Genomic DNA, 70,621 nt, shown 5'->3' with positions numbered 1-70,621 from the left:
TTATTATTATTTGTGTCATTCCTTCTCTTAGTAAGCTACAGGCGAAACTGCAAATTCCAAGTTTTAAGTCAGAAAGAGTAAGACTAATTGAATTTTAAGTCTACTGATGCAGTAAGACATATCCACTATCCATACCCAATGTTAATTGCAGTCTCCATCTTGTCTCCTGTCAAAACCCATATTTTTATTCCAGCTTGTGCAAGCTTGTCAATGCATTCAGGAACCTGTTCCAATTTCCAAGCGCCCAAAATCAAGGTAATAAAAATACCAAACAATAATAAATTCTCATACAAAACATGGATAAAATAATCCAAGGTAATGTCGTAACTATGCCTTCGTTTATGGATTATTTACATATTTCCTTTCCTCCCCATCACCCCACACTCCCTGCCAGCACTGCTAAAAGACGATCATGTGTGGGAATTTAAACACAAACTTGACAGTTTTGCTGATGGAACTATATCAAGTCGATCGCTACTAGATGGTCTTAAAATGCTACAATAACATCAATTGATTTCCTGACAACTTCTTTCCGTTAATTTTCTGAAACATACCCCATGTTGCAGTTTGTCTTCAACAGCTGTAGCACCAAGAAGAATCAAATCTTTTTCAATCGTCTCTTCAACTTTCTCGATTATTTCCTCACGATCTGCAGTTACTAAGTTTTTTGCTTCAGTAAATGCCTCTTCAAATTCTTCATATTCATCCTCATCGAGTTCACGATACGCAAGTACCAAAGTCCTCAAACCAGCATCAGCATACTCATTAATCTGCTCCCTTGTCTGCTCTTCAAATTCTCTTCCATTCTTTGCAAGTCTTCCAAACATGACGCTGAATGAGAAAAGAAAAAATAATGATGCGTTTGGATACATAATTGAAAAAGCCAGAGAAATAAATTTAGCCTATTGACTCACAATCTTCTTATCTTTACAGTTTACTTTACCTTTTCCTTACTCTCCATAAATCTTTCCACAATCCTGATGCGAACACATGTACAGAGCATCAAAAGCAATAAAGGCAGCATTGATGTTTTCATCCTCGTCTTACTTGTAGCACATAAGGCATTGTTTGACTAGGATGTGTATTTGGTGGTTCCTGCATTTTAAAGTGCAAGCTTTGGCTCCTTGACGAATGAGAATCTAAAATATTAGTCTGCACTCCACTCGATACATGGGTCAGGGCACGAGGCATGGCCATATGGATTCCTTGGCTACTTCTCCCCCACTGGCACACTGCCACGTGGCACACCGACATGGCTGCATGGCCGCCTCTCCTCTTTGGTGCCCTGCCAAAAGGCATGCATGTCCTCTCCATTGGCACCCCACCCTGTGGCATGTCCACCTGGCTGCATCACTGTCCCTTGGCAAATGAGATGCTACCACATGACACATCCATGTGGCTGCCATATGTGATGGCTGCTCGGTCATCGGCAGAAAGGTTCCCTGTGTCAGCCTTGTAAGGGAAACTCTAGGGCCGCCAACCACAGATTCATTCTCTCCCTTTCGAGGGTCAAGAGAACGCCAACCCAAGATTGTACATACAATGCCAAAGTCTCAAGCCGCACTTTGATGGCATGGCCATGGCCCTCACCCCTCACCCCTGCCCCCAGCTCCTTTGATCTAAGGAATCCCCGAGGGCACTCAGTGGGCTGCCTTGCCGTGGAGCCATGATCTAATTCTCCAAGGATTCATTGGCCATCGCCATCAATGACTAGGCCGGGAGGTGGGCATAGGCACCTCAATGGGACCATCAATAGACTTGTGGGTTGGAGACTTGAGCTCAATGCTTCATACGAGGGTCCTCACATACATTGCTTCATGGGGAAGACTAGAGAGAGAGGAAAACCTTTGATCAAAGGATCATTACTTGGGGAAGGAATCATACCCAGTCTCTGAGTAACCTTGGTTCTATCGACTATTATCTATACCTACCTTTGACATTGAATGATCCCTGAGGTCCCATGATACAAGTTTTCACATATCATTGACCTCTGAGGTTGACTTGACAGATCTTAACAATCCATAGTGTCGGCCACAAGTGACCCGCCACATGTCTTAAGGCTAAGCTGGTCCTTGGGCATGCATCCCCAACATCCATGACAAATGGTTGGCATTGACTAACCACAATCTCTATATCCATGAATTGCAGACTTCTTCTAGACTTCAACTCAGCAGTCCTACATGCCCTTAGTCACCAACACCCCTAAAGATATATAAAAGAAAAGAAAAGCACACGTTCCCTGTTGTTGTTTACAAGAACAGCGTACAAAAAAAAAAATTATTGATCAACAAGTTGGAAACGGTGGAATAAGAACTATAACACTTCCAAAGGAACTAAATCAATGATCATAACGAATATCTATTAACCTTGTGGGATCTATAAAATTCTTATCCATCTTACAAACCTGTCTGCTCCTTTAGTAAGCAGTAAAAGCTTCCCTTCATCATCTCTTACAATGACGGACATCCGCTTTCTTGAGCTACTGAACTCCAAGATATCCAAAAGTTTGTATATCCTAAAAAAGTAGGAGAATGTCATTTCCCCACATAAATGATCAAACTTGTAACACAGCCATGAAAGAACATCAGAAACTAAAAAGAATTTGATAGTGAAAGAAATTACCTATCAACCCTCCTTCCTGTTATAGGATCTATCTCATGCAATGAAACACTTGTTTGGGACCTCTCAAAAAATTCAAACCCAATTTCTCTGGCAGCAATCACAAAAGCTGCCTCATCTGGTGATTCAGCTTCATATGAAACCCTACCTGTTTCTTCATCAACTTCCGGTATGGCAGTCTGACAAATAGCCAATAACCTGAAAAACTTCTGAATTATATCTGGTCGAGGCTCGTTAACCCAATTCCCATTCATAATCCTCTCGTCCATAAAATTAAACCCTTTAATAGTTGTCTCCTTTTCAGAGAAATCCTCAACAAAGCCCCCTTCATCATCATCACTCACATCTTGGCCTAAAGGTGACCCTTTTCTCCTTGCCATAGCCCTCTCAACTTCAGTTACTCCACGCCCGTAAGCTGTCCCTCCGATCGAACACTTAATGAATTCCATTGAGTTGCAAGTCAAGGTTCCAGTCTTATCAGAAAGCACAGTCTCAACTTGGCCAAGTTCTTCGTTCAAATTCGAGGTACGTGCACTAGCTGGCTTATCACCTTCCTCATAATACATGTGCAAATCTCTATTGATGAATACGCTCTGAAGCACTTTCACAATTTCTATTGAAACATACAAAGAAATGGGGATCAAGTAACTATATAACATTAGGGCAGTCAAAAAATGACAAACTGCTGCAATGGGCGCCCGTTTTGGATCGAAGTAAATTGTTGTGTCATCTGGTCTTAGGTACCACCTTGTCATTAACCCATCTTCTAGGTCCTCCCTAGTTGCAATTCCAAAGAAAATTGAACCAACAAAAGACATCAGAACTAGAACTAATAATAACAAGTAGACAAGTTTATCAGTTCTTTTCTCAATTTTGCTTCTCTTTGAAGGGGGTGCGGTTGAATTTTGGATAACCTTGGTATCATGACCTGTGAAGATAACCACTCCATAAATGTAATCTGTGTTTTTGAGCTTAGAGTCTCTTAGAAGAAGCTGCTGAGGGGAGAGGGGGTGCTGCTGCCCTTCAAATTCCAAACTCCCAACGAAAGAGTACAAATTTGCATTCGGGTCCTCACATCTAATGACAGCCTTGAAATTTTTGAATGTAGAGTCCTCGTTTACGTTTGAAGTTACTTCTAGTGATCGTTTTATTTTCAAATTGGTCTCTCCGTCAAGGTTCATGGTTTCAACATAGCAAAGCGCTTCATCGTAACTTGATGAAAGTAAGATGAGATCAGCAGGAAAGAAATCATCCTTTTCCACCTTAATAACATCTCCAACTCTTAAGTTCCTCCATTTAGTATAATCAAAATTTCCGTCACCTTGATGCACTTTGACAGTACGGTTGTTCATCTCGATATCCTGGTAAGATTCCAGGGATAATCATACTAAGGGTAGCAAATTACCAAGCAAACAAAAAATTTGAATGCATAACAGAAACAAATAGAAGAAACAGAATGACTCGGAACAGGTAGACGACCATTTCAGGAACATAAATAAAAATTGAGAATAAAATATCCAAATTTTGACGAGGAAAATAGAAGTTTTATTATCATTTATTGACACCGTATTTTCTTTTCATATGGGAAGTATGAAGAGAGAGTGACAATTAGAAGGAAGAGAGGAATATACACTCACTAATGTTACGTCATTCTGCTCTACAAACTATGTTATATGGATTCTCGAAAATTATAGAGTGACTGTAACCAAAAAAGAAATTACAGATTGTCTGTGTTCAAAACTCGACGACCCTCAGGTATGGTAATGTGTCCAATATTTTAGATGGACATTCACCTAAAGGGTACTAATATAGGAGTTTCCCTAAAACTATGCTAAACCTCTCATTTTATTTATGAAATGCCTTTTGAGACCTTGTAAACATCATTTACCCTACGACATAGTAAAAGACATAGCAAGAAATACAAATATTTTTCCTATGTCCCAGTGTCCTTGATATGGAATTAGACAAATCTAGTAACTGGACACGTACCTGCACCCGCACCCAACACCAGTATCTAGGTCGATGTAAAACAGAACAGATGAACTTGCACTAAACTAATCTAAACAAACCCTGATCACCATTACAATTGTCTTTCCTTGCGGTTAATTCAGCAACCAGGAAATTCTTATGGAGTTAGACTCCATGAAAAGAAAATAAGTTTTATGTTGGGCATCTACAGGCTGCAAACCTAATTTCTACGGTAGGATGGACCGAGTGGTGATGATATAAACTAAGAGCTTCAAGTATTTTGTAATCCATAAAGAAAAGATGGAAGAAGTTTATGCTTAAGGCCGTATAAAGAAGCAACAGCGCCCCCGATGACTCCATCAGGTACGTTATTTATAATTCCTGCATTCTACTGCCAAACTCACTGGTGACCCAATTTCCATCTTGAGACTGTTCCTTGCAAGAAACTCAACCTCAAGAATTGAACTAACAAGATATTTTCTCAATAAAGTCTTACTCGATAGGACTAGTTGTTAATTGCTACTTGCATATAAATTCAAGGGACATTGACCTTGTTCAGATAATAGGTACACACCTCAAGTAACTGATTAGCATTGCACATAACTACCAAGACATACATCCACATTCCAAAGACTACTCTACCGTTTCCTCAATCTTCTCTAACACTTCCATGGAACTCTTAAGTTCCTCTCCTATTTTTCTTTTTGACCAAGAAAATGAATCAATTAAAAACACATTTTCGAGGCATAATATACTTCCTGACAAGTGACAACTAAGCATACAAACGAACACATTTTCCAGGCATTCACTATTTTAAGAAGGTTGCCAAATTTTCTTGGTTACCAAGCTGAATCAGGTCAATCCAAGCTTGAAGGTCTGCACTTCTACTACGCATATGCTAATTTACATCATATAGCAATTAACCAAGAAAGCGAAATTTAAATAGATCCATGAATCTGAGAAAACACAAAACTTGTTATGTTACCTGCATTTTCCTCCTCCAGTCTTCAAGTAGCTCTTTGCCCATTGTCACTCCAACCACAAGGACGAAAGGGAGCACGGTACTGACAGCAGAGTAAGGAGAGAGCGCCGTGAACGACAGAATCGCACAGACAAGGAAATACATGTTGGCGACCCGCCTGAACTGTTCAAACAATGCTTTGGGAAAAAATGTTGCAGGAGTGTACTTTGTAGTTCTGACATAGTTGGTTCCATACTTGAGAGAAGTGGATTCAAGGCATCCAGGGTCATTACAAAAGACTACCCTCGAAAACCCAAGTCCCCCAATCTGTGAGTGCTCGCCATTAAAAGAAGGTTTCCTAAATGAGATGCTATGGACTCTTCCCAAATGCTGCCTTTTCTTCCTACTACTACCGGCCATTTTCCTAAATAACCACTTTTCCAGTTCCAAACAGAACTTAAACCAACTAGGAGACTGACTAACATTTAACTTCAAGAACCAATCGGAACCTAATGAATCGAACTCTAACAATCTGGCTAACCAAAAAAAAGCGTACCAATGTTTGGAATTCTGAAAAAGAAATAAGATGGAAACGAAACAAGGACCCTTGAAGGTCAACAGGCAGATCAGTTCACAACATATCTATACTAAACTGTACGTATGTATTAGTGTATGTATACAATTAGTAAGTAGCCCAATAGATAACAGGTGTCAAAATGAAAAAGGCTGACGTTCTTTTCAAAAAGGGAAGGCCGGCCTTTAGTTAGACTGGTATGTCTTGCAGCCAGTAGTAGTTAAACTGGTAGTTAGAGAAGAAACAGTTTGACTAGTAGTTAAAGAGAAGAACACGCCGACAGCGTGCAAATGGGATTTTTCAATGTCCTGATTCGAATACTTTCAGAAACCAAAAATCGCAAAACGAAAAGGGAAATAAAGAGAGAGACGACAGGAAAACAGGTATTGAAGGAGAAACTACTACAGTAACAAATAGTACTCTGTTTAGGAGTACACAATGAGGAAAGTCCTTTAGAGAGTCAACCGCAAGCAAGGAGAACAAGTGGGCAACAGAGTTGAGCGGATAACTCATCTGGGTTTGCATCAATAAAGAATAACTCATCTGGGTTTGCATATTGACCAGTTTCAAATCTGGGTTTGCGTCAATACAGAATAACTCATCAGGGTTTGCTGGGATTCTCTCTCTATGTATAATATATATGCATTGTGAGAAGCTTTGAAAGAAGAAGATGCCCTAAAAATTCTGATTCTGTCTGCGTATAATACTAGTAGGAGTATAATTTTAGATGCAAGACAATGGCGTTGATCAAAAATTAAGCATTAAAAGCAATGAACCAGTGTACTCTCTCTCTCTCTCTAGTTTTTTTTTTATTTGTTTATTTATCAGCTATCCCAATTCCTAGTTGGGAACAGGTTTGTTCGGACGGAGAAATTTCCGACGTTTTTAAGTAGAAAAAAAATAGGGTTCATATTAGCGAAGATCATCTCGCGGGATAACTTCTCATTTGTTACTCGTGTGACGCAGGGGGGGATGCTTACCGCCCGCCTGGAGGGCGAGCCGGCAAGAAAGAATGAAATAAGAAAGGAGAGTCATTTTTCACAAAATTTTATCATTTTTGATGAGATTAGATAAAAAAGAGGAGAAGTCAGCCAAAATATTTTAATTTTGTACTTTTTTCTCCATTTCTCACTATAATAGTCAATCGAAACGAGAAATTAAAACCATTTCTTTTCTTTTCTTTTGAAATCCCTCCATCTAAAGGGTCTATTATGGATCTGTTAATGTTCAATTTGACTGATTGAGAATGTTGATTTTGTAGGTCTTGTTGTGTCCATGCAAAAACTTGAACTCATTGAAAATCACTATTTATATGAACGAAGTATATTTGTCACAAGAATAATGGGTAGACATTGTAGTCAAACTAAGAGCTTTTATATTGCTTTAGATAAATATACGAGTAATTCGATCAAGTCTTTTTCGCTGCCGATCATCCAGCTTCTTGGCATGGGTGGAAAACACACTTTCAAAATGAGCGGCTTTACTCGGGTTAAACGGGACCGCATTGTTTTCCATTTTGTGTCACATAATCAATCACACGAGCGATAGCCATATTAGAAGATCTTTATATTATAAAAAAAATAATATAAACTCAACAACACGAGTAATGGAGTATAATTGATTAGTTTAACTTGTTTAGATCGGCTTTGATTAGTAGTATATAATATAAAATGCTAGAAAGCGAATTTTCTCATTTGATAAAAACCCAAGAAAATATTACAGTACTTTCTTTAAAAGTTGAAAACTTTTTTTTTTGTTTTGTTTTGTTTATCATAATGTTGACAACCCTTGTGAAACTACTGTCTATTGTTCTCACCTTTTATTTATTTATTATCATTATCATAATTCATATTGTATGATAAACCTACTTTTGGCATCTATAAATATTTTCCATCAACAATTTTACAAAAATTCAAAAAAATCGAACCCGTAGAAGAACGTAAAGTTTTCTCACCTTCTTTTCTCTCCCATTGTTTTCCCTTATTTTCACTTTTCATCATAATTTTTGGCTACTTGGGTGAGAAATGAAAAGAAAAGAGTGTGTTTTCTCTTTCTCTTAATGATGAGAAAAGAAAATAAAGTTGTATGTTTTCTCACCATCTCATTTGAATAAGCTTTCCATTTTATCTTCTCATCAAGTCTCACCACTTTTGGTGAGAAACAAAAATAACTCCATAAGGAATTCTTGATTCTCACAATCTCTCGCCATCCAAACAAGGAAGAGAAAACTCTTTCCCTTCATTTCTTTTTTTCTTTTTCCTCCCGAAAACCCCTCTTTAAAGGGTCTGTTACTTTTCAATCAATAATTATATAATCGCACACAATTACGTAAACACTTACACACACTCATTTGTAAGTGAGTATGTGTGTGATTATAGCATTGCTGCTTCTCAATTTCCTTCCCCTTCATTTCATCTATCCTTTCCTCTCTTTTCTTTGATTTCGTTTGTTAGATTATGGTCCCTGTGAAATCAAACGAAAACATCAGACGATAATCTATAAAAAATGAGAATTCCAACTAATTGGAATGGGGAAAGCAAGAATGTTAGGTTAGACGTACCGTCAACCAGAAACACAAGGAATAAATGATATGCGCTGAATTTTAAGTTGGCGTTTGTAGCTAGCCTCCTTGACCAGTGAGAGAGAGAGAGAAGTATAGTTTGGTGGCTTCACTGGCTGTTAAAGTAGAGGACGAGGGACTACTGATAAATGGACATAATTTACAGTGGAGTGGGCATCATATCGTGTCGTATTTGTGTCGTTTCATTTTGTATTTGTGTCAGAATTCTCTTAACCTTAACCCGACCTATTTAGCTTTTCGTGTTATTGTGTCGTGTCAGAAATAATCGACCCTAACCCGTTAATTACGTGCCAGGTTATCGTGTCATTTTATAAATTCTCGTGTTCATGTCAGAATTCTCTCAACCTTAACCCGATCTGTTTAACTTTTCGTATTATCGTGTTATGTCATATTCATGTTCCGTGTTAGAAATAGCCAACCTTAACCTGCTAACTTCGTGTCGGAAATTCTCCCCCCCTAATTTATACTTTGGAATGGCTTATTTTTCTTCATGTTTGATGAATTGATAGTACTTTGGAATGGCTATTTTTTCGCAAAGTAAAAAGAGGAGATGCATGGGGTCGTGCATGTTTGAGCTTGCTTTTTCGGTCATCTACTCAATTGTAAATGAAAGATGCAAACTAAAGTCATTTGTTCCACAAACTTTAGGCCCACACTATATACTTTGCCCAACAGCCACGATTACGAGTCCAATAACGAAATCGGTAGCCCTTATGAATTACTCCAGTAGTAGAAAGGATACCTAGCTAGTGGGGGCTCGAAACGCACGCTTCTCGTCATATCCATAGAGTCGTCATATCCATAGAGTCGGCTCTACCCCACCACTGCTACTATAGCCGCTGGTACCAATAGCGGAGGCATGTAGAGACAAATGGGGTCACTGGATTCCACTCACTTTGATTTCTCACACGGACATTTGATAGTTTGTAGTCAAATTTTCCTATTTTGACCCCACAAAAATTCCGTAAATTACTTCAAATGTATAGAAATCACGTACATTCTCTTACTTTCGAACGTTGATAGTATAATAAATGAGGCTATCATTCATTATCCAAAATATAATAAATCTTTGGTACCAGTTATAAAGCAAACTTAGATTTATCGGTGTATATATGTACTTTATAATTAACCTCTTAATATAGATATATTTTAGATTTAATAGACAAAATATTTTTGACCTCACCAACCGAAATTCCTGACTCCGCCCCTGGCCGGTACCACCATCATTTTCAAGGTTCCAAGCACGCAAGAAAACCATTTAGCACGGAGAAACACTTGAATATCCTCGGATAATATTTTGGATCAAACATTTCAACAGCAGGAGCCGGAAAGTATAAGCATGGCGAACAAAGCGCTGGATCATGATGTTTTACTCGTCATTCCACTGGGTGAAAATACAGAGAATGTTTCACAAAACATGTTTCCATTGAAGCAACCAAGAGCGCAAGATCAGCTGCCAGAGTCAAACGATCGAAAAAAAAAAAAAAACTGCCAGAGTTTGTTTTGAGTATAGCAGCAGAAAAATGATGCAACAGATTGGTGATAGAGCTTGGCATTATATTCACAAGTTGAACAGATTCGGGAGCCCTTCTATGATTCGAAAAGTCTGTCGTGGTAACTCATCTCATCTAACAACTGGGTTGTTCCAAATCACATTGACAATAATCGCAAAAGATAACAATCATCAATGCTTACGTAAAACAGCCTTCCTTAACTGAAGGAAAATAAACAAGGCTCCTCATATTGAGTGTCTGGAGACGTCATAGATTTGGTCCGTTGTACACTGTCGACAAGACGTGCCAAAACGACAAGGAATAAAAGGTGTACAAAGTCAAGTTTACTGGACTGCAAATGATATCCTATGGAGCATAAATCAATGAGCTGTTGTTGGGGAAACTAAAAACAACTGAAACAACACAAATTTCAATGTCAAATGTTGGGAACAAGGCACTCACTGTTAGGCAAATCAGGTGATTGCTTATAGTTTGTGTGAACTGAATTGAAGAATTCTGCTGCTCTCCCTTTCCTTCGCGAGTCTTGGTTTATAAGATCGTTGTCACCACTAACCAGCTTGAGCAGAGAGATAATAATAAAGAAGAACGAACAAGTACCAATTGGTGCCATCTTTTTGCCTTTCTTCTTCCATCACATCCAACTTCACGTCTCTTCTTCAATTAATCAGGTCAGTTCTTGCTATGCTTCCTCTTTTACTGCTTCAAAGTTTCGGTTCTCTGACGAGCAAAACCTGGCTGAACGATGCAAGCAATTGGCGATGTGTGGTCCGAACATGAACACAAACCAGAAACATGGATATGCAAGCTGCATCAGTCGTGGAAGGAGGCAACACAAGCGCGTACTTTAAATAGTAGGGAGATAGAGAGGTCCAAGAAAATTTCCTCGGGAAGAAAGGAAAAGGCTTTTTCTTCTAAACTTTATTATAAAACACTCAAACAAAATTATATAGTGGTGGAATTTTGAAATCATAGGCCACCATGATGCGGCTTTGGTTTGAAACAATAAGACTTGAATCTTCCACCTCGTCACACAAATTTTCAGCATATTTTTTCGTTTGCAAAGTATGACACGGGACGAATAAACTTATGATGGGCACCTCTTATCATTCCCTTTTCAAAAGTTATCCCTCGTGCAGTTAGAAGTAAAAGGACAATATAGTAGCAGCATATATCGCCAATCGGTTTTCACCTCCTATGTGGCTCCCCATATGGTATTGGTTCGATATGGTGGGTCTGATACGTACACAGGGCGTTAATTGTGTAAATTCAGAGGCTTTCCACCAAACACATGGGAGGTGGAAAATTATGGTGAAATGCAACCGGTGGCATGTATCATTTTTGCACAAGTAAATACATCAGTCTATGCTCTGCATGAATCTACGAAAAGTTTCACAACTTCAATAAAAAGAATTTAAAAAAAAAAAAAGTTAAGGTGAGAAATACCACTGCACCTGAAGAAGCATGGAGGGAGCTGCAGGAGGGTCGTTAATGACATGGCTTCTGGTTTTTCTTCCATTTAAAGTGAGAAGCGATGGACTATTAGCCGTTGTTATGTCCCAGAAACTACGTTTCTTAGCAGTTGGAGCTGGAGATAGAAATCGATGATTCGGGCTCTTCAACTCACCCTCATTTTTCTCCTTTGGCCTCAAGCTCGCCCTTGTTACAACTCTCTTTAACCCCTCCGCCCCACTCCCTCCTATCCCTGCTTTTGCACCTTTTCGAGAAATGTCACGAATAAGATCATCCTTGTGCTTTATCTGCAAAGAATGATCCTTTCTCATTCTCTCAATTTCCGTCTCCAATGCCTTGACAGTCCTCCGGAGCTCCTTGACTGTCTCCTCGGCCCCCTTCTTCTTCGATTCTGGTGTGAAATAACCCCCACCCATGCAAGTTGATCTGGGCTTTCGTTTTTCGTTTGGTTGGGCAGAAGTCGGGGGAGGAGATAAGAGAGAGGAGATAGAAGAAGGGGTTGGTGAGGAGTTTGCTGCCAAGGATTGTGCTTGGATGGTAAGTAACTTCTGTTGCTGTCGTGCCAATTGTACTCGTAAGTCACAGTTCTCTTTTTGTAACTCGAGCAATAGCTTAGCCTGATCTGTTCCAAATTCGGGCACTTGCAGTATTTCCTCGTTTGCTTCATAGGCCTGTAAATGTATAAGATAAAGGTGGAAAGGACATAACTACGATCACATAGACTAGCAAAGCAATGGAACTTCAGCATTTTGAAAAATTAACGGGTAAAGGTAGAATAGAGAATAAGAAAAAATGAATGGTGCTGCTATAAGGTGCCATCATTGAGGAAACACAAAGATCGTGAGGCCATTAGTTGTAATACTATGTGACGATGGATTAACTAATACCAAAAGCTTCTTGCAACAAGTGAGGATCATAATTTTGTTTCGGTTAGCTTGAAGAAGGAAATATTTAGGCATATCTAAACACATAGCCCGGAAGATAATGTGAATATCAAAATATTTGGGAACGTATAAAAATGTCATTGTTTCATTTCACTGTTAAGAAAACAGAAAAGTTTTGACTGTTTTGGGATGAAGACAATTAATTTTTGTTCCTTGGCAATAACAATAACGCAAATGACTGAAGGCGCGAAAATGACAAACTTTAATAGAATTTCGGCATGGTGTGTTTCAGATCAGCTCCAATATTTTGACACGTTTGATAGAATTTCGGCATGGTGTGTTTCAGCATTGTGTTGGTGGAAATATTAGGTCGGCTTCCACTTGTGTTTCATTTCACTGTTAAGAAAACAGAAAAGTTTTGGCTGTTTTGGGATGAAGACAATTAATTTTTGTTCCTTGGCAATAACAATAGCAATAACAATAACGCAAATGACTGAAGGCGCGAAAATGACAAACTTTAAGGGCAAACCTTGGTCCGGATCTCCTTAGCTCGATCAGCCCAATGGAGGGTGTTTTGAGTTTCACCAAACGAGTGATTGCTCGGACTGATATTGGCAATCATAACCGTGTTACAAGCTCCCCCAAGGGAATCCTTGAGCAGTTGGGTGAGCTTGGAATTTCGGAAAGGGATATGTTTCTTGCCCTCGACAAGTGCATTGATGCAGCTGCTAAGTGCAAGGAGTGATTTATTTATGTTGGCCCCCTCAAGTGACCTAAGCGTTCGCTGATCTGTTGCAAGAGCTCTCTCTGAACCTGCTAGGTCAATAAGTGACAGCTTCCCCACTCGGTTGACAACATTGTTGGAAGCATCTCTAACTCGGTATTCAACCATCACCTGATTTTATAGTAGCAAAGCATTACAAAACTAAAAATTTAGGCTATAGAAAAGTCCTGAGGAAATGGGGTTATCTTTCCAACTACCTGGAGAATAGCATGGGAACGTGAAGAAGTTTCATTGGCACGAGTTGGTTCAGTGGTTCGGTTTTGATTTCCTTGTTGAAGCAATGCCATGACCTGTCACAGATATGTGTCTATCAGCGAATGTGACTGTAACCTTGGATGTAATAAATGAGGAGATTAGGAAAACTACTTCATCTGTGGAATATGCTCTATATTGAGTAAGACCAGCTGCCACAATCCCCTGAAAAATTTGAGCCAATTTTATCTCAGTTACAAGTCAAGAAGTATAAGACTAAAAAGATGGGAAAAAAGGGTCATAGTTACTTTCTTCAAAAGATAGCAATAATCACCCATATCTTAGACAAGTTGGGACAACTAAACTTAAGGAGACATATATGAGGTTTAGCATTCAAAAATTATGTTTCTATACAGAAATAGTGGATGGCAATGCTTTCCCTCATGAATAGCAAATATGTGACAGTGAGTTTGAAAGTAGGAAAGAAAACCAATCTGCAAATGTACATATTAGGCTCAATGGAGGAAAAGGATTCATTGACAGAGCTCAATGGAGGAAAAGGATTCATGTAGCTGACCCCAAGTGATTGGGACATAAGGCTCGGTTTGATTTAGTGTCGCTATTTTTCCGCGCCTAGTGATACACCATAAAAGTTTACTATCGGTTGTGAAGTATACATGGAAAGAATTTCAGCATCTGAAAGGTTGTTTTTGGACTATGGAACATGGATTTGTGGGATATGTTCTTGCTTTTTCCCCTTCTCCCTTTACAAATCTCCCCACCAATCCTTCATCCAAACAGAACCTAAGGAAAATAGTCCAATGCACAGAAACAATGCTGAAACCAAAACCTGTATAAATTAATGTTGTGCAATGTTGAAGCAAACCTGTTTATCTTCTCTAAGGACAAGAGGTCTTCCCGGAGAAAGCAAATCCCTTACAGTTTCATTATAGACCTCAAGGTAGGACAGATGAACCACATGGTTTCCATCACAGCTCCTCTGCCTAATCTTGTTGAAAAGATCCTTCATCGCCAAAACCATCACCCCCGGATTCTCCACTGTACCCAACATGGTGTATGTTTTGCCAGCTCCCGTAGCACCATAGCAGAACACTGATCCATTCCTACCCTCCAAAACTGCTTCCACAAGTTCTGCCGTTCTGGAAAAGTCATTATGCACATCCCTCAGTTAAAAATTTCTCAATCACCAAATGATGCATCATCATTCACAATTCATAGTCAAATCTCAGCACTTTTAGCTTCAGGTTTCATGTAGCAAGCCCAGAAATTTCTTCAACCAATTAAGAAGTTTATCAGAAAAAATGGCAGCAATTACCTTCTTAAACTAGTTCATCTCAAGCTTGACTAAATCTATTGAATGCACAGAAATGGAATGAATTCAAGGGTTGAGTTGAAGTCTGAAAGTACAACATTAAATCATGCGTATCTAATTTCCTTTTCCTAAAGGTGGATGTAAGTTACGTATTGAAACAAAGATGGATACCCCTTCTGTTGTTAAGCCTTTTCTATAGACAAGCAAGCAAGCTATTAAATACCTAAGAAGCTAAATACGCAGGCTTTGTTTGCATATTGCATTTACCAAAAATAGAATTACTTCGACACACACCCGCACAAACGCACGTTATTGTGGGTAAACTACACAAACACAAAATTTCTTTTTTTGAAAATACAGACTCCTTTTCTTCTAAGTTCCAAAACAAAACCAAAAGAACCCAAAATTTCTTTTGAAATTTTGAACTTATTCACCAACACAAAATTTATTTTTCTGAAAATGCAAATTCATTTTCTTCTAAGTTTCCAAACACAACCAAAACCAATCTACTCTCCCTTTCCTGAGCTTTTGAAATTATGTTTCTGTGTGCCCATGATAAATTTCCATAAAAATCTGAGATCCAAGCAAAGCTATAGAGTCTCAGAGCAAGTACATCAATGATTAGGAAAACTAACCATTAAACAGTGCCGAATTGTATTTTTGCTTGCGCCTTTTAACTTTTATTCTACACCAATGCTCTCCATAATCTTCTCCATTCCATTAAAATATTATAAATTACCCCATATGACATAAGAGAGAGAAAAGGCAGAAGAGAGAGGGAGAGAGAGAATTGCTAGGAAAATAATAAAAAAGTGTGTAGATGGTGAATAGTGCTTAGCTATTTTTAGCTACCCATTTGAAGAAATGTATTTTACCTTCGTGTTTACCTAGTCTGTTGCATTGGAGTTTTGGAGGTTTACTTCTCTATTTTACCTAATTTTGTGGATATAGCTCATTTGATGTACTTGCTCTCAGTGATGCCAAATGACTCTATCTGGGCCTACTAGAGTACTACTAGTAGACAGTGGGATTTGTCCCTACAAATTACTCGTTGTGTGTAATATAGCCCGGACACCTTTAGTTATCAAATGTCAAATGACTTCAAAACGTAATTAGTATTGAAGAGCTTAGCAACAAATCAGCACCAAGTTTATCTAGCACAGCATTTTTCCCTAAAAAACTAAACTTTTTAAAGGAGGACACTAGCACAGACATGGATTATTTATAAACTCCAATAAAATTGAACTCTACTACAATTCTAGACTTTTCTTCTATGCATAAAATTCAGCTTATCTAATCAAAAAATCCCAATCATCTTCTTCTGTTTCATCAGGGGTTAAAATTAAAACTTACGTGGTTGAATAAACCTCAAGTTGAGTAGTAGAATCCGGAAACGAAGCATCAAACGTGAAATGCCTCCCCCTCAGCCTCTTCAGCCTCAAATAATCGTTCTCCGTCGCAAATTCTGTCAAGTAAACATCTCTCCGGTTCACAATCCTTACACAGCACCTCGACCCACTCTCCCTCTCCTTCTTCCCCATCGGCCTCAGCCTCACAAACACAAGAATCCTACTCCCCCCACCAATCTCCCCATTCTGCTTATTCTCCAACACAACCCTCTCCATTTCTTGCAATTTCTTGGACCCAATTACCCCTCTACCGTCCAACCCGGCCCCCATCGACAGCTTCCTCGCCACCGTGGTCGAAACCGCTGCCTTCCTTGGGCACGAAAACCCAACAATCCGATCACCAACGTTTTCCTTGGCGCTGTAAAGTGGGGGCTGAGGCAAGGCGTAGGTTCTTGTAACGACTGTGGCGGTGTTCTTCTCTCTCATCACATTCGACGGCTCCTTTCTCTCTCCTCCTCCTCTCTTGCCTGAACTGAGGAGGTCCACGCTGGGATGAGAGGAAAGCCTTGGCGGCGGCTCGGGAGGGTTCTTGAGAGCTTGTTGCCTTTGCTGCTCGTACAAGAGGGTGAGTGCCCTCATCTTCTCTTTCAACCCATGGTGTGGGTTTCTCAGAGGGTTTTGAATGGGATCAATGCGATGATCTGGGTCTGTCTTGATTTGAGACCTAGTTGACACAGGCATGTTCTACTTTGTGAAAATTACAGAATTTGAGTGTGTCCAAACATGCCCTAGTGTTTTTCTTGAAAACCCAGTTGGTGAAACCGATTGAATTGAAGAAGAGTTCAAAACTTTTGCAGGAAAATGGAGGAATCTTCACAAAATTATCACTCTACCGGGTCTACCCAAACATGCCCTATCTTTTTCTAGAAGACCCAGTTGGTGAAACCGATTGAATTGAAGGGAAGTTCAAAAAATTTGCAGGAAGCAAGGAGAAAATTTCTCTGGAATTAAATGCGATGGAACAGACTGGGTATGGTAGTAGAGCAGAGAGAGAGGAAGCTAAAACAGAGGAATGAACGAACAGATCAAGATCGTGTGTTTTGGTGGGGATTTGAGCCGTTGATTTCAGTGAAATGGACGGTTGGTAGAAAAGCGGGGAAAGAAAGTATTTGAAGGGCATTGATAAAGGAAGTACACTATTTGCTATTTCTGCTCCACTTGCCGTTGATCTGAAAGGAAAGTCAAAACTTCACTCACAACTTGAGTGTTGAAAGCAAAAACGGGAGTGGCGATAATGCTTGAGCACTTTGAATTTTTGCCGAGATTGCATCTGTAACGGTCAGAAAATGAGGTAAAACCCAAACGGTCAGTTACAACATCCCCTCAGGCCTGGTGGGGCCCATTTCATAATTTTCCCGAATTGCACGGGCAGTCCTCGTGCATTTTTCACAATGCCATGTAAGAACATTTTGGTACATCCGATCTGCATCATCAACCATGCACCACCCAATCAGTAGCAGTAGATCATCAGGCTTGGATCACGAATCAGATATGGTCAGCTGACTTTTCTTTTACGCTAACTTTAGGTGTCGGGGACAACAAATTCTAGGTGTCCGGGACAACAAATTCTAGGAAATCAATCACACCGTCCACCAATGAAAAGTTCGATTAAAATTAGACCAAAGCTTCGTATGAACTAGAACCAAACGAATTAATAGCACTTGAGAGAGGTTTTTGACACTTTAAGACCATTTTCAATGGAGATGTCAAAGTTGAGATGAACAAGTTAACGGTCATTTTTGGCATTAACTTTCAATCCAACCCATCTGCTTTCACTCATGCCAAAGTTGACGTAGTTTTGACATCTCTCACTCTCATGTCAATTTTGACATCTACCTTTCCACATGCCAAATTTCAAAAACTACCTTCGGAAGTTCAAAAAAAATTCTCCCGTTTGAAGATTTATCTTTCTTTTTTTTTTTCCCTTTTAAGTTTGAGCTCTGTTTTTTTGACACAAGAAGGTTGGAGAGAGAGAACTTGATGTCAAATTGAAAATGTCAAAATACCACATAAGCTTTAAAAAAAAAATTGACATCACTAATTTGGCATCTTCTATTGGAGATGCTCTAAGAGAGAGAGAGAGTTTCAAGTCTTGACTACAAGGCGAAACCTTGCGTTAGTTTGTTAGATATGGTCAATTGGTGTTTTTTTTTTTTTTTTATATTATAGTAACTAAGGTCTTCAAATTAATCAACTTACATACATCTCAACAAATCCTGAAAACTCAATCACCGTCCACTAGCGAGTTCGATTAAAGTCAGATCAAAGCACCGTATGAACTAGTTTGTAGGATTTGATAAGACTTTGGGGGGAACCCTTGTGTTAGATATGGTCAATTGATCAAACGGTCTAGATGAAGGAAAACTTTCACTTGAGATAAAACAAAAGTTGTGGACACGTGGTGGGTGGAGAATCTTTGCTTTATATGATTACAACGACCATCTTCCACTTTTGATCACCTTCGAAACAAGAACCCCTGGTTAAACAACTAACATCTCCACTACTCTACTTTTCAAAAATACTTTTTTGGGCGATGAAGTGTGATCCTCTGGTTATCTTACGCGCACCGCATGACTAATCTCTCTAGTCTCTCATTAGTCTTTGCTTACTAACCCAAAAGATTTTCACGCATGGGATGACCCCAAGGACATTTTTCAATACAGGAGAGTCGAACCAACTGCATTGAAAAATGCACTAGTCCTTGGGTTTACTTTTCAATTTGTCTTTTACTAAAAACCTTTTTGAGCTTTAACAAAACCCTAAAGTCGGAGTAGATGAGCCATTTTCGGTTTTGGTGTCTAGTCGGACATTAAGAACCATGTACTTGTATTGTAGTAGTCCCCATATTAATAAACATTCTTTTTCAAAAAGAGGCCGTCTACTCCTGCTGCACCTAAGAAAAGAGAAGGCAAACGAAGAAGAAAGAATATTAATATCCGAGAGTCTTTTCGACAACACATGCTACATATGCTGTCTCGGATCAATTTGCGCGATCGAACTAATTTCTGTAGTTTTTCCCACATTCTTTTCACACACGTGCGCGTTATGGTGGGGTGACCCCATTGTTAATGGAAATTAAATCTGATAAGACCTAAAAGGGAGAGCAAACTCTTGAGATCAAGGGTATTTGGAGTTCCAGCACCGTGTGCAAGGACAAATGGAGTTTTTCTCGAGCTCAATGATTGAATAAGAAATTAAGAATCGATTGTTATAGTATCATATAAGACTTCTCTTTAGTAAATGTGTGATTAGATCATGATAGTTTAAAACAATCGAACCGCTAACTATGATTTGAAGAATAAAATGCAAGACAAATGTACATGTCTTGGTCATGTGACTACTACTCATGTTCGTTAATCATATTTAACCCTAAATTAGTTGAATGCAACAAGCTGAATGATATGAACAGTTCAAATTAAATTATGAAACTCAAAATTATATCCATTTCCACTCCAAGTATTGTGACTGAGTGATGCTACAGGTACCGACGGGGTCGGTACCGAAATCGTAGGGATGGCCGCGCCGGGCCGTCTCCGGCCACCGGACGGCCGATTCGAGCCGTCCAAAAATTCTATAAAAAAAAACCGAGGGGGCCTTCGCGGGAATCAACGGCATCCGAGGTGTGTAAAGTGCTTGATCCGAGCACCCTTTTTTCGTGTATATATGTATATTCGCGTTTTTTTTATAGAATTTTTGGACGGCTCGGATCGGCCGTCCGGTGGCCGGAGACGGCCCGGCGCGGCCGTCCCTACGATTTCGGTACCGACCCCGTCGGTACCAATATCATTTCTGATTGTGACTTGGGTTACATTGCCAACCACTTGATTCAACAACTATACGAGGCTGTTGATTTAAATTTTTTCACCATGATATGAAATCATTTGGCGGATATGTTCTTATCTTGATTTGCACCAATCAAATTGGGGTGTTTATAGTATTTTGATCAAAAGAAAGCATGTTTTATTGATTAGCTTTTCTAATTCAATAATCCTCATCTCATATAGTGCACATTATTAATACTATTGCCAATTATTAAGGTTATTTGATTGAGTATTTCAATGGCTTCAAAGGAAAGCCACTAGACCAACCAAATTATGAGCACCTATGCACTCAATGGACTCTAATAGCACTCACCATATGCTAAATTTTGTTTTTCATTCCTTCGGGATTACTTTAGGTAAGCTTTACCTTCTCATGATCAGGCTTTGAAAACCAATGACCTTATAGAGTAAGGGTGCATTTCAGTAATATTGTAGAGTGTAGTGCACAATTTGAGCCATCCATAAGTAGTGTTGTAGTGTTTGTTTGGTAAATTAACCATTCCACGCATTAACATTCTAAACACTGCCTAATGGGTGCATTCTTGCGTAGGCCAAGTTAATCACTACTGGGAAAATAACCGAATCCAAAAATGGTTTAGAATGAGAGAAAATTTCATTGTTGATCGCGTGTTGATCTAATAGTCAATATAGATTTGGGTAAATTTTGTATCTTGGTAGGTGGAGTTATGAGCTTATTGAGGGTCCAATTGGAAAACTGAGGTCTAATGTATTCTTGTTCTCTGAAGTTGGTTTTTTTTTATAACACTCAAATTGCATAGATGACAAGAATCACATACTATAGAGACATATATAGCTCCCTTAGATAGTTTATGAGCAGCATGCATCTTCTTCTTCTGTTCTGGGAACTCTTACTACTTTAACAAACTCGAAATTAAAACACAAATGACAGAAAATCCAAAAGCACAGATTGGAGGAGAAAGGGAGCATTTGCTGGCTTATGAAAACCTTTGACAAACTCCATGCTATCTGTATAAATGCAAACTTCCGTCACTCCTTAATTTACTAATGCTAATAGCCCACTGCAAAACAAAAATACCCACTCAGATTTCCACTAACATAGCTGAATTAGTTGGTCCCAATTAAGAACCGCGATCTATCAGCTGGACCGCTGTAAGGCTGGGAATCACGTAGAAATGTAGTGGCAAAGAAGACAAACCGAAACACAATGTGATGATCTATGGCAGAAGGGGAAAATTAGTAAATAGACTAGCTATGTGGCTGATGCATACGAAGATAAAAATGTGCCTCTTCTATTGCTAATAACACCATCTATTTATACTTGTCCATAAACCTCTTCGTGAAGCATGATGACTTTTTCCATCAAGTGTGTTGCTTCTCAAGTGACACACACCTATTTAGCCAAGCATTGCATCTCTTCCCAAATGACACCTTTGTATCAACCATTGCAACTATTCGTTAAGTAACTCATCTTTGCAACTAATCCTACGGAAAACAAGCGGATCGAAGCAGAACCCTGAACCCAATTATGTCTAAAATAATCAAATAATCCAACTTCTCCAACTTGATTATTTTTAGACATACAAAGTGATATCCTGTTTCCAAAGGATATTTATAAGTTTGGTCACAATAGCGTCAACTCTTTGTAACTCCAAAAAACAATGAATTGTTTAACAGTATGAATTCTGAAGGTTCAACTGATTGTTTTGACTGTCATCATTATTAAAGGCATAAAAATTTTGATATTGATTCAGTTCATATTATTATTTTTGAGAGAAAAATTTAAAATACCAAGCCGTTTGTAATTTGAGAGTTTATACCTGGAGATTAGAACATCACCAATAAGTGATTTTCGCACAACTTTTTATACGTTTTTATGTTTTTCTTTATTAAATTGCTACTGCATAAATTAACCCTTTTTTAAACCTTTTAAAATGAACTCTAAGGAATTTCTTCCCTACTGGGTCTTCATACATACTCCTGCCAAGGCAGTTAGGCGTAGAATGAAAGGTAACTAAACCATCTAGTTGGAAATTTAGACAAGCTAATACATCGGCATATATTATCTTCCGAGAAAATATGTTTCACTTCACCTTGATGATTTGTAATTTTGAAATAATGAATCCCAATTTTGTGAGATGGTTATGCTAAAAAATTGGATTCGCGGGCCTCGTGATGCTCTTTAATCCCAATTGCAGTAACAGCATTTTGTGAAGTATCACATTTTTGTGTACACGTATCTTCATACAAGTAACTACAATTAATTGTAGTACTCAGAACGAATGACAGGAGAAAATGTCAATGTTTGTAATTGAAAATCTATACACAGATGAAAACCCTAAAAATCAACAACTGAAAACAAAAGAGAAGAAAGAAGAGAGAGAAGTAGTGCTCTGTATTTCATTTCTTGAATGAGTTCCGCGACTCTGAAGATACAAACTATATACAACAGAAAGCACGTGGCCACCTGAACCTACCCCACTACAACTGGCTTAACAACTAAACACACTAAACCAACTATCAAACTATTACAATACAGACCACAACTATCAAACCAGTTCATTAGTGCCCCTTGCTAACATATCCCTACAAACTCATATATGGGTGTTTGAACAACCATGAGTTTGGCTTTGAGAAATTTAAAACGAGCAATATTAGACTAAAAATGTCTGCCAATTGAGCTAAGGTCCAATGTGCTTCACAACAATATGCTTGCTCAAAACTTTCTCCCTAATGAAGTGATAATCTGTTGGAAATTAAACTTAATTGTGTGTGAGTTGAGAGACAAAGGAGAGGATGAGAATTAAAAGTGAGGGCCTAGCCAACTAGTATTTCGGTGGAATTCATTGTGATTTTGCGAGAAGAAAGCTGTTAGGTTAATGCATGTGCATGATTGTGATATGTTTGCAAGTTGTATAAATCTATGTGTGATGTAATGAGTGGAAAAGAGAGCGTTAGAGAACAAGGGAGTGAGAGAGAGATCGGGGAGCCCTTGAGGGGGTCTCCCCCCACCAACAATGGAGTAAATTGTGTGTGAGAAAGAAGAGAGGTGTGTGAGAGTTGTGTGTATGTAATTTTGTATTTACAGATTAATAAAAGAATACTGTTTGTGAGTGAATCACTCTATACCCACCCAACATAATCCACTTCCACATGCTTAGTTCTAGCATCAGAAATAGGATTTCATGCCAAGGCAATTGTTGATTGGTTATCACACCAAAGCACATGAGGCATAATGGAAGTAACCCGAAGATCAAGAAGCAACTAATGTATTCAAGCTACCAATATCTGTTGTTTGAGCTAAAGCTCTATATTCAGTCTCAGTAAAGGATCTTGCAACGACTAGATGTTATTACTTGACACACCAAAAAACAAGATTTGAACCAAGAAAAAGACAAAAAGCAGTAGTTAATCTCCTTTCCAATTGATTTCCGACCCAATCAGCATCTGAATATGATGTGAGTTGAAGTGAACTAGAAGTGAACTACAAACCTTCATGAAGACTTCGTTTGAAATATCTTAAAAGTTTTTTGACTGCCACTAAATGATGTACTGAAAATTTCAAGGTGCAGAGTAGTGGGGAAAGGGAATAATACTTATTGCTCAAACTTGGACTCTTTTCACTCTCTTGCTTGGAGTTTCTTTTTCTTTTCGGTATTGATTCTCAGGTGACTCTACCCCTATTTATAGAGAGCAATGGATACTTCTAGAAATGAAACAGGTAAAAATTTGTAGAGCCCTGCTATTCGCAAGGAAGATTTGCAGGGAACCACGCAAGGAAAAACGCATTTGGGTTTATTCCGGTTCCCACAAAAATCTAGAAAAATATCCATAAATCTTTGATTATTATTTTATGGGACTCTGTAAATAATCAGCTCTAATGGACATCGATAAGTATTACTTTTGGATTCGTAGGGGTGAATATTCAAAAATTTATGGATATTTTTCTAAATTTTTATGGGACCCGGAATGGACCAAATGCATTTTTCTTTGCGTGGTTCCTTGCAAATCTTCCTTGCAATTAGAATTTCTGAAAATTTTGTAGTAGCTGGTAGAGAAGTCTCTAGTAGAGTTCAAAGGTTCTAGCACAGTCCAAATATTCCGGAATAGTCCGAAAGACTCTAGCAAAGTTTAGAAGTTTATGCAACATTTTCATTGAAGTCCAATTGTTTTTGAAAAGGGAGCATCTATGGTAATACTCCCTCTTGTATATCGGGGGATAACATATCCCTCTATAACATTTGTCTTGAGAAAGTGTAACATGTAATGAGGGGTAGCATATATAGAAGGGCATAACAGAAACCACAAAAATGGCGTTAAACATTTTCAAACCACAAAATGGCATAGCATTTACCAAATTAAAGAAGGCATAACATTTTCACCATAGCATGGCTTACATTTTAAAAAGGCGTAACCTTTTCAAAATCATTTTAATTTACGATGTTTCCTAGTTATGACACTGACCACTCAATGATATAAGGTTCGCATTGAGAAGGCGTAATATGCTATGATTGGGGGCAGTCCAACGTTTTGAAACCCAGACCGATCGACTACCCGGAGAAGGGACGGGGCGGAAGGGTTACCGGTTCAATCGCGGTTGAACCGCTATCGAACCGTGATGTCATAATTATATAAAAATTATATCAATAATATAGAAATAACTATAATAATACTAATATAAAACAATACACAGTGAAAAAAATGATTGGAAGGAAATTTGTACAGTATTTCACAATATTCGAAGGGAAAGAGGAGGATTTAGGGTACTGGAGTAGTACCAGTGAAAAGAGATGAAATTTGTATAAGATGAAGTAGTCTCACATCGAAAATATGAAAGGCAAGAAGAGGCATGCTAAAGCATCTATTTAAGGTTTAAAAGAAAGATTCTAAAGCGTAAAGAAAGATTCTAAAGCGTACTGCAGCCACAGCTGCCCTCGAGGGTGGAACTAGTGTTGGCCTAGCTACATGCCAGATGTTATTAGAGTATGTACACAAGACTAGCAACACCCAATCTTAAGTATTTTACCTATGGAAAGTGAGAAAACTATGGTACAACAGAATAGGTAAAGAGCAAGGTAAAACACATTTGAAACTTTTGCTCGGTATTTTTGCTTGAGGTACTGTGGCACATGTAAAACTAAAATACTATTGTTTCTCTCTCCTCCTCTTTTTCTCTCCTTGTGACTAGGTCGGCAGCGGTGGCATTCATCGATCGATGACTCTGAAAGTAACTAAAAAAGAACGATCGACGATGAGAGGATGAAACCAAGAGCCCCTCGCATCAAAACTCACCACTTCGGAGCCCACAGATTGGTGACGCAGAAATCGAAGCCGAACAATAGTGATGGAAGGCGGCGCTGGAAATAGATCGCAACGGCGGCGTTGAGATGGCGTTGGTGTTGGAGACCAAAGGATCGAGTGATTAGAGGGAGGGTTCGATTGTTGTTCTGGGTTTTGGGTATAGGTTTATTCACTGATTTGTAAACACTCCGGTAACAGAGACTACGGTGACGGTAGCGGCGATTGAGGATTGAGAGAGAGAGAGAGAGAGAGAGATGGGTTTTTGATGGGGCGACGAGGATGGGTAGATAAAGTAGGGAGGCAGCTGCAGTGTGGGAGGAGAATATGAATAGATAAAGTAAATTTTTGGTACTGTTTATATGCATTTTTGCTCACAACTCGTGTACATGCTCTAAGAGCATCTTCTACCCATATTCTATATCTCTATTTGAGAGTATCAAAATATTTCAACCCATTCTCTTAACCCTCCATTTGAGAGTATTAAATTTTGATCCTCTATATTTAGAGGGTATGAGAAAATATAGAGGATCATCTCCATAACACTATTCACTTTTTAAAAGACATTTTTGTCCTTGTAAGCTTTTCTAACTAAATTTTTATACCAATCATATCCTTATGAGAGTATAAAAAAAAAAAAAATTTCGTAAAGTGATTTCAGAGGAAAAAATAGAGAATTTGTGGTTGGAGTAAATAGGAATAGTAATTTCCTCTAAAATTACTTTATGAATAAAATAGAATATTTTGATACTTTCAAATAGAGTATTAGATTGAAAATGCTCTAAGAGCAAGTACATCAAATGAGCTATATCTACAAAATTAGGTAAAATAGAGAAGTAAACTTCCAAAACTCCAATGCAACAGACTAGGTAAACACAAAGGTAAAATACATTTCTTCAAATGGGTAGCTAAAAATAGCTAAGCACTATTCATCATCTACATACTTTTTTATTATTTTCCTAGCAATTCTCTCTCTCCCTCCCGAGAAATTATTCGATGCCCCAAGAGTAATAACAGGTGTTGCCCCCGACCTTTTGTTTTTTTGTTTTTTTTTTTTTGATCAGCAGGTACCTCCCACTTAAATATCTACTGACACACGTTTTCTTCTCTCTTGTCCCACTAGACACAGCCTTTTCTCTAAAATTAAGTGTTTCAAATTTCAATCCGTTTGAATAGGTGAGAAGATTTTATTTATCTGATCATTTAATTCTAAAGGGTCATAATTAAATTTTGATTATAGGGTTCTCGTTGATTAACCTTAAGAAAGTCGTAGAATCAAATATCTCTTAGGACTAACTAACGAGAGCCCTAGAGTCAAAATTTAATTATGACCCTTTAGAATTAAATGATCAGATAAATAAAATCTTCTCACCCATTCAAACGGATTGAAATTTGAAGCACTTAATTTTTTAACCATATTTTTTAATATATAAACTGAAGGTTGAAAAATTAAGTATTCCAAATTTCAATCCGTTTGAATGGGTGAGAAGATTTTATTTATCTGATCATTTAATTCTAAAGGGTCATAATTAAATTTTGACTCTAGGGCTCTCGTTGGTTAGTCCTAAGAGATATTTGATTCTACGACTTTCTTAGGGTTAATCAACGAGAACCCTATAATCAAAATTTAATTATGACCCTTTAGAATTAAATGATCAGATAAATAAAATCTTCTCACCTATTCAAACGGATTGAAATTTGAAACACTTAATTTTAGAGAAAATGCTGTGTCTAATGGGACAAGAGAGAAGAAAACGCGTGTCAGTAGATATTTAAGTGGGAGGTACCTACTGATCAAAAAAAAAACAAAAAAACAAAAGGTCGGGGGCAACACCTGTCATTGCCCTTGGGGCATCGAATAATTTCTCCTCCCTCTCTCTTCTGCCTTTTCTCTCTCTTATGTCATATGAGGTAATTTATAATATTTTAATGGAATGGAGAAGATTATGGAGAGCTAGAATGAAAGTTAGAAGGAGCCAGCAAAAATACAATTCGGCACTGTTTAATGGTTAGTTTTCCTAACCATTGATGTACTTGCTCTAAGCATGTACATCAGCTCAGGGAAAATAGCTCTTTAGGTTTTTTAGCAAAGCAAAACCCCAAAACGTACACTGCACTAGGTTAGCAATAACCTTTTTTGAGGTTAGCTAAAGTAAATTTAGGTATAGTGCTTAGGTAAATCTACCTAACAACTATTCATCATCTTCACATTTAATATTATTTTCTCTCTTCCCCACAATAAAAAACCCAAAGATCAACATGAACCTGAAAACCAAATTCTTGGCCGGACGTTGGGGTAATGGTTTTTGGGTTTAATGGATTCGGAGAACTGGGTTTGGGGTTTTAAGCGTCGACCGAGTTGAGTGCTTTGCACTTTGCGATTTCGGCGATCGACGGTGATTTAGGTGCTTCTATGGTTGACGCAGCAATCTTGCGAGTTCCGTTTGAACACAACCACCTCCATCAATGGCGTCAAAAATGGGTTGATCGTTGCCTTCTTGTTCGAAAATGTATACTGATCATGTATGTGTGTACATATATAAGAGTAAAAATAATATTTTAATAAGTGATAGGTAAAATAGATAGTATTGTTGTAGTGTTGAAAGGGATTTGAGTAGCTAAACTAAAAAATGTGCACTGTTCATTAGCAATTATTACTCAGAATTTACCTAAACCGGTGTACATGCTCTTAGCTGCCTTTAAAAGTGAAACTTTAATGTTAGTTTAAATTTTGAACAGAGCGGTTCGGTTCAATTGGCCCGTCGACGGGTTAAACGGTTCGCCGATCGAACCGGTTCAGCCAAGCGGTTTTCACAAAAGAGAATAGTTTTGACAAAAAGACGGTTCTCTGGTTTGTTCGGACCGGAGCAAGGGTCGATCGACGGTTCAATAGGTCGAACCGGCCGATCCGATCCGGTTTTAAAAACACTGGGGGCACCATAGTAGGGGATACTTTAGATTTTTCCTTTCGAAAAAGCCGGGAAATTTTAAATAGAATCCGAAGTATTCCGAAAAATTAAGAGAGGTGCCGATGATCTTTTAACGTACTATTCATATAATTGGACGGCATTCAATTCATAACCACGAAATAGGTCAACAAACCAGATTGGAAAACGCTGCAGTGCGTTGTGTGTAGTGTAGCATCGTAGCCGTTCCAAAGTATTTTCAACAGTTTAAATTAAAAACAAATTTTTTTTTGAAAAAAATTTGTTTTTAATCTGAACTGTTAATTGATGAGATCGACGGCTGTAAGTCACCTCATAGGCACATTACACAGGGGTGCACTACAACATAGTTTCAAAGGAAAAAATTAGATAAGAAAATCAAATTCCATGACCCAAATAAAATAAAGCTACTAGTTCCTTTTGCAGTCACCTAATTTAACTTTTTTTTTAAAAATAAAAAACGAGGTTCAACAAGTACCACTAAACGCACCAAAAAATCAAACAAAAATGGCCCCAAACAATGACATGATGATCATCATAAGGAGAACAAGAATTGGAGAAGACACGGTTTCGACAGCAGCACCGCTGGACGGCGGCGGCGGTGGCGGCTGGCTCACGGGCTCTAGAACCTTGATGATCATCTTCTGCCCTCTCTCGCAGTGTCCGGCGACTCCGCTGATGAAGTAGAACAAGCCCGGTCGGTCAAATTTGAAGACGGTGTTGCCGTTGTTGGAGAAGAATATAGGGTGAGACGATTTGCACTTGTTGTACTCCTCTTCACTCACCACTAAAACCGAGTCTTTCTTGTACTCAAACCCTACACGAACGGTGTATCAATTTTGTCAGATTCGATCGATGATCGATTCTATATCAATTATGACACATCACATGATATCCAAAATATATTGTCACCAAAGTATTATCGTAGAATAAATCTACGTCATGGAAAGGGCTGACCTGTAAGGTGGCCACTATAATATATATGCAATTTTTTGTACAAAAATTCTAAACGAAAATATCATACTACCTCCGTTCCAAAATAAATGTTCAGTCAGTGAAACAAGGAATAATACGTTTTCTACAAGAATTTTTTAAAATTTTTTCCATAAATTTTAAAAACTCATTGATATCTAATAAATTGTTAAAAAAAGTTTGAATTTTTCCTAAAATATTTGTATTATTTTTAAGTTCTCGTTTTGTGGATCAGATATTTATTTTTGGGGACGGTGGGAGTATAATTAAGGCTTCAAAAAAAAAAAATTTAAATTTTGGTTCGTATTTTGCGTAAAAATATGAAAAGGAAGATGAAATGCAAACTAAATCCATAATAGGGGGGGGGGGATAAAAAGAAGAAATCATACGAAGAGTATCGTTGACATTGAAGCGGTTGTTTGAAGCCCAGTGGTCGTAGAGTTGGTCGTTCTTCGAATCGGGAATGGCCCAGCCGTCTTTGCCTCCGACTTCAAACTCAACTGACATTACCACTGTGAGGAAAAGGAGAGAGAACATGATGGATGAGAGTGTACGGAATTTGCAGGAGCCCATTCTTGGCCTTTGGAGAGAGAGAGAGAGAGAGATATGGTGGTGGTGGTGGTGGTTTGTGAGATAAGGAGATGAGTGTTGAGTTAAAAAAGAGTTGGTTTTTGAAGTTTGTTGAGGAGAGAGAGAGAAGGATACGGGGGATGTGGGATGTTTGGCGGCAATATATTCGGAAGGGGTTACCTTTTACTTGGTGGTACTTCTGTTTTTCAAAACGACAGCCGAGTTTTTTTTTCAGTACATATCAGTTCACGGTTAATTTATAGCTGATGGGAGAAGAGCATGGTAAGTACCCGGAATCCTATAGTATAGGAGCGCACGATCTGAGCCGTTCGTCTTGATAATCAATGGTTCATATTTTTTCTCAGCCCTTGCAAATTTGAATGAAATTTGGACCATTGTTTATCGAGACGTATGACTCGGATTGTGCACTACAATAACCGTGTAGAGCACAATTGCACTAAAGAGTCCCCAAATCCCATTGTAATAAACCCCTCCAAATATTATGGTTACCAAAAAATTTCGTAACTCACATGAAAAATGTACAACTATTTTGGGTGTACTGCACATTCCTAGTTATAGTTTCGAACAACAAAATACATACCATAAAAGTGTAACAAATATGAGTCAAGAAATATGTGTACATATAGAACAAAAACACTCGTGAACATACCAAAAATATGTGTACCACCTCCAAAACCGTAATAAGTACTTTATACGTCCAAGGTACACTCCTTTCCTATGGCTATCTAAACGAAAAAATGTGTAACATATAACAAAAAAATAATGTACTCCGTAGCATGCATGTGTATTTTGAAAAAATAACCTGGAAGGGGACCAAGTCCACTGCCTATACGGTCTAAAGCCTCATCAATGAGGCCTGCTATTGCAATACTAATGGACTCAAAAGCCCAAACATGATGAGTCTTCAGCCTATCTGATAAGGGAAAATGACGGCCACTGACATGTTTTGATAATTAATACCCGTCAATGATATTTTTAGTATTAAAACGTCCTGGACCGTCATTTTCCCATCTGATAAACAGCTACATGTCCACCAACAACAGTTGTATTATGTTTGATTTTGGTGGGACCAAGGATGAGGTAATAAATGAAGAATCATATTTGATCCTTTGATGAAGAGGAAAAATAATCTAAAGGATCCGGATTGACTAATACTACCAGTGGTATTGGATAGTTCCTCACATAGTGTTGAGTGGGTAAATAGTACCTCCGTTAATCCAGCATTTTCTTTAGTCCCATGCATGCCACAAGGTGGGACTAGTTAATTATGGGTAACATGTGACACCGCATGCTCCCTTGTACCATAGATAAGAGATTTCAATCTCGGCATCAAACATGCCCTAATAGTATACAATATTACAGAGGTGGATACGATTCAATTTGTTTGTGGCTATAGAGAGATTTGGATGTGTGCAAACCCAAAATCATGTATGCCCATTGTCAAACTTGTTTTTTTTTTTTTTTTCCCACGTCAAAAAGAAATTTTTTGATCTTTGTAAAAAAGAGCCATATAAATGGGTGACTACTGCCTTGAGTGATTCTTTCCTTCTTGATTTGAAGCTTCTTTAGGGGCTAATTTTGATGCTCATGAGAGTTGATGTGCTAAAGATTTCAAACTACTTGGAGCGCTAGTGTAATTTTTGAGAAGAAAATTGAAAGAATATAAAGTCATTGGGATTTGGGGATATAAGTGCAATAGTACAAAAATCCAGGGGCACTTGACCCCTGGTCCTTCTTTGGCTCCGCCAGTAAATGTATATCATCCCGTAATTTGAACATGCACAATGATAGTTATAGATTATAGCGAGTGACATCCGCCGTATACACATGGCTGGGTAGCTTGGGTTGTTAAGGAACAGAACTATGCATGCAAGATTACAGGGTATTACGGTTGCAATCAAAACTTTCTTCCAAGAAAAAGGATATGCCAAAAGGAGAGTTAAAAAAAAAAACAGTAGAAAATGTGCAAGAAATACAATGATGACATGTTGGTGAAAAATAAAGAATTTCAGCTGCATGCCAAGGCTGGCTAGCTACCTTAGTTCTAACATACAGAAGAAATACCTTCTTCTGCCCTACAAGACCATAATCCAAACAAGTAAAATAACCATCTCTTTTGCCCTAAAACCAGAGATTGAGACCCCCAAAGAGGCAACAAAATGGGAATTCTGATTCCAATCACCTAAACTGATCCTCCCAATTGAGCCTATATCAGGAGCACTACTACTACCCTTCTCTTTTTGACAAGGTTTCACCCCAACTGGAACAACATTTCTTCTTGTCATTATTCCCCCAACAGAGGAACAGAGATTGGGATTTTCTGAAGCCCGAAAACGGCATCCCATCTTCCCGTAAAACGACGCCGGGAATCCAATTTCCCCCGTGAAGTTGTTCCCGCTGAGGTAAAGCGCACTGATACAGGGCATGTATTGAAACCTTGGAGATATATTTCCCGACAGACTGTTGTTGACAAGTCCAAGAAATCTCAAGCTTTTCAATTCTGTTATGGAATCAGGGATTTTCCCTGTCAAACCCGCATTAGAAAGATCGAGGAATTCCAAATCCTCTAGATTTTCCCACTGAATTCCACCGAGGCCAGCACCAATTGGGTTCTCGGATAACGACATTTCCTTCAGAGAAACCATTTCTTGAAGTGATGTTGGTAACCCACCTGAAAACTTGTTGGCACTCAGGTCTAGCAGCGTCAGGTTCCTCAGGTTTCCAATTTCCACAGGCAATTTCCCTTCCAATTCGTTTCTGCTCAGGTCGAGCTTTAGGAGTGAGGTCAGATTCCCGAAAGTCGACGGCACTGACCCGGAAAGAGAATTCCTGTTTAAGTCGAGTATCAAGAGCTTACTCAAGCTTCCCAAGGCAGCCGGAATCCGACCCGCGAGTCGGTTTCCGGCGATGACGAGGCGTTTCAAATTTACCAAATTGCCCATCTCCGTCGGTAATTGACCTTGTAGTCCATTCTGAAGCAGAACTAGGGATTGGAGGCTTTTGAGGTTGCCAAAAGTTGCGGGAATTTCTCCGGTGAGGCCAGGGTTCGATCGGAACTCTAGGGTTTGTAGGTTGTTCGCTAGTTTGCCCCAGTTTGATGCGGTAAGCGTAAGGGTATTTTGGGTAAAGCAATTGTAGAAGGAGAGGGATTTTAAATGGTTGAGGTCGAACACGTGATGGGTGAATTCTGCATTTGGGGAGCAGTCGAGGGAGTTGTCATAAACAGGTCCAATGTCAAGAGCAGAAACATACCATGAGCCATTGACCAAATCACATGAGACTCCCTGTCCACGAAAATTATAGTCAAATTTAAAGGAGCTGTGCTATCCACACAGATTTCTGTGCACAGATTGTGCACAGATTTTGTTGTGAGGCCTACCACGGGTCCCACACAAATCATCCAAGCCGTTCATTAAATGTAAAACATTTTTTCAAGGGTCCCCGTAAAAACTAAGCCCAATCTAATACCTATATGTGCTTCATCTAACCATCTAACTTTTCATTCAGATTTTCGGATAATGAAAAGTTATACGATTGGATCGAGTATCTATAGGTATCGGATTGAGATTATTTTTTACGGGAACTCTTGAAAAAATATTTTACATTTAATGAACGGTTCGAATGATTTGTGTGGGATCCGTGGTGGGTCCCACAACAAAATCTGTGCACAATCTGTGCACAGATTGTATGTGTGTGTAGACTTTCTGAATTTAAAGAGAGTTGTAGACTTCGTTTGGCAAACTTGGGTGTGTTTGGCAAAAAATCCAAAACTAAAATCACCCTTGTTATTATTTATAGTTTGAAATTTGAATTTTAAACTTCTCTCTCTCCCTGAACTCTCTCTCTTTGAAATGAGATATACCAAAAAGTACCTACGGGGAAAAGAGCACAAAAAAATAACCGTATGGGTATGTACCAAGATTGATTGATAACTTTGGTATATATGAGTTTGTACATATTATGTACATATAGATTTTATAGGGTTTACCCTCAAGTTCCACAAAAATGATTCGAACCGCTTATTATTTTTAAAACCTTTTTTATGGAGCCCTGTAAAAAATTAGCTCAAACAAATATCGGTAATTTTTTTTTTGAATTTGTGGGAGCGAAATTACTTAATTACTTAGTTTCGCCCCTACAAATTTAAAATTATTTTTTACCAATATCGGGTTGAGCTAATTTTTTTTAGAACTCTATAAAAAAATATTTTAAAAATAATAGACAGTTCGAATCATTTTTGAGAGACTCGAGATGAGTCCAACAAAATCCATATGTACACATAGCAGTACATTAATCCTGGCTCTTAGGAGGAATTTGCACAACGAAGAGGAAATTCGTTCACCATAACACGGTTAACACCTTCTGTTAAAAAGTCAACTGAATATTTTGCTTACCCCACCCCTGGCCCCCCATGTGCTTGGAAGCGGGAAACAGCAAAAAAGAAAAAAAGGAAATACCCAAACCGTAAAGAATTTGAAAATGATTTCAAACTAAATCGGGAAAAGAGTTAAACGAACAAAGCCATATGATTTGAAAATGAACAAATGATGTTGTTCAAATTTGAAGGAGAAATAATCTTTCTACACAAATGTCCAGAGTCGTTCGAAGATACTGTAATCTCTCTCTATCCCGTCCATGAAAATATATAGATTACCCGTTTGTGAGTCTTTTTGGGCTTGGTTTGATGGTTCAAATATTTCACTTTTCTAAAGTTCATCGAGAATATTAACCACACCAAAATCACACTGACAGGATAGTGGTCGACGTAACTTTGACTCATCAAAGTGGGTCTGGAGAGGACTCGCATGATAGGTGAATTAGATTGTCCGTTCCATTTGTGTAGACCGGAGAGATCCATTCCCATTTTGAAATCCCAAACAACAAATAAGAGCATTCACATCAATCTTTTTAAATTTTGGACCAAATTATACTTTAAAAATCCACTTTATTAGTTTAGCTACTCAATTTTAAAATATTTACTGCATCAGATTCTTTACTCTTACTCCCTATTCAATTAAATATTCATATTTTTATATTTCTTTCATTTATTCTCACATTTCTCTACTCAATTAGGCGAGTATTGTCAAAACATTTATTTATAAAACAAGCCTGGTACAGTTCATGACACAGGATCCATGAAACTGTCCATGAAAGAAACTGGACAGTTCAAATTCACTCAAGAAAACTGGCCGGTTCTTTCATGGATCCAATCATTTTTTTTGTTTATAAAAACAATAACTTGGTTCCTTCTTTCCTTGGAAAAACCTCTCAATTTTCCTACTGTTTCATAACAACCCCCTATCTCCAAAAACAAGAAAAACAAAAACAACACTTTCTGGTCATGCAAGGAAAATTGATACTCCAAAATACCTGTATTGGAGTCCAACCACAAGGGTCCGGATAGAGATCTGAACCATTCCACCACTTCCCAACAAACCCTTGAATGCCACTATACAATGCCTCTCTCTCCCTCTCCTCCATTGGAGCTGCTGTATCTATGGAATAGTCTTCTAATTGGCCAGTGCCAAACAGTACGTACGGACCAGCAAAAACCAAGAAAACGTAAAACCCAACTCGAATTCCAACACCATTGAAGTACTTCTCCATTGCCGATTTCCCAATTAAGCAGATGAAACCCAATGAGCTGTTGGAATTTCCCCAGCCAGCTGAGAGAAAATTCCTCAGAAGCAAACAACACTCTTGTTTTTTTTTTTGCTTTTCTGGAAAGAAAAGAGAAAAGAGAATGAAATTTAATGGACGCAAAATCGTAGCGCTCATGATGGTTGGATTTATAACTGAAAAATGAAGAAAAAAGGTGTGCAGGAAACAGAGTATGGTGCAGAGAGATTGAATAGAAGTAGAGTGACATTATTGATTACTAAATTAATGGGCAACAATGAGCCCAGAGCCGTGAAAGAAGAGAACAAAAGGAAAGAGAGCTTTCAATGGTGCCTTTGTCACGTACCGATCATAGCCCATAGGGTGGTCTACTTAGTACTGCTGCTGTGGACCTTGGGATGTTGCCGCCCGCTAGCTACTTCTAGCCGTTGTGTGGAATTGGGACATACTACGTAATTCACACTCCTCACTTTATTTAGTATTTTTTTTGTTTCGATGGTCAGGGGTATCCAGGCAAGGGTTACTGTGCCCATCTCATAGCATTGTGCAGTTGGGCTAAATCTTACCGTCCAAAAGTGTTTTGGACGGTTTGAATGGTTCTACTATTTATTACCTCTTATAGTACTCTATTACCCATAAAATAACTCTTCCTTGGACCATTCATTGTCGAGAGAGATCGTGAGAGGGGCATAGCTGCATGCTGCTATGAGATGAGCACGGCAGCCCCCCGCATCCGTCCAGACTAGCTTACACGCACATCAATTTAATCCTCTCTCCGGTCCGGTTAAAGACAGGTCATTCACGCCAAAACCCGGGACTAGAAGATTCATAAGTTTTTTTTTTTGCAGCCTAACCCCAATAATCGAACTCTGACCAATTGTGTAATACTCATAACCTTTTGAGTTCTCACCAACTGCATCTGTTTTATTAACAAAAGTTTTACAGTAAAATTTTGGCCATCTGTAGTGAAGGCTTGAAATTTGTATATGATGATGGGCTGAAAGTATATGACATAAACAGCATAACAGACATTGGTGAGATGAGTTCGCTTGAAAAGTTACCTTTTAGTATTGCATTACTGAGTTTTTGCTGCGACACGTAAGCTAACATTTTAGAAAAATTGAAACGGCTCTGATCATTAGTGTTCTAGTGAGACAAAAAAATGAGTATCAAGCAATCTGGTGCATTTGGTATACATTAAGTGGTGTACCCATAGGCGACAATCGTTGAGCCAGGATCTTGGCTTGCACGGGATCGAAATAATACCTTTGTAAATTCAGTTTATTCTAACCTAATGCAATAATGTATATGCATCATTTTGTTCTATTTATTTAGACTACTACAACACTTACATGATGATTTTTTATTTGTGAAATTTTTTTTGAGAAATGAGAATGTCAAATATCATGTTATTTTATTAAGACCCCGTTTCATTAACAACTTTTTCTACTTTTTTTAGTTTTGTCCTTATTTAAATTTTTTTTGCGAGTTTTGCGCCTCACTTTTTTACTATTCCGATTTGTCTAACCCAAAAAATTCCTAAAAGTCTTATTGGCACAAGCTAGGTTGTCAAACCAAAATTATTAACATATATAATAAGAAGCTATTACTACTCAATACTGTAATACTCAACATTCATAAAAAGGGTGTGATAATTACAGGCAGTTGGGAGATTTATGTTCGCGGCTTTGGGATTTGGACTTGAACTAGGTTTAGGAGTTAGGCCCGGTGTGGTCCATGTGAAGGTGACCAGCTTTTTATATGGACCAGCAACGTACATATACGTGCACACATCCTATCCATGTAAACATTCTCCTTTGATAATCAAGTGTTCGGGTTAGCTTACGGCTAAAGCACACGTCAAATAACTCCGAATAATTAAATCAACTCCATATCCACCAAAGGCCAGTTAAAGTTGCAACAAAGATCATTATGAGTTAGCCACACAACGATTGATAATATCTAAGAGGAGTGAAACTTACCTAAAGGAGAATAAATCTATGAGTCTCATGTATAGATATACCTAAGCTAATCAATGGATTTGTGCATATATAGCTATACAAAGGCCGAAATTATGATTGCCATAATTTTCCGTCAATTTTGTTATTAGTAACATATTTCTAATTTATTCCATTATTGGGGGACAAAATAAAGCCCAGTACCCCTAATAAGAGAGGGGTGGACTATCAAAATTTTGATGAGTTAATGTGCATTATTAATTTTGCTGGGGCTGAAGCTAGGGTTTAGGCCTTGAAAGTGGTGACAAGAGTACTTGTGTAATAATATGATGACTAGGCCGTGAGAGCAAGTGATCATCACTTCAATTATTTTTAGGTTTTTGGCTCCTAGGGTTCGTGGTTTTAAGATCGATTAGCCGATTAGGTATACAATGGGAATAACCTTTTTGGTACTCCAAAATGAAGAGGCTGACGATAAGGGGAATAACTGATGCAAAGCATTCTTCCTCCTTGAAGAATTGAAACAACCGCCACTAGATAAACCTTTCATTATGGGGTGACAAAGGGATCGTACCATTCGAGCTTCTTCTTTTTTCTTTTTCTTTTTCATGCTTTTTCCAGAGGTCTAGAGAAAATTATAATATTTCACTAATCCTCCCTTCCGCAAAGAAAGAGTGTGAAATTCTGTTTCCTTTCCACAGGAACCGAAAGATTGAATCCCTGTAAGAAAAATGCTTGGGATAAATAACTCATTTCTAGTTAACAAAGATATGAGAATTTGGAATTAAAAAAAACCAAATAGGGAAAAAAGGTAAAGAAGAGATAGGCCCATGGGCCTAGTTATGGCCCCGTGTGAAGTCGGGCTTCGCTTCACCCTCAATGGAAAGGTTGGATTTAGGCCTGTCAATGGGTCGGATCTGACAGATCCGAATTCGATCCGGATCCGATAAGACCCAAATCCGATCCGGATCCGATAAGACTCGAATTCGATAGTGATAATCCGGATCCGAAAACTTCGAATCCAAAAATCCGAAAATTCAAATCCGATCCGAAAACTTTTTTTACTTCAAAAATTTTAGAAAAAAAAAATATTTTCAAAAAAAAAATATTTTTCCGAAAAAAAATTAAAATAAAAAGTAAAAATAAAAATACAACTTCTTAAACATTTTTTTTTCAAAATTAAAAATTTACTCTTTTTTAAAAAAAAATTTAAAAAATAAAGTTCGGATTGGTAACAGATTTAATCCGATCCGAATCCGATCCGATCCGTATTTGAATTACCGGATTCGGATTATTGAATTTCGGATTGACATTATCGGATCCGGTCCATTGACAGGCATAGTTGGATTAGGTTGTTAGAGCACTCCAGCAGCCTAACCAAATACACCCTCCGTCCCTAAATAAGTGTTCAGTACGCAAACTTAGACTTTACAAAAAATACATGTTTTTCGTTAAAAAAATTTAATTTTTTCCACAATCTAATAGAACTTATTGCCAATTGATTTTCACATTTGATTTTTTTAATGAAACAAATGCATCTTTTTAAAGGCTTAGGTTTGCGCTGGACACTTATTTTAAAACGGAGAGAATAGGAAATTTTGTCAAAATGGCTAGCAAAACCCCTAAAATGAAGACCCAGAAGTCTCAGCAATTCACTTGTCAATTTCTAGAAAGCTACAGTAACTGTAGCACCTCGTCAACCCCTCCTCCTCCTCTCTCCCTACAAAAAGTTGAGTCACCGATGAGCCAACGAAACGACGAGGTGTTACGGAGAGCGGGAGATTGGGAGATTGGCATTGACGCACAATGAGCACATAATCGATTGAGAAAAATGTTTTCCTTTCTGCAAGGATTGAAAGATTGAATCGCTGTAAGAAAAATGCTTAGTATAAATAACTCATTTCTAGTTAACGAAGGTACAAGTATTTGGAAGGAGTACAAAATAACAACCAAAAAAAGAGGTAACGAAAAGATAGGCCCATGGGCCTAGTTATGGCCCCATGTGAAGTCGGGCCTAGTTATTATCTTCAGCGATGCTACTTCCATCGCTCTATTTTATCAATCCCCCCACCGCAGAGCTCAATCTCACCGTCCGTCTCGACAATTAATAGTCCAAATTTTAAAAGAACAGGGAAGAGTTCTACTAAAATCCTTACCGTCCAAAATATTTTTGGACGGTGAAATTGAGAGTAGTGAAAGGAGCGGGAATCAGAGAGCAGTGGGGTATGAGTCTGCAAATTGGAAATTCAATGACACTTATCCGGAAGAATGGCGCCAAAATATCCGCTATCTTTTAGATCAGTATCACCTCACAGACAGGACTGAAGACTCTTCTGGAAAGAGTGAATCAGAATAACACCAATGTGTTCAAGCCAGCTGTCCCTTTGCGTACAATAAAGTTTCAGCCTTTTTCGGCAAGGGTGAAATTATTAATGTTTATTATACAGATGTTTGTATTTATGTTTACTTGTCATTGGTGTAATAGTGTAATCTTACTTTATTGTCCGTAAGTCCTCAGCAGGTTGTATTTTTGCTGTAGGCTTTTTAGCTTTCTATAGGATCTTTGTGTGTTAGCATTGAAAGATGTCGACCCCTATGTACAGCCCCCCTATGTACACCCTACCCTTTGATTCAGTGTGGAAAGAAAGCCAAAAAAAAAAAAGGCTGCCTCAATTAGTTAAAGGAATAGTGTATAAGAAAAAGACCTCTGGAGAGGCCTAAAGGTTCTCTTTCTCTCTCTCCGTCTTAGCAGGCTATGTTTAGGCCTCCTTTTTTTGGGGGGTTGTGAGGAAAGGAAAGTTTAAAATGTGAACAGTTCCCGCTAGTTTAGCTAAATACGAGTATTTTATATTTTGACATTTTGAAAAGAAGTAGGACTATATCTGGGTCGATCTTGTTCGTTGAAAAGAAAAAAAGAAAACACATTCTAAGTGAGGTAGGCCTATATTTATCGTCGGGGAATGGAAAGCAAATGTCATACTACTAAAGCAAATAAGATGGGTTACCAAAGAGCCCTGAGGATGTGATTCAAAAGTCATCTTCTCAAAGTGCAATATCGGACTCGAATTTCGAAGAGTCTCTGGTTCACTTCCGTAAATTCAAGATCCACACAGCCGAAGTAAGAAGAACCCATCAATGAAATGAATGCATGCATGCAAATTAATCAGCAAGAAAACTGAAACACCCAAAGAGCAAAAATATGACTACAGAGGAAACTTATTCAGAATATATACACACAGAAGTGTCCCCAAAACTGCAATCATCAACTAAACAAATTTCACTTCACTAAAGGTTTACCCATATAAGAAAGACAAAAGCAGCAGCAGCAGCAAATTTAACACTGCAACGTTACTTTATTCAGAATTTTTTCCTGGCCATACTTTATTCAGATTCATACGAGAAAAATGATTAGGTCAAAAACTTCAGTAGGTGTTGACATTTTGTGAGTCGAATCACCTAAGCATGCAGTCACTTGTGTGCCATAAGAACTCAAAAACCTTTCATCTGAATACAACAATGCAGCAATGCAGGAAACCCTAGACGAATAGATGCTCTTTCCCGTACTCCCGCACAATTACAGGCACACTAGTGGGCGGGACCTGCAGTAAGCAAAAAGAATGGAAAAAGAAACAGTGAGTGATTGGCTGAAAGACCAGCTTAATTTTAGTCTTTAGATTTGTGGATGATAAACAGAAAAAAGGGTTAATGGTGCAATTCTAGCTAGGGATGGCAACGGTGCAGTTCGGTTATTAATGGGAAAACCAAAACCAAAGCCGGAACATAAACTTAAAACAAAACCATAACCAAAACCAAGGTTACCAGTTCGGTTCAGTTTTTCACCAAAACCGGAGGTCAACCGCAACCACCATCACCACCGCCTAACCACCATCGCACCCCGCCCCACCCACCACCACCGCCGCCACAGCATCCTGTCCCCGCCACCACCATCTTTCTCTCTCACAGGGTTTGGGACGAATTTAACGGTGGAGAGTCAAGAATTGAGAGGAGGAGAGAGGGATTGATGCCTATGCTAGGGTTTGCTGCTTCTTGCTGCTGTTCTCTCATCTGATGACATCTACGCTCTCGGGTAACGATTTTGATTCCTGTTTTCCACCATTGAATTCGTATTGCTCTTCTTCTGCTTCGAAACTAGGGTTGCCTAATTCTGGTGTTCCTATTCTATTACAACGTGAGAATGCTGTGATTGTCTCTGGATCTAAGTCTGTGAATCATAAGGATAAGTCTTTGTTATTTACCAAAAAAAAAAAAAAGGATAAGTCTTTGTGTGTTCCTGTAGTCCATAATTCATCGGGAAAAGTGAATTTGTTTGATTTCTTAGAAGCTGCTGCGATTCCTAATAATGAACATCTTGAGATTCTAGAGGGTGATACTCCTACAGTCAAACAGATTAAAAGTCTTACTAAAGAGGTTTCATCCCTTCGTAATGAGTTGAAAGCTAAGGATCAATTGATTGAGTCATTACGGGTTAAAGATTCAGTTCCCATGGCTGGGCAGAATTCTGCACTTTCCTGGAAAGACAAGGTTTCTTCCCCTGAAGAGCATTCTAGGATGAAGTTACAGTACCCTGTTGTTGAGGGCGAAGCGGTTAGAGTTTCTCCTCCTAAACATGTTGAGACTCATGGAGCAGAGAAATGGAAGGATTGTATTGTTGGTCATTTTGTGGATAAAAAACTCCCATATTGGTCTGTAAGATCCATTCCATTCCGTATTTGGGGCAAGTATGGTCTGAAGGAAGTATTCTCTAGTGAAAAGGGCTTTTTCTTCTTCCAATTTGGGGCAGAAGGGGCTTATCGTCAAATTTCTGAGGTTAGTGCTTGGCACTTTGGTAATCGACTAATGGTTTTACAGGAGTGGCATCCTGACTTGGAGTTTGAGAAGGAAAGCCTTTCAAAAGCTACCCCTGTGGATCCAACTATATAATGTTCCCCTTCAATACTGGTCTGAGGGGCTTAGTTACATTGCCAGTGGCATTGGTAAACCCCTGTATGCAGATGAAATGACTGAATCAGCTAGGAGAATTAGCTATGCAAAAATATGTGTAGAAATTGGTGTTCACTCAGAACTGCCTCACTCTATAGATCTTCTTACTTCAGCTGGGAGGATGGTTACAATTGGTGTGAAGTACCCTTGGAGGCCTTTATGGTGTGTAGCTTGTAATGTCTTTGGTCACTCTGACTGTAATTAGCTAGATAAGGAATCTGTTCAACCTGAGACTTTCATGAGAAGCCAAGGTCTGGACTGTGAAAAGTGTTAAGACTGTGACTGAGGCTTGTGCTATTCCTGACATCCCTGGGCTTCAGAATACCCCCTAAGGAACCTGCAACTACTATTCCTTGTGCTAACCAGTTTTCAGCTCTGCAGGAAGGAGTGATTATTGGCACTGAAATGGAGTTATCTGGAAAAGAGGCTACTCCTGCTCCCAATGTGCATGAGAGTGATATAGTTACTTTGGACACTTCTGATCCTTTGATTGTTTCTTGTGTTGATAAAGGCAATTCAGTAGAAACGGTGAATCCAATAGTAAACTTTGCTGAATCTTGTGATGATCAAGGGGTTCTTCCAGCATATGATTTTCTGCCACATGATCTTGGTGTTAGGAATCTCTGACCCAGATGCAGTGTTTCAAGCCTTCACAGAGATGGAACAAGTTTCTTCTAAGCAGGCTAAAGGTGCTAATAAACCAGGGGAGAGGGAGGCAAGCAAGGAAACCAAAAAAAGAAATGATCAAACTAGCCTCCTGGAATGTTAGGGGTCTAAATAACCCCATAAAGCAGAATGAACTTAGAAAATTTATCCATGCTAATAGTTTATCTCTGATTGGGATTGTGGAGTCCAAAATTAGAAAGGACAATATCATAACTTCCATGCAGCATTGCCTTCCTTCTGGATGGGATTATATTCATAATTGTGATTCAGAATCTGTTGCAAGGATTATTGTGGCTTGGAGGAAACAGGGGACTGTGGTTAGTGAGCTTTTCAAGTCTGATCAAATGATTCTTCTCTCTGTTGAAGTTGACATGAAGCCTTTTCTCCTTTCAGTAGTCTATGGTTCCAATCACGTTCCTTCACGGAGGCAGCTCTGGGATGATTTGAGGAATTGAAAAGGGTTTGTGGGGTCTCTGCCTTGGATTATTGTTGGCGATTTTAACTCTGTTCGTAAACCAAATGAGAAATCTAATCCTTGTCATTTTGATGCTAGTGCTGCTTCCGAATTCAATAATTGTTTGGAAGATATTGAAGTAGAGGATCTAAATTCTAAAGGACTTTGGTTTACTTGGTCCAATAGAAGGGTTGGGTCTGATCATTGTAGCAGCCGGATTGATAGAGCCTTGGTTAACTTCCACTGGCAAAATTTGTTCACTGAATCTGAGGCAGCTTTCCTTGCTCCAGGTATCTCAGACCACAGCCCTATAGTTGTTTCTATTGTTCCTTATAATGGAGGGAAAAAGCCCATCAAATTTTTCAACTTCTGGATGAAACACAAAGGGTTCTCTCCTCTCCTTCTTCAGTCATGGAGTCAACCAATAGAAGACCTAGCTTCTCCTATGCTGATTCTCTACAAGAAATTAAGGCGTCTTAAACATTGTTTAAAAGCTTTTAATAATGAGCTTTATGGTAATATTCAAAAGAAAGCCCTGCAGGCAAAAGAGAAGCTTCTTAATTGCTAACTCCTCAGGTGATCCTATCCTTCTGGACTATGAAAAACTCTGCCTTCTTCATTTCAATGATTTGAGTGCTGCTGAGGAAGCTTGGAGGAGGCAGAAATCAAGGGTTAAGCGCTTGAGTTGGGAGATAATAACACTAGTTTTTCTCACAAAAAAATGGCCAGTCACCGTATGCAAAACACAATCCTGTCAATTTGTGATGATAGTGGGAATACACTGGAAGACCCAACTGCTGTAAAAGGTGAGATTCTGGGGTTCTATCAGAAAATGTTGGGCTCTAAATTTGATCAGAAAAGGCAAGGGGAGAGGTTGTCTGTCTCCAACACTGTCCCTACTCCTTATCAAGCTCAATTAGTCACTCCTGTAACTTCTGAAGAAGTTAGAAAAGCTATTTTTTCTATCAATGGAGACAAATCCCCTGGTCCAGATGGCTATAATGCAAGTTTTTTCCAAAAGAACTGGAGTCTAGTGGGTGATGAAGTGACTGCTGCTGTGCTTCACTTCTTTCAAACAGGTTATCTCCTTAACGATGTTTAATGCTACAGCCCTTACTTTGGTTCCCAAGACTAATTGCCCTCAGACAATGAAAGAGTTTCGACCTATAGCCTGTTGTAATGTCTTGTATAAAACCATTACTAAGGTGTTAGCAACTTCAACCTATCCTTCGTCTCATTCAACAAAGCTCAAGCTGCCTTTGTTAGAGGGAGATCAATCTCAGATGATATTCTTTTAATGCAAGAGTTAGTAAGGAACTATCAAAGAGATTGTGGCCATCCAAGATGTGCCATAAAGATAGATCTGATGAAAGCTTTTGATTTGGTTGACTGGGATTTCCTTTTTGATGTCATGGTAACTTTGGAGTTTCCCTCTCAATTTATCATGTGGATCAAGACTTGCGTTTCATCTGCAATGTATTCAGTTGTCATTAATGGGGAACTTGAGGGCTTCTTCAAAGGAGAAAAAGGGCTAAGACAAGGAGATCCAATCTCCCCTTACCTCTTTCTTTTGGTAATGGAAGGGATTTATGCCATTTTACAAAAGAAGATATCTCAAGGCCAGTTCACTTTCCATCATAAGTGCAATGATCTTTCCATCTCTTATTTGGCCTTTGCTGATGACCTATTCCTTCTACCTGGAGCTGACTGCAGTTCCATGAAGATTATTAAAGAAGCTCTTGATGAATTCTATCATTCTTCAGGCTTAAAACCAAACCTGCAACAAAGCCAATTCTTCTTCTCTGGTGTTGGTACTGACGTTAAAGCCAATGTTCTAAATGGTGCTTGGCGCTAGTAGGGCGGAGACCCACCTCCAAGCGCCAAGCCGCCTAGGCGGCGCCAAGCAATTCGGCGTTTTTTTTTTTTTTTTTTAACAAACCGTTATCCAATCAAACTATATTCTATGTATCCATAATGCAAGTTCAAAGTTCTACAAAACCATAATGCAAAGTTTAATGTTCAAACTTCAAAAAACAAACCCAAATGAAATTAAGTAGTAGCAACTAGCAAATAAGTTGAATAAGACAATAAGTAGAAATAAACGAGATTGGAGATCCCTAATGCCAAGTTCAAAGTTCATCTCCTTCCTCTAACTCTTCTCCTCCATACCCTTCCAAAACTTGATCTCCATTAGTTTAATACTATACATTTTAGGCCGCCAAAGACGCCGACGACGCCACCAAGGCCCGCCAAGACCACTAAGAGCGCCAAGGCCGCCGAGACCGCCATGGCCTCCAAGGCCGCCTAGGCGGCCGCCAAACCGCCCTGGGCTCTAAATCAAATGCCAAGGGGTATTGGCGTGGCGGCAGGGCACCTCCAAGCCCCTAGGCGGCCTCGGCAGCCGCCATTTAGAACACTGGTTAAAGCTGCCATTCTTAACATCATCTCTATACCTGAGGGATCTTTGCCTGTGAAGTATCTAGGTGTGCCGCTCATATCTACCAGATTGAAGTATGAAGATTGTATCCTGCTTAAAGAATGAACACAGCAAAGAATTGCCTGCTGGTCCAACCATTCTCTATCTTTTGGAGGTCGAGCTCTTTTGATTCAGTCTGTGCTTTTCAGCATGCAAACATATTGGTGCTCCTTGTTTATTCTCCCCCAAAAAATCTTGAAGGAAGTGGAAGCTTTACTTAGAGCCTTTCTTTGGTCTGGTCTTAATCTCAAAAAGACGGGGGCTAAAGTGAAGTGGATGGACGTTTGCTCTCCAAAATCTGAAGGTGGTCTTGGCTTCAAGTCTCTGAAACTTTGGAACAAGACCTCCATGATGCGTCACCTTTGGGCATTGAGTAAAAAGGACACCCCCTTTGGGTCCAATGGATTCATAGCTACATCATTAAAAGCAGCAATCTTTCGTACATGCCAATCCCTCATGACTGTTGGACAATTAGAAAGTTGCTGAAATTAAGACCTTTAGCGCAGAACTTCGTCAGACATACCTTAGGTAATGGGCAAGCTACCTTCTTATGGCTTGACAATTGGCATCCAAGTGGGCATCCAAGTGGGCCCTTGTAAAAACTCTTTGATGACAGGATTATATCAAGCCTTGGATCCTCTTTATATGATAAAATCAGCTCTTGCATTTTGAATGGTGTTTGGCACTGGCCAAGACCTAGGAACAGGATTATTCAACACATTCAGGCCTCTACCCCTCCCTCTCTTTTAACTCTAGGGATAGTGAAGACCTGATAACCTGGACAATCTCTCCTACAGATTCTTACTCAACAGAACATACATGGGAAGCAATTCGAAACAAATATCCCAAGGTTCAATGGTCTTCTCTTGTTTGGTTCACCAATAACGTTCCTAAGTGGGCATTTATACTTTGGATTGTCTGTCTTAAGAAGCTTCCGACAAAAGATAGACTCACGAAATGGGGCATGCAAATAGACCATCTCTGCATTATTTGCTCACAGAAAGAAGAAACTGTTTCTTACCTATTTTTTGACTGCGTTTATTCTAGACAATATGGGAATCTATTCTCAACAAATATTAGATTCTTCAACCAGCTTGTGGATGGGAGAATGAGCTGAATTATGCCATTAGCTTCTGCAAAGGAATTCATTCCGTGCTCTTGTGTTCAAAAGCTTTCTCTTGCTGCTGGGGTATACTTCATCTGGCTTGAGAGGAACTCTCGTGTTTTTGGAGGGAATCCAAAGAATCCAGATCGTATTTTAGCTTGTCTAGCAGAAAATATGAGACTTAGAATTTGTACATGGAGGACCATCCCTAAAACTGTAGAGAACCAAAGATTATGTGATCTTTGGCGCAGTTCTGCTAGTTTGCTAGGGAATACTGTCCCTTTGGGATTTTGATTCTAGTAGTTTGTAGTAGTTTCTCTTTGTAAAGTTGTTTGTATATGGGGTTCTCCCCTGAGATTCTTGTTTGGTTGGCTATATAAAACGCATCAATTACCAAAAAAAAAAACAAACATTTTTGATAGAGTTAAGAGCCTAAATATCCAACAATAAGATGTCTAAAGAAGCCAACAAACTAGGACACTATAGGTTAAAAGACACTAAATTTTCATTATCCAAGAACAAAATACCATAAAACTTCCAACAATCTAATACACCATATCTATCAAATTCCAGCTTTTAATTATCAATCTTCATATCTATCAAATTTAACCAAAAAACAAAGAGCAAATCAATGTTAGCAACCCATAATCTTGAGACTATAACAAATGCAAGACGAATGGCAATGACCTCACGAGTAACGCATGAATCCTCCGACTCTACATCATTACAGGTTTGTAACTTTGAATATATGTAAGAGTAAATGGATAATTATGATGCGGTTCGATTACAGTTAAGGTTCAGTTCGATTTTTGGTGCGGCTATCATATGAAGACCAAAAACAAACCCGAACTGGCTGGTTTTTTGAAATCAAAAACTAAAACCAAAACCACGTTTAGAAATTCGGTTAAAAACCACACCAATCGGTTCGGTATGGTTCAGATAACCAAAGGGTTCAGCGAGATTGCCATCCCTAATTCTGACATGAATCTTTCATCAATGAATTGGATAGATGGAATCAGGTGAATCGTCCACCCCACCCCAAAAATAAGTGCAAAATCCATTTGAGATAAGAATTCTGTTGCATCTATACTGTAACGATTGTAATGAAAAAAGATTTTAATGATGATGCCGATTGAAAAAAAAATACTTCTCAAATAAATCATATTAACTGAACCTATAACGGTATACCGAAAGTCAATTCAGACAAAGCATTGTCATAGCTCTTAAACCAATAGGACAGAATTTGTTCGGTGCCCTGCACACTTTTCTCACATGCTTGAGATTACAAGAAAAATAATTGTACTTGAAAAACAAGATGATGATCAAAAAAATACTCGTGTAAAATATTTCAACAAATCATTTTCATTGAACTTATAATCAGGTCAAATCTGACAAAGTATGGTAAAAACCCTAAAACCAATAGGATAGAATTTGTCTGGTGATCTATATAGGCTTCTCTCATGAGCTTGAGATTCCAAGACCAATAAATATAGTCGAAATGACAAGCTTGTTAATAAGATGATGGATAACAAGGAATTGGTGCACCAGGAGAGGCAAGGGCAATGAACAAGAGCGAAAAATGGTGATGATTCATTGATGTGGTTAGAAGCAGTTTTGTCAGTTTTATGATGCATATTGCAAGTTAGGAATGGGTATAAACAAGTTATTACTTGTCCCTATGAAGAACTTGATGGCATGATAGGGCAGAATCTAAAAAATGAGGATACGGGTACGGTAGGGGTAAGTCTGTAGGAAGTGTTTATTTATACTATAGGGCAGTGTCTTGCACAAAAAATGCACATTAAAGGAAGGAAATTACTAAATTACAGGTGATTAAGAATCCAACATACAAACCACAATTAAACACCAAACTTAAAGTACAAAATACAGTTTAATGTCGTTTCACATTTCACACTAAAGAACCTACAAACCACAATCTCAATTCAACAAGCGTGCTAGGCAGAGTAAAAAAAATCTTATTAACTTAGCTTCAGCTATGAACCATAAGAACCTGCTTCGGATAGAATATGGCTTGCTATATATTAGGGAACTTTGGGGAACGAAAAACCTAAGGTAAAAGTTATGGAACATATTTTGCTTGTATACCCGTCCGTTATGGATGCGGCAAAAGCCATACTTCATATTTCATAGATCTGCTCACTTCAAACCAATATCAGAGAAATGAGGTATGGACAAGTGAAAAATGTTCAACAAAGGAGGACAACAGAGATCCTTTGCCACTAAAAAAGGATACAATCAAACTTGAAATGAAATAAGAATACTTATTTTTTCTTTGTCAAATACCTCTTATGAAGTTCAAGTGTTTAAGACCACATAAGAGCAAGCAAACACTTAATGATGCTACCAATCTATTACTCAAATTTTCATTATAGATGATCGTAAAAGAAAGATTTAAACCTTAGGCCAGTTTCATCGTAAGTTGGAACACTGGTTCTTTTCCAATGCACTCAAATAATGGACTCGATCTCTTGAAGAAACAGATGTCAATGCACGATAATACACAGGATCTTTTATTAGACAAAATATTCTTGCAAGTTAGATATGTGAAATCTACAAAAATAAATAAATAAATAAATAAAGTCATTAATATTGTATCAATACATACAAAATAAATTTTTGAAAGTGTGCTGTGCCATCTTTCACTAAACAACCAACTTAACATAATTAAAGTATTATTTTGACATGCATATTTCCTAATCCCTTGCCAAAAAAGAAAAGAAGTTTTAGCATTTCTGAAGTCCAATAGCATATAAATTTTCCGCATACAAAATAAGTGTTATTTTTCCACATGTACACTCCTAAACATGTAAAAGAACACATGTTAGAAACTTGGGTAAGAGCATAAGACATGTGGCCAAGACCAGGGGTGGGACATCTATAAAACAAACAAGGCTAGTAATTCATGTTCTTCCATACAATTATCCATAAAACTCAATATCGTGCATGAAATGCTCTAATGCATCTTGTAAAATACCATTTTACCCTAGATTTTAAAGAGGTATAATAAGAAAGATGAATATTTTGTTGTGTCCACTTGTCTTACATATGCTTAATAGTGGGAGATCCTTATTCACTAAGGTAGCTGATGTGATCCATAATGGTTTTTGGGAATGGCTGAGGCAGAGGACAGATGCATTCAACAAATTATAGAGCAGAGTCAGCAGACTCCACTTGGCTTCTTGCCCAATACCCGGATAAGATTCCTCATAATGTGCTTTGGATGCCAACTCCTACTGGTAAGTACACTACAAAATCTGCATGGAATGCTTTGAGAAGTGCAGTTCATGGTCCCTTGGTTCCAGATGGTGGGGTTCAAGCATGATGTTCCATAATGGGCTTTTACTGTGTAGATTTGAATTATAAAAGCCAATGTTCTAAAACTCGGTACTCGGTACTCGCTCGGCCGGCCACCTTGTACCTTGTAGGCCGAGTACTCGGCAATTACTCGGTGATTACTCGGCGAGTAGAAATTACTTGGAATTTTTTTTTTATATGTTCCCCAAATGATATTCATAATGCATAATGAGAAGTTCAATGTTCATAGTTCAAACCAAATGAAACTAAGTACAAAATTACTAGTCCATTGCAAAGTTTTACTAGTCCATTGCAAAGCTTAACGTTCAAACCAAATGAAACCAGATACGAAATTAATAGTCAATTACAAAGTTCAACGTTCAAACCAAATAAAACGAAGTACGAAATTAGTAGTCAATTATTCCTCGAAGAAGAAGAGGAACAGCAACAGTAGCTTGATTGGTGTGTTCACTCGATTAGGGTAAGTATAAAACTATACTGAAATTACACTAACGACCCTTCAAATTTAACATATTATGTATTTTACCCCATTTTTCAGTTTTTTTTTCGATTTTCTCCCCACTTCCGAGTAATCTCGTTTTACCGAGTAATCGGTACTCGCCGAGTAATGCCGAGTAATCGGCTGGCCGATTAATTCCACCGAGTAGCCCTAACTCTACTCGGCTAGGCACCGAGTACCGAGTACTCGCCAAGTATTTCCGAGTTTTAGAACACTGATAAAAGCTGCAACTAAATACAAGCCGAAGGCATGGGGGATGGAGGTGGACTGGTGTTGTCTGTAATCTTGAGAGTCGCAAGATTACCTCTCCATGTTCTGTGGCAGAGCACAAATGATGTGATGTAGGAAGCTAACAGAAAATGGGAAGAAAGCACAGACAAGGGCCACAACCCAATTATCACGATGAAAAACTCCCAATTTTAATTACCAAAGGCTGCTGATTACAATACCGAATCTCTTATTAATAGCTCAATACTATTAAATACAGAGAAGCAAGGACATGTCTATCGGCCACCCATATGCGTGATTGACATGTGTCGGACACGACGCACTCGTTCCGGACACGTGTCTGAGACACCTAAAAAAGTGTTTGACATGTTTATTTTATTTTGCTTGGTCAAAGTTTTTGGCCCCTGGGACAAGTTGGGAACATTGTGGACATGATGGGGCATTCTGTAGACACTGTGGATACATTAAGAGGTTAAAATGCAATTTTTAGAAGTTGGCCTAAGTCAGAATTTCCAAGGATATTTATGCTTTGTTTGGTTTGTGATTTGAGTAGTGTTTTTGGATAATGAGTGGAGAGAGAAATAAGAGTAATGATTGGAGAGAGAGGTAAAAAGTGGAGAGAGATAGAATGAGAAATGAGAGTAATGATTGAAAAGTTAGAGAGAGAAATGAAAGTAATAATTGAGTTGAGAAATATTTTTTGAGTATAGTGGTGAAATGAACAAGGCATTATAGTTAATGTTCATAATAGTTAAGTTTTTTCATATTAAACTGTTGGATATAACTTTTTTGACTTTTATACGAGTTGCTAAGACGCATCTGCAATATTATACCACTAACTTGTCCGTGTCCAAGTTTTTGGAGAAATGGTGTGTCCACGAGTCTGTGTTTCTTGTCAGTATCCCTGCTCCTTAGGTTCAACAACGCAAACTTCAACAAAACTCATTTAAACATTTAACTAGACACTCTCAACTTCCGGCCCTCCATAAATAAAAGCTAATACATAGTATAACAAATACGGCTATTGGACCCCCAAAAAATCCACATTGCATGCATGGGCCCTCAAGAGTCTCTCAAAGCAGGTATCTACAATTCAACCATTCAAGTGTCCACGGTAAAGATGACAAATGGAATGCTACTTGGAAAGAGGTGCCTACAAAGACCGAGATCCTTTTTGCCACCCAGAACACCGGCTGCCTCGCCGATAAGGTAGGACTGTAGGATCCAGAAGCAATCAGAAAAATTATGTTGCAGTGTGTTCCCCAAAGCGAATGCACCGGATTATGTATGTGATTGGTGCTAGGCTAAAAGATGTGTAGTGTAGATGTATTATTGCACAACTGTTCTCTTATTTCACTCTATCATAATTCTATATAAGCTTCTGCAGGCATTCTTTTTGTTCAGGTGACGTGCAAATCGTGGACTTGGTGCCATAAGTCTGTTATTGAAAGACGCTAACCTCCCTTGAATCCGAGGAAGTGTATTTTCTGATACACATTCATTAAAGGTGCCAAAAGAAGGGGCATTTCCAATCATGGAAAGAAGTTCTTTCCTTGATTGGTAATGCCCCCATCAAAGAACAATAATTGTGTCACCAATCAGGCCATGGAGACGTACCAAGATTTTTCCCTATGATTTTTGCCGAACCCCAGAAGTACCCAATATGAAGTCGTACCCAATACAAAGAAGAAGCTTAGTTGATAAGACAGAACCAATATGGAAACCATAACTAGTATGATTCGGAACTATTAATTTACTAAGGCATGTCTGAAAGTTGTGGAAATAAGTTTCAACGTAGAACAACAAACCATAATATGACTTACCATGCCGTAATCTGTGATGATCATAGAGATATAATCTGAAGGAGTGGCATCGTAACTGTTACAGTCACACCAAAAGATACGTCATTAAGAATCAGTACGGACGAGAGTTTCCCTACTGAAGCTACAGTAATTTATCCCAAACTCACAGTAAATTCAGAAGCTGTAGATTTTCCTTATTGGTCCAATTATCCAAATGATTTACATGCATTCTCCCTGGAACCTTGGAAATGATATCTGGATTGCCTGTAAAGAGAGTAAATAAGATCTGATAACCACGCAGAATAATGATTTGGTAACTGAAGTTGAGCAATCAGTTCAGCATATCAAGTAACAGAACATAAGACTCACCAAGTTCATTAGAGCAGATTGAATCAAGCTGTACCCTTTCATGAAACTTATATGCTTCACAACAAATCAGAACTGGAACTTGAAAAGCATGAGCTACCATAGCGACACAGGCAGTGCCAACCCTTGAATACACTGTTCCATTTGACAGTACAGAGGCAGCCCCAAGAAAAACTCTAGTGACTTCAGGCATGATATATGAAACAGCATTTATGTGAGTATATGTACAACTGAGGCCCTTTCCAACCAGCCTGCGAAGTAATGTTTGGCCATCAAGCTTTGGACGTGAATCCACTACCACAACACGAAATTTTTTTCCAAGTTCATGGGCATGTAAAAGAACCATTTCGACAACTGATGATGACCCATATGTGAGAAGAACATCGCCATCCCTGATTTTTGTAGCAGCATGTCTGACTATCACCTTGTCTGCAAGTATTATCTTCTCATTGATGAAACGATCAATGTCTGAACAAAGATTGGCTTTTGCTTCTGATTCAGAAAGATTTAAAGCTAACTTGGCAATACGAGCTTTTAAAAACCTGATTGCATTCCCCATACTTATAGAAAGGGGCCTGCATTCTATCAAAAATGACACATAGCTATTGATTCTCAAAGTTAAATCTCTAGCAAGAGTCTTTTTTGGAGGTGTGGAGTAGTCTTCGATGGCTTCCCGAAAGGCATGTAGCATTGTAATACATCGATCGTTACCCCCACTTATGTCTCCAGCCAGACATTGTAATCCAACCTGATAAAAGTTTGCACATGTTAGTTAAACTTTCGTACATTGCTTTCACATAATTGGTTCCAAATAATACGATTCCTTCACCGTCATCCACCCTTTTTTGGTGATAAACACCATTATGTCTTAGACAAAGTTGTGTTTTAAAAGTATATTTGTGTTGTTATGCATAAAAAATCTTGATCAGGGAACACAAAGTAACGTCCATTAGGGCAAAATAATAATGCAAAAAGGACACTAGCACAAGGAAATCGATAAGCACGCACAGTCAAAGGTGAGAACATCAACTACCAACAAACCTGATAATACAGGTTTTCATGTCTAGGAAAGAACTCAAGATTCATGCACCTCCATGTGACAGCATGGCAGAGCATCATGACACATTGCCTATCAGATACTTATTTCTGAGATTAATGCAATAATTTTCAGCACCAAATTATGTGGTTGGAAAAGATACCTTGTAAACTGCAGAATGCACCACATCAAGTTGGAAAAACTTTGCCTCCAGATCAGGAAGTTGAGTTCCATGTTCATATTGAGGCAAATGCCGAAACAATTCAACTCTGTTTCTAGCTTCAGTTTGCTTGACCACTGCATGTCTTTTGGCCTTGTCGACGCGGTTTTTATCGTCGAATTGCAGACGAGGAGGAGGCATATCTTTCTTCCTATCTTTCTCTGGTGGTCGATCACCTCCTTTCTTTTCAGATGCTGCAACAGAAGATGCCACGGGAGGACCGGCCTTCTTTTGTAAAGGCTGCTTCTGACTTTTGCCACTTTGGTCACGCACTGGAGCTACTCCTCCAGAAGCAGCAGCAGATTTTTTTCCCTCTGCTATAAGTACATCAGCATTGACATAAGTGCAGAATGAGAACACAGATTGCACAAAAAGAATGAAAGAAAGAAAACATAAGTATATGTGTACAACGAGGACCGAGGAACATGAAAATGTAATGCAGACACATGACGCTGCTAATGAACTTAGGGAATTGAGACAGACAAGGAACATAAAAAATTCAATGCACGAAATGGTAAACTAATACATCAATCCTCAAAACTGCTATGTAACTACCGAACTGCGATTGAGACTGGTAGAATTGCTTGCTTGGGAAAAATCATGCCCCTACAATAAGATAATCTGAAGTGCTACTAAGATATTCGAACCAGGAACCACATTGTACAAAACCTACAAAAAAACAGAAAGACAATGCAATGAAATGAAGAAAAACCTAGAAGCCCCCCCTTTCAAGGTGAGAAAAGTATGGCACTTGAAAGAAAAGTATGGCAAGATACAAAGAGTGGAAGGCCCTCTCAATAAAAGAATTACAATCCAGACAAATAGAAAACAAACGTGCTATGATAGCTGTTGATCAAAATCCCTATTTTTTGGAGACACAAGTGAATCGAAAGGAACATGGTGCCCAAGGCGATTCAGAATGAAACCCAAGCACGTAATACAGGAAAAATATGCCTTATCAGCAAGCATACCAATTTATATTAATTATTTCATCCAATTCTCGCAAAATACATTAGCATATGTATACAAATAAGTACACAAAGTTTTCTACTTTGTGTCCAAAAGTGTATGATGCAACACAGCATTCTTGCTTGGTTACAGAGATTTTAGAATCAGCACATTCTATTGTCTGTAGTCTTAATGGTTTGTCAATGTGGCTATTCAGAACTGTAACTTAAAATTTGAAGCCGAGCAAAAAAAAAAGCTTAATATCGGAAGACAACTCAAAAGTCAAAACCTCTAAGTTAATTTTCACCATTATTTGTTTGTACTCTTGATAAGTGCCAAAATACACATATTTTGGCCCTCCAAACTACACTTGTTATTCATTTATTTTTGTTAATTGATATTTATTTTGTTCTTTTGTTGTTTATAGGTTGTTCGAGCTCGTTGTTCGAGATTTTGGATTAAAGCGGAAGATACAAGAAACTTGGGGTCTAAATGCAAAGTTTTTAAAGATGGACTATTAGTTTATTATTTCATGAAGTCCAAGGGTCTCTGTGTGATTAAACTTTTCAATCCCTATAAAAACAGATTTCCCTATAGACTTTCGAGCAGCTTTTGGAAAAGAAAAAAAAAACGGACGATAGACGAAAAAAGAAAAGAACAGGGGCTGCGGTATATGTTTATTGGTTTTACTTTTTCAACAGGTTTTATTGGGACGGCAGATCACGAAGAACGGGGGCTGCCGAGAATATTGTTAAGTTTTTTTTCTGAGTTTATTTATTTATTTATTTCATTCAAGTTTTAAAGCTTTGTTCAATTACTCGCATTCTGGTAACTGCTTTTAATTTCTGTTTTTTAATAAAAGTTATTCGCTGGTATTTGATTAGGTGATATTTTTCTGTTTATTTTTCATCTCGCGCAATAAAAGCATGTTTCAAGTTAGGATTTATTTTATTTTATGCGCAATGATTAGTGAGTAGTCGTATAGGTAGGGTCGCAGGGTGATTAGCATACTGTGACCAGTTCGGGCACTGCTCCTATTTTCAAACAATAAAGGAAAAGCAATTTTAGGTTAATAAAGAACATTCGTTAGACGAATCCGGGCATTGTCGGAGCCCATGTGAACGGGGGAACGGGGGGTCCAAAACCCATTCTTCACTGCGCATGGGTAAACGGCGACCATAAGGATTCGCATCTTTCGGGGTATCTTTTTCTCACTAAAATCGAATGTTTTTAAGAACACCGAATGGAGCAGGCTAATCTGGACTGGTTACAAGAGCTATGAACCCTACGACCGTACCTCCTTTTAATTATTTGAAAAGTACAACTAATTTCTAGGTTTTAGTTAATCTCAATCAATCGACAAGGGGTGGCTACCTAAGAGCCCATTTAAATTAGTAAAACCCGAGTTTTTAGTGAGCACACATCACAGTCTCTGTGGATTCGACTCCGGACTTACCAGATATTGTGTTACGTCGGTCTCCGCCCTACGCTTGGGGCAACCCATTAATTTAGGACTAGGAAATCGTCAAGCAACTCTCAAGTGTCTACTGTCTAGTACATTTCAAACAAAAATAGAACCTTGAACCTTATATTGCTACACACACTATCCCACTGTGCATGCCTCACGAGCCTAGGCAAGGCGTAGCCAAAGTGCCTTGAACACCTTGGAGGCCAAGTACAGCTCGTGAAGCGCACCTGAGGCTCTCAAGGTGCATGAGGTGTGAGCCTCAATGAATCTTTCCAGATCTGTTCAAGATCTCTTCTTCTGTTCTTTTTTCCTGTGAGTTGTCTTCACACCTCACGCGCCTTGAGAGCCTCAGTTCACGATCTCCTCTTCTGTTCTTTTTTTCCTGTGAGTTGTGTGCTTATTCTCCTCCTCCTCCTCCTCCTCCTCTCCTTCTCCTCCTCCTCCTCCTCCACTCCTCCTACACTCTGCTTTTTTTTTTTTAAGTCAAATTGTTTCTAGATTGCTAGGTTTTTTTCCTGACATTGTTTGATCCTTATGCTTATATTCTAGTTTTTCTTGAATAGTTTGTTTCTGGAATTATACTCTGTCCTTTTGTTCTGCTTTCTTTGTTTTCCTGGACTGTGCTTTGTCAAAACACTAGCCATTTTCATGGATGCTATGGTTTTGTCCGTATTTCGTGATTTGAACATCTGCAATGCTATCTTTATAAATATTTGGAATTCTAGAAATGTTCTGTTCATTTTGTCTGTATTAGAATTGTACTCATTTTTTACAACTAGCCAAGCTGTAATGAGCCGTGCACCTTGCCTCACTCCTCAGGCCAAGGCTTCAAGGGCCATGGTGCCTTGGTGCGCCTAGAGCATTTTACAACACTGCACTATCTACAACTTGTTCCCGCAATATTACAACTTCAACAGAAACATTAGCAACTGCCAAAAAAAAAAAAAACCACGGAAATACCAAAAATGCAAACTACGTGAGCCATGTGCCAATGCTACAACATAGCCCAACGACACCTAACCAGCAAGAGGAACTATATGGAAAAAAAAGTTGATAGGTTGACCATACCACTTATGACCGTCTCTCCATAACCAGATACAAATCATATAGTAGCAATGTAGCATCAATATTTTGCATTGTACGTTAAGATGTGACAAACCTCTACTTGAACCTTGTGCAGCTGCTTTTGCAGCTCGTTGAGATTCCTGCAGTGCACGCCTTTCAGCTTTTGATGGCTTTGAGTTTGATGGCAATTCATTTGATATTGCTGCATCTTTTCCTCCATCCTTCTCTGCAATATGTTGTGATTCTATCAATAAAGCAACGAGCAAGCCAAGTTGCCAATCAGTGAAACTTATAAACTGTTTTAATGGAAACCACCACCAAACTCACAACCAGTTTATCTTAGGAGCTATACCCATTTAGAATGAATGCCAAACATTCCGCAAGAATAAGCAAGAGACTGATGCCAATAAATAGTATGCAATCTAGACGTAATGAAACATAAAACACTACGCTGACATTTAATAAGAGGTGGCCATGAACACCATGATGTAAACCAACATAACATTGCCAACAGAATCTGATTGAGCCTATTAATATCAGTCTTATCGAGGTGGCCCAGCCCAGCATTCATTGGCAAAAATTCGCAACTCCTGAAGAGAATTGAGACTGCTTGACCTCGGAAGCTATGTCGCATGTTGGCAGCCTTATTTGCCGTACCATATACTCCTTTATTGCCAATTTATCCCAAGGCTTTCTTCATAACTACCTTAGTACACTTTCTTTCCCAATAAATCCAAGAAGACGTACAGGTAGAAATAGGGTAATACATCTGCTTCAACATATAGTGCTTGTAATGCAGGAGTACCATGTTTTGGTCTGTGTTCAGACGAATTACTTGGGAATTAATCATGGCTAGTATCACATTATTCCACCCCACAAAGGTTTATATACTGGCATATCCTCACAACCTTTCTTTTTGGATTTGCCTGCCAAGACCCGAGTGTAAAGAGTTTTGAATTATCGAAACAGAGGGGTAAATGGCTTTGGATATTTGTTTTTGGAAGAGGTAGAAATTAGAGTATGGTTGCTAAAGAGTTTCAAATGGGGCACGCCTCGCGCGTTTAGGCACTAAGGTGAGGTGCAGCCAAAAGGCCTCGAACACCTTGAGGCGAGGCGCATGAGGCATAAGCCGAAATGTATTTTTCCAGAATGGTTTAAGATCTCATCTCAACCACTGAATTATATAGGATACAAGTTGGAAAACACTATACCAAATCCTTCAATTTAAAAGGGCTAAGATTGTGAGCCCGGGCTGCACAAATAAACGAAAAAAATTCAAAGTTGAAGAACATTTGAGGCCAAGTCCAGGAGTCCTCTATGCATGGATTGTTGTAAGTTTCAGGACTGTTTCTACATTATTTCTGTTTTTGAAGATTTTTTACTTCTATTCTTAAAGCATTACTTATTCATTGATGTTACATCTCTTTTTAGTATATCATGATTTGAACATTTGGAAAGCCATCTTTTACACCAGTTAGAATTCTCAAAGTAGTTGCTTATGTTTAATACCTTTTCCACGTGACACTTCTACATACTCTCTAAAATTGCACCTCACTTTTGTTAGAATAGAGTATTAGAATAGTTAGTCTTTGTCCCACATCGGATAGTTGGAGTTATGTAACAAGTCACTAAGTAATATAAATAAAAGCTCTCTCTTGTGTTAGGGTTAATTAATACCCTATACACTTTTCTTACTCTCTCCTTCCAAACAACATGGTATCATAGCCTAACCCTAATCCACATTAGATTATATGCGTCTAAATCCACCAACCCTAACCCACCCATCATCCATCTACTGACTTCATCACCCCCGACAATTCTAAACCCAGCAAAACCCTAAACCCAGCTAACCCAGACTGCATCCAGCAACCGGCGACCCTTGCCGACCATTACCCAACCTCTCGCCGAGCCTCCGCCGACCCTCGTCAGTCTCCGGCGAACTCTCCGGTACCCTCCTGGCTGCTGATTCTGACTTCTGCTGTTAATTTCGTACTCCATTCTGCTCTTGTTTAGTCTGATCTCTACTCCACGATGATGTAAGTTGGGTATTTCAATTGGGTATTCATGATTTGTGCATATTTCAGTTGGGTATTTCAGTTTGGGTATTACACGATCTCTGATCAGATTCTCTATGTTGTGTATTGATTATTGAAGTTTTGTTGGGTTGTTGCCTTTATTGATTTCGTTGAACACTTGGATTGGTATAGTTTGTTGCTGTTACTGATGTCGCATGCTGTTGGGTTGGATGATTTGGGTTATTAGTTGTTAGCTGTTGATTAGTTGGCATCCAAGGTTTGATCGGTCGATTGTTTAGTAGTTTGAAGGTGTGTGGTCATTTATTGTTTGGATTGCCTCTATTTTGTACGGTACAATGTCTGCAGAGGAGACTAAGTCTGCTTCTTCTTCTTCCGCTGTTATTGGTAGCTCAGCTCGTTCTTCTCGATTTCGGGAGAGGCTGTCTATTACCTCTACACTTTTGAATGGCAAAAATTATGTTGTTTGGGCTAAAGCAGTTGAGGTATATTATTTGGGTGAGACATTGTATCATTTTTTGACAGATGAACCCCCTGCAGCGACTGCTGCCACATATGGGGCATGGGTGTCCGAGGATGCTCGGATTCGATCTGAATTATGGAATAGCATGGAAGACCATATTTCTAGTACACTGGTCTTCTTACCTACAGCCAAACAAGTATGGACACAGGCTCAAGAGATGTATTCTGGTGTTAACAATCTCCGTCGCACATATGATCTTCATCGGTCCTTCTTTTCTATCTCACAGGGTGATTTATCCTTGGAGTCTTATTATGCCAAGTTTCGTGGTATCTGTGAGGAGCTCAATATCTGTGAGCCTATTTCTACTGATGTTCAGCTTATGCGGCGCCAGCGCAAGCGTATGCAGGTGACTCGATTCATATCTGGTGTATCATCGACTACTTATGGTCCCGTCAGTAATCAGCTTTTGGGATCTCAAGATTTACCTTCTCTTAGCGAGGTTTTTAGTCGACTTCGTCAGTCTTCTGTATCTGTGCCTGTGCCACCTCCTGATCGTTCAGCATTGGCTTCCGCTGTATTTGGTGGTTCTGGCTCTTCCTTTAGTCGTGGCCGTGGTCGTGGGTTCAGTGGTCGTGGTCGTGATTCTGGAGATAGTGGTCGTGGTTTTGGTCGTGGTTTTGTTGGTCATGACTCTAGTTTTGGTACTCGTGGGGGTCGCATATCAGGGGGAGGTGGTCGTGGTCGCGGCCGTGATTCCAAGTTTTGTACTCATTGTCGGGGAACCAATCATACGGTGGAGTTCTGTTATGATCTCCACGGTTTCCCTCAGGCTCATCAGGTTGCTATCTCTCAGGATGCTTCTGCTGGCAATGTGGTGACTATCTCTGCAGAGGAGTACCAGCGCCTTATGTCATTTCAGTCTCCAACTGCAGGTTCTTCCTCCACTGCTACGCTTGCTCAGAAAGGTCCATCCGTTGCTTGTGTTGCATCTTCCTCCACTTCTACTCCTTGGGTTATTGATTCTGGTGCCTCTGATCATATGACTGGTACTTCTACTATGTTTTCTCGTCGTCAGTCTGTTGGTAAACCATCTCATGTTACCTTAGCAGATGGTTCTACCACAGAACTTACTGGTTTCGGTTCTGTTCCTGTCACTTCATCTTTTACTTTGGACTCAGTGTTACATGTTCCTCGTTTTCCTTTTAACCTTATGTCTGTTAGTAAACTTACAAAGTCTTTAAATTGCTCCGTCACATTTCTTCCTCATGGTTGTGTGTTTCAGGATCTGAAGACGGGGAGGAAGATTGGTGGGGGTACTGAACGTGGCGGCCTATATTACTTTGCCGATGACATCTATCCTGCGTCTGCTGCCCTTCGGTCATCAGTATCACCATATCAACAACATTGTCGTCTGGGTCATCCTTCTCTTTCAAATTTGCAGCGTCTAGTTCCATCGTGTAGCAATATTAAGGATTTGCAATGTGAGGTCTGTGAGTTTAGTAAACACCGTCGAGTGTCCTTTTATCCTAGAATTGAGCATCGTGTGTCGCGTCCTTTTCAATTAGTACATTCGAATAGTTGGGGTCCTATTCATGTTCCCATTATAGCTGATTTTCAGTATTATGTTATTTTTTTTAGACGATTTCTCTTGTGTTACATATCTTTATCTTATGAAAATGCGATCAGAATTGTCTTCTGTTTTTAAGTCATTTTATGCCGAAATAAAGACTCAGTTTGATACCTGCATTCGTATACTTCGTTCCGATAATGCACGCAAATATTTTCATAATGCTCTTTCTCGTTTTCTTGATGATCATGGGATACTTCACCAGTCTTCTTGCGCTCGGACTCCACAACAAAATGGTGTTGCTGAACGTAAGATCAGACACATATCTGAGGTTATGCGTGCCATGTTAATACAGATGCAGGTTCCTAAATCTTATTGGAGTGATGTTGTTCTTACAGCCTGTTACTTGATTAACCGTATGCCCTCCACTGTTCTTGGTGGACAGATACCTCACAAAGTTTTATTTCCTGGTCGTCCTCTCCACTCATTACCCCCTAGGGTTTTCGGGTGCACCTGTTATGTTCATGCGCTTGATCCTGACCGGGATAAACTTGACCCCCGGTCGATCCGGTGTGTCTTTCTTGGTTATTCGCGCACTCAAAAAGGGTATAAGTGTTACTCACCTTCTCTTCGTCGTCACTTTGTGTGTGCTGATGTCACCTTTAATGAGTCCTTGCCCTTCTTTTCGGGGACCCCTGAGTCTGAGTATGTACTTTCTGAATCTGAGTATGTTATTCCTGTAGTTGTTCCTCCTATTCTTACGCCACCCATGCAGGTATATGTTCGTCGGCGACATGTATTAACAGCCCCACCGGTGCCTACCACTGCGCCTCCTTCGTCCCAAGATCCGGTTCCACCACCACCACCACCACCACCATCACCTCCTATCGCTCTACGCAAACTTCTCATCCTATTGCTCGGTTTGTTTCCTATGATCATCTGTCTCCGTCTCTTCGTGCTTTTACTACTTCTGTTTCGTCCATTTCTGTTCCTAACAATGTTCAGGAGGCCTTATCTATTTCTGAGTGGCGGACAGCTATGGAGGCTGAGATGTCTGCTCTTCACGACAATGGCACTTGGGCGTTGGTTCCTCTTCCTCCAGGGAAGTCTACCGTTGGATATCGATGGGTATTTACAGTTAAGTATAATCCAGATGGCACCGTCGAACGGTACAAGGCCCGTCTTGTGGCCAAAGGCTATACTCAGACCTATGGGGTTGATTATGCGGAGACTTTCTCTCCGGTGGCCAAAATTACCTCTGTTCGAGTTCTTATTTCTATGGCTGCCAATCTTAGTTGGCCCTTATTTCAGTTGGATGTCAAGAATGCGTTTCTCCATGGTGATCTACTTGAGGAGGTGTATATGGAGCAACCTCCTGGGTTTGTTGCTCAGGGGGAGCGTTCTCAGGTGTGTCGCCTTCGCAAAGCTCTTTATGGTCTTAAGCAGTCACCTCGAGCTTGGTTTGGCAGGTTTAGTGATGCTGTGTTGCAGTTTGGTATGCGTCGCTCTCATTCTGATCATTCTATCTTTTCTATTCAGTCCGATCGGGGAAAAGTAGTGTTGATCGTGTATGTGGATAATACCATTATTACTGGGGATGATCAGAAAGGTATTGATGAGCTAAAACACTTTCTACAACGTCAGTTTCACACCAAAGATTTGGGTAAGCTGCGATATTTCTTGGGTATTGTGGTAGCAAGATCGAAGGAGGGGATTAGTCTATCCCAAAGAAAGTATACACTAGATATTCTAGAGGAAACTAGTTTATTGGGAGCAAAACCTGTGGAGACTCCTATGGATCCAAACGTCAAATTGTGTGTCGATCAGGGGGAGATATTTCCTCATCCAGACCGTTATCGTCGCTTAGTTGGCAAATTGAATTATCTCACCAATACACGGCCTGATATCTCATTTGCTGTCAGTTTGATAAGTCAGTTCATGTTAGCCCCTCGTCTTCCCCATTGGGAAGCTTGTCTTTGTGTTGTGAAGTATCTCAAGGCTAATCCTGGACGTGGTCTATTCTATCATTCAAATGGTCATTTGCGTGTTGAGGCCTTTACTAATGCTGATTGGGCAGGATCACCATCTGATAGAAGATCAACAACTGGATACTGTACTTTTGTTGGTGGAAATCTAGTTACCTGGAAGAGCAAGAAACAAACTGTTGTTGCTCGGTCTAGTGCTAAAGCAGAATATCGTGCCATGGCTCATACTACGTGCGAGATTGTATGGTTGAGAGCTTTGCTCAAGGAGTTGGGATTTGGCGTACAGTTACCTATTCCTATGTATTGTGATAATCAGGCAGCAATACATATCGCTTCGAATCCGGTATTTCATGAGAGAACCAAACATATCGAAGTAGATTGTCATATTGTTCGGGAGAAGATAGATAGTGGCGTGTTGGCTACCCCTTTTGTATCTACAGGAGCTCAGTTGGCAGATATCTTCACCAAACCGTTATTTAAACCACGTTTAGAGTTATTATGTAACAAGCTGGGGTTCTGTGATATTTATTCTCCAGCTTGAGGGGGAGTGTTAGAATAGAGTATTAGAATAGTTAGTCTTTGTCCCACATCGGATAGTTGGAGTTATGTAACAAGTCACTAAGTAATATAAATAAAAGCTCTCTCTTGTGTTAGGGTTAATTAATACCCTATACACTTTTCTTACTCTCTCCTTCCAAACAACAACTTTGATGAGGCGTGCGCCTCACCCCACACCTAGAGCCTAGACTCCCGAGGACCGTGGCGCCCTGGTGTGCTTGCACAGTTGCACCTAGAGCTTTTTAAAACACCAAGTCACTGCAGATTATGGTAAGAACAGCGATGGTTGGTCAAATAATATAAATGATGTCAACGGTTCCTGCAGTCCAATATTCCTGGAAGGAATTAGAGAAGGTTGGAACCAATTTGACATTGACATTTGCTTTGTTGGACTCGTGGACATAAGGGTATTTTATATGAAGGATGTGAGGCACAAGAATGCTACTCTCCTTGCTTCAACGCATGTTACAGGGCAAACTCCGGTTCTTTAGGACATCACTTTTTAGATATCACTATAAGCTTCAAAGGTTGAGGATGAGATGATGGATAAAGATATTTTTGTGTTGTATCTTGTTGAGTATGATGGAGAGAGGGAGGGTGAATAGTCTAGGCTGCTTCAGAAAAAGGAGATATGATGCCAACTTATACTATAAGACTCTTACCGGTTATGGTCAGTCGCTTTGCCTTGCAAGAGTAATTGGAATACTATCTTCTTCAAAGGGCTTTCTTTGTTAGGGTGGCCACTAACGAGTAATCTCAGTGTCACTAACTTCGCAATGGGTTTGTAGCTATTATATTTAGTATTGCTGAGACTGTAAGCTTCACTTCCGCTAGAATGATTCGTTATAGTATTGCTAGAATATAAGCTACACTGACAAAGAGCCATCATAATAAACCAAGGTCTTGTGTTTTGCACATTGTTCCCTCATCTCACGACTTCTCGTTGTGCCAACATAAGAAAATTTGTCATTGAAAACGTAATAGACCTCATCTAGGAGCATGAATTTCCATGAAAAAATCAATCAACGGACCTTGACAAAACAAGGTATACATTCAACACAGGACAGATGGCTCATCTGATAGTAAGGGCAAACTGGGCCCAAATATACGGACCGGACCGAATCACAAACCGAGTCTACACTCCGGGTTGCAAAACGGCTGTTACACGGACTAGCAAATCGGATCTGGCGGTCTGATCTGAGCCGGTCGACAAAAATAATATGCCTTATTGGGGTCTGACCGTCACAACCTACGTGACTCACGGATGCCAGCTCACCCATGTGCTCCTACCAACTGACTCCATATGTCACATGTGACATCAGCCGAAGCGGTTTGATGAAGGACGGTTTTAGGACACAGAATATTGCCACCTACAATGAGAATCGTGGTGGTTTGGGTGGGGAAATAAGAATGTTATTTGGATAAGTGCACTTATAAGAAGAAAGGGAGGAATGAGAAGGGGAGGAGTGTGCGCAAAGAAGAAAGAGAGAGAAAGAAAGATAGAGGCGCTTCACCCTCGCAAGGGTTAGGCGGTTTCTACAAGGAAGGACCGCAGCCCAAACCCCAATTACAAAGGCCTTGACCTTGTAAAACTCAATTCATTAATCAACTCTGTTCCAAAAGAAAGATTACATCTCAATTTATAATCCATAGAAAAAACTCTTCGAATTCCTAGAACTCTAAATGAAATGAACCGAATTAATGAATACAGTCAAAAAGATGTGTGAATGAACCTAGATATAAATGCATACATTGAACCTACTAACATGTGTATCATGCATCTAGATGAATATTAATGCAAGCACTAAAATAAAGATGACCCTCTAACTACCAAACTACTATGGATGATCCTTGATCTACCAATCCTTGTATGAACTATGCAGCTCTTGATTAGAGTCTCGGCAACTACCAAAATACCATCATCTAGCAATTTATTAGTTTTTGTCGTCCTCATCATGGTTACCGCACGAACTGGGCACATGCATATATGGATAATATCTCTTACACGTAAGTTGTAACCGCCTCACTCAATATGTTAAGTTATGACGTCAGCCGGAGCAGTTACTAAGCGTGTCGGACACGCACATACTTGGAGAGCAAGTCTTGGAGTTTTATAGAAACGAGAAGGATAAACCCTAAGAGGCATGCCGCTCACTCTAACCCTAGAGTTTCCTACCTTTCTCCTTCCACCTGATTCTCACTTAACCACAGAGACAGAACCAAAGGTGGCCTTATGGGGGCCAGGGCCTCCCCATGGTTCGGAATTTTCATAATTATCCAAGTATTATTTAAAAAAAGTATCAAAACTATACATGGTGGACCACTACCGAATGAAAAATGGTGGACCAGACACGGCATTTTCAACTATATATATTATCATAACCAGGCTTCGAATGGAGGACGAGTTTCTCACAAATGCTTTGGTAATTTGGTTATATTTATTTAGAAGGAAATTGCTACAAAAATTAGTTCCAACTCAATCATAGATGACTTTCATATCTAACCTACCATTGAATTCCATTTTGATACATGCTTGAGGTATAATGTATTGAGAAACTTTTATTTTTTTAACCTTTTAGTTGTTTTCTGTTTGCTAAGAGCACCTCGATATTGTGTTTTGTAATGGGTAGTATTTGGTCATTTAAATGTTTTATAATCTTGAACCTTCAAGTTTGAAAATCTTACTACTCATGTTGTGGCCGGCCCCCTCGTATATAAAATTCTAGTTTCCTCCCTGCACTAAACCATCGGAGTGCCTTCCCAGTCGACTCCGGCCAGTTTGGTACTAACGGTGGGTGTTCATCGTGCAGGACGTGTCCTATGGAGGTGCCCTAGCCCAGATCCACACAGGAGTTCCACCAGACCTAACGTTGTTAAACCACACCACACAACTATAATAAGTTAGTAAGGCTTCATTCACAGCTTCTGATTTCCAAGTCTAGTCACCCACCAAGCAACCAGATCAACATCTCAACCTTAAACAAATCCTACCCGAAATCAAAAGCTCCAAATAAGAACATTCCTAACTTCTAATTCCATTACAATAATCACAACATATAAACTACACATCCTACCTGAAATCAAAAGCTCCGAATAAGAACATTCCTAACTTCTAATTCCATTACAATAATCACAACATATAAACTACACATCCAACTGAACAAATAGTCTCCGCTGAAACTACTAAGATACTAAAATAAGAAGGGGAACAAAATCTAATTCCGATTGTCGAATTGCTGCGCAACCCATGGCAGACCCAAGATTTGGGCCTAGTAGGGGCTGGAACCACATTTTATTTTACATTGATAGCAAAAAATCTATTTCATAAGTATATATTGTTACTTGCGAGGTCCAGGACAAGACGAGATTGCACGAATGTGTGTAGAAGCCATTAGGTTAAACGTGACCAAAAAAAAAATTTTGATAAGCTGAAATTTTAGGATTTTTTTCTCGCATATACAGGAATTTTAATAAAAAATTTTACCCAAGGACTTGCAGTGGCCAATGTCATAGACTTAACCGGCAAGTGAGAATATTCGGGGTTGTGCATGGGCCAGCACAATAGATTTAAAACCGCTGCGTAGCAGTTTTTCGGACCTCCGGTACTGCTACACCCCGCTATACTCGGTGTTACCCAAAATTCACACCCAGCTTTATATCGGGGGGGTTTCCCGCTACATGACCCCTACGGCCGCTACAGGTGCTTTGAGGCCAAAAACGATTTCAAAGAATTCACGACCGCTACACCCAATTCCTGCTATGATTCCCGTTACATATCATTCGATACTCTGCTACCGCTATTTAGAACTATGGCCAGCACCCCCTTTGTCGAATAGAAGCCAAACAAAAAAGAAAAACAATGGATGCAAAAAGGGAAGAAAAGAATCAATACCGGACACCTCCTGAGCCTTCTTCACAGTCCAATTGAACCGTCCGGTAGGAACTGACGAAGCCAACTTCCCCGAATTACTCCGCCGTATCCAGTTCACCGAGTCCTCGGAGAACTCCCCGTCGCCGATCCTGCTGGAAGGCGAGACCGCGGACCAAGACGGCGGCGACGTCCCGAGGATCGACTCGGACTGGTTGTAGCTCCCGACCACGGCGGGAGCCCTGTCAACGGGGTGGCGCCGCAAGGCGGCCGCCGGCACCGGCACGCCGACGGCGCGGGAGAGGTTGTCGGAGGCGTGGCGCGGCGGGGGGATCATGACGGGGGAGAGGGAGTTTCCAGAGGGGGAGATGGACGAAGGATCGAGGCGGGGGAGCGGGCCCGACTGGGAGCGGTTCGGTGACGGCACGGCGGCTGGGGCGGCGGCGGCGGGGGCGAAGAATCCGACCTTGCGGACCACGGGGTCGATGACCCGAGACCCGCGGCGCTGCGGCGGATCCATGAGATGATGAGTGGGGTGGCGCGGTGGTGAGTCAGTGGCTAGGGTTTTGTCGCGGTTGTTTTATCGTGTGTGGGTTTTGGAGGGGTAACGGTAATTGACATGGACGAGGAGAGTGACGAGGAAGTTGGGGCATTGACGTGGGTGTCAAAAGTATTTTTCTATTTCTCGAGTGATTGGATGGATAAAATATACTTTAAAATAAAATGCCTTCTGTTTTGCAACTATTTCACTTTGTCAATGCAAACTTTTATTTTTTGCTTATGTCCCTCTTCTTCTTTTTTTCAATGAAAAGTACCGGGTTATTCGCAAGCTGTTCGAAGCTCAGTTTGGTAATAGCTCGTTCAAGTTCAATTTGTTAATTTACCAAACAAACCAAACTTGGGCCTTATTTTTAGATTCATAACATGAGTCGAGCCCAAATTTAGAAATATTCGGTTCGATTAGGCTTGGAAAGAAGGTTCAAGCCGTTCGCAAGCTCTTTGAATTTCGGTTCGGTAATGGCTCGTTCAAGTTTGATTTGTTTACTAAACGAACCAAACCCTGACTAGATTGGTTATTATTACATGAGCCGAGCCCAAATCTAAAAGTATTCTGTGCAACTAGGCTTAAAAATATAAACAGTAATTTAGTGGGGCATATTTGTTGATCATGTTGTTGATGACTTTAAATTTTTTATTTTCTGGCTTATATTAGGTAAAATAGATATATTGCGACAAAATAAAAAATATAGAACATGAGCACGAATTCAGCTCGTTTGAGTTCAAAAAGCTTTGTCAAGCCGAGATTGAGCTTCGAAAATTTTAAGCGAGCTGAACTAAAGCTCATTTTTTCACACTCGAATTGAACCTTGTAGGTTGGGTCTCTTGCTGGATGTGCTTACGTATGAGCTGGAGAGGTGCAATTGGTTGATGATTAGTGGAGAGAAGGGAGGAGTAATCTTGTGGGGTGAGAAAAGATCAAGAGGAACAGAAAAGACAAAGGCAGCGTGTTCATTGTTCCTTTCGCGGAGGGCAGTAATTGGCTTTCCCTAGATAGATTGGGTGAGATCACTTCTTTCTGGGGAAGAATGTTCTCTTTTCTCAAATTCAGTACTCACCACTCTCTCTCTGGAAAAAATCAGCTCTATCAAATCAGGGGAATGTCAAGGGTATTTATAGGGCACCTGGGCCTAGGTTAGGCCCATGACGGCGTTCCTATAAAATCCTGAAACGTGTCCCTCTTGTACCTTTAGGTCTTGGGGAAAAACGCTGTCTCCTGCGGGAGAGCCTAATCCCCGCAACGCAACCTCCTTCCCAAGCCACCAAGCCACAAGAATCTCCCTCATTCCCACTGAAGCAAGGTCGCAACCCGTGGCAATCGTTCTCTTGTCGCGGAGCCCTTCTAGGCCCTGCCTTATGGCCCGAACGAGACTCTAGACATCTTTTAACCTAGTCTTCTTTATAACTCTAAAAACATAGCGACTTGAGGCACTTTATCTGCGGTCTT

The 70,621-nt window shown here is 39.4% G+C and overlaps 6 protein-coding genes across 13 annotated transcripts in view; 1 reads left to right on the top strand and 5 right to left on the bottom strand.

Annotated features, from left to right (window-relative positions):
* The window catches only part of LOC131309762 (putative phospholipid-transporting ATPase 9), an 11,067-nt gene extending 4,405 nt beyond the window's left edge, over positions 1-6,662 (bottom strand). Inside the window, exons 1-6 of the mRNA XM_058336364.1 lie at positions 5,573-6,662; positions 2,623-3,980; positions 2,405-2,515; positions 555-831; positions 136-224; positions 1-47 (exon numbers count right to left, since the gene is read on the bottom strand). The exon at positions 1-47 is cut by the window's left edge and continues 59 nt beyond it. Of these exons, the coding sequence (XP_058192347.1) occupies positions 1-47; positions 136-224; positions 555-831; positions 2,405-2,515; positions 2,623-3,980; positions 5,573-5,968 (2,278 nt within the window). The 5' untranslated portion in view covers positions 5,969-6,662. The remainder of the gene's footprint in view (positions 48-135; positions 225-554; positions 832-2,404; positions 2,516-2,622; positions 3,981-5,572) is intronic.
* Positions 6,663-10,391: 3,729 nt separating this feature from the next.
* LOC131311597 (kinesin-like protein KIN-8A) lies at positions 10,392-17,353 on the bottom strand. 4 transcript variants are annotated; one of them, XM_058339091.1, is made up of 7 exons: positions 16,234-17,353; positions 14,434-14,707; positions 13,722-13,772; positions 13,553-13,645; positions 13,101-13,466; positions 11,669-12,358; positions 10,392-11,022 (listed from the first exon to the last, which is right to left on the bottom strand). In XM_058339091.1, the coding sequence occupies exons 1-7, from the start codon at positions 16,968-16,970 to the stop codon at positions 10,897-10,899; spliced, it is 2,337 nt and encodes a 778-aa protein (XP_058195074.1). In that variant the 5' UTR covers positions 16,971-17,353; the 3' UTR covers positions 10,392-10,896. The 4 variants fall into 4 exon arrangements, with proteins under 4 accessions (XP_058195074.1, XP_058195076.1, XP_058195077.1 ...); XM_058339093.1 differs by having other exon boundaries at positions 10,392-10,952; positions 11,661-12,358; positions 16,234-17,352; XM_058339094.1 differs by having other exon boundaries at positions 10,392-10,948; positions 16,234-17,352.
* Positions 17,354-28,669: 11,316 nt separating this feature from the next.
* On the bottom strand, positions 28,670-29,877 carry LOC131309605 (early nodulin-like protein 5). Its single transcript, XM_058336214.1, has 2 exons — positions 29,694-29,877; positions 28,670-29,149 (listed from the first exon to the last, which is right to left on the bottom strand). Exons 1-2 carry the CDS (start codon positions 29,875-29,877, stop codon positions 28,830-28,832), a joined length of 504 nt encoding a protein of 167 aa, XP_058192197.1. The 3' UTR covers positions 28,670-28,829.
* Positions 29,878-31,782: 1,905 nt separating this feature from the next.
* On the bottom strand, positions 31,783-35,808 carry LOC131310910 (piriformospora indica-insensitive protein 2-like). Its single transcript, XM_058338176.1, has 2 exons — positions 35,266-35,808; positions 31,783-33,179 (listed from the first exon to the last, which is right to left on the bottom strand). The coding sequence occupies exons 1-2, from the start codon at positions 35,671-35,673 to the stop codon at positions 31,971-31,973; spliced, it is 1,617 nt and encodes a 538-aa protein (XP_058194159.1). The 5' UTR covers positions 35,674-35,808; the 3' UTR covers positions 31,783-31,970.
* A 4,840-nt stretch (positions 35,809-40,648) lies between these two features.
* On the bottom strand, positions 40,649-69,307 carry LOC131310638 (probable translation initiation factor eIF-2B subunit delta). 4 transcript variants are annotated; one of them, XM_058337776.1, is made up of 7 exons: positions 68,641-69,307; positions 58,237-58,386; positions 54,605-54,978; positions 53,409-54,153; positions 53,207-53,303; positions 53,061-53,115; positions 40,649-41,071 (listed from the first exon to the last, which is right to left on the bottom strand). In XM_058337776.1, the coding sequence occupies exons 1-7, from the start codon at positions 69,134-69,136 to the stop codon at positions 41,009-41,011; spliced, it is 1,980 nt and encodes a 659-aa protein (XP_058193759.1). In that variant the 5' UTR covers positions 69,137-69,307; the 3' UTR covers positions 40,649-41,008. The 4 variants fall into 4 exon arrangements, with proteins under 4 accessions (XP_058193759.1, XP_058193760.1, XP_058193761.1 ...); XM_058337777.1 differs by having other exon boundaries at positions 54,605-54,975; XM_058337778.1 differs by having other exon boundaries at positions 58,237-58,368.
* Positions 60,285-62,059, top strand: LOC131310639 (uncharacterized). 2 transcript variants are annotated; one of them, XM_058337781.1, is made up of 2 exons: positions 60,285-61,603; positions 61,921-62,054. In XM_058337781.1, exons 1-2 carry the CDS (start codon positions 60,514-60,516, stop codon positions 61,956-61,958), a joined length of 1,128 nt encoding a protein of 375 aa, XP_058193764.1. In that variant the 5' UTR covers positions 60,285-60,513; the 3' UTR covers positions 61,959-62,054. The 2 variants fall into 2 exon arrangements, with proteins under 2 accessions (XP_058193764.1, XP_058193763.1); XM_058337780.1 differs by having other exon boundaries at positions 60,287-61,684; positions 61,921-62,059.
* Positions 69,308-70,621: the final 1,314 nt, after the last annotated feature.

The sequence above is a fragment of the Rhododendron vialii genome, chromosome 12a, assembly GCF_030253575.1.
Source record: "Rhododendron vialii isolate Sample 1 chromosome 12a, ASM3025357v1".
NCBI lineage: Eukaryota > Viridiplantae > Streptophyta > Magnoliopsida > Ericales > Ericaceae > Rhododendron > Rhododendron vialii.
The sequence above is the reverse complement of the archived record's forward strand: the minus strand, read 5'-3'. Positions and strand labels throughout refer to the sequence as shown.

Coding starts and splice junctions, on each gene's coding strand:
- LOC131311597 (XM_058339091.1), bottom strand. CDS start 16,970: ATGCCTGTGTCAACTAGGTCTCAAATCAAGACAGACCCAGATCATCGC. Junction 13,773..14,433: donor TCCTTAGAGAAGATAAACAG/GTTTGCTTCAAC, acceptor CAAATTTTTCAG/GGGATTGTGGCAGCTGGTCT. Junction 12,359..13,100: donor CTAAGGAGATCCGGACCAAG/GTTTGCCCTTAA, acceptor ATACATTTACAG/GCCTATGAAGCAAACGAGGA.
- LOC131309605 (XM_058336214.1), bottom strand. CDS start 29,877: ATGGGCTCCTGCAAATTCCGTACACTCTCATCCATCATGTTCTCTCTC. Junction 29,150..29,693: donor CAATGTCAACGATACTCTTC/GTATGATTTCTT, acceptor CCGTTCGTGTAG/GGTTTGAGTACAAGAAAGAC.
- LOC131310910 (XM_058338176.1), bottom strand. CDS start 35,673: ATGAGCGCTACGATTTTGCGTCCATTAAATTTCATTCTCTTTTCTCTT. Junction 33,180..35,265: donor GTGGTTGGACTCCAATACAG/GTATTTTGGAGT, acceptor TTTCGTGGACAG/GGAGTCTCATGTGATTTGGT.
- LOC131310639 (XM_058337780.1), top strand. CDS start 60,514: ATGTCTGCAGAGGAGACTAAGTCTGCTTCTTCTTCTTCCGCTGTTATT. Junction 61,685..61,920: donor TGCCTCTGATCATATGACTG/GTACTTCTACTA, acceptor TGTGTGTTTCAG/GATCTGAAGACGGGGAGGAA.
- LOC131310638 (XM_058337776.1), bottom strand. CDS start 69,136: ATGGATCCGCCGCAGCGCCGCGGGTCTCGGGTCATCGACCCCGTGGTC. Junction 58,387..68,640: donor GAAGGCTCAGGAGGTGTCCG/GTATTGATTCTT, acceptor CTTTATTGATAG/AATCACAACATATTGCAGAG. Junction 41,072..53,060: donor TCATCACAGATTACGGCATG/GTAAGTCATATT, acceptor TGCTTACTGCAG/GTCCCGCCCACTAGTGTGCC.